This window comes from Camellia sinensis, chromosome 6 (genome assembly GCF_055761805.1).
Source record: "Camellia sinensis isolate YWXY chromosome 6, ASM5576180v1, whole genome shotgun sequence".
Taxonomy (NCBI): Eukaryota; Viridiplantae; Streptophyta; class Magnoliopsida; order Ericales; family Theaceae; genus Camellia; species Camellia sinensis.
In genome coordinates this window covers 152762263-152834351 of record NC_138966.1, presented here as the reverse complement: position 1 = coordinate 152834351, position 72089 = coordinate 152762263, and the positions used below count along the sequence as shown (strand labels likewise).

The 72089-nt window shown below is 35.4% G+C and overlaps 2 pseudogenes across 2 annotated transcripts; one reads left to right on the top strand and one right to left on the bottom strand.

Moving 5' to 3' along the window:
* The first annotated feature begins 44830 nt into the window (after positions 1-44830).
* On the top strand, positions 44831-47111 carry LOC145793706 (peptidyl-prolyl cis-trans isomerase FKBP65-like; annotated as a pseudogene). The gene is made up of 10 exons (XR_014333917.1): positions 44831-45115; positions 45213-45287; positions 45388-45468; positions 45556-45750; positions 45861-45947; positions 46058-46227; positions 46322-46451; positions 46515-46811; positions 46912-46989; positions 47058-47111. The product of XR_014333917.1 is annotated as a peptidyl-prolyl cis-trans isomerase FKBP65-like (transcript).
* Positions 47112-47580: 469 nt separating this feature from the next.
* LOC114289025 (CO(2)-response secreted protease-like) lies at positions 47581-52808 on the bottom strand (annotated as a pseudogene). Its single transcript, XR_014333915.1, has 8 exons — positions 52667-52808; positions 51769-51875; positions 51538-51635; positions 50986-51072; positions 49660-49771; positions 48686-49456; positions 48442-48655; positions 47581-48207 (listed from the first exon to the last, which is right to left on the bottom strand). The product of XR_014333915.1 is annotated as a CO(2)-response secreted protease-like (transcript).
* Between the last annotated feature and the right edge of the window lie 19281 nt (positions 52809-72089).

The following is a 72089-nucleotide window of genomic DNA, read 5'->3' as shown; positions in this document are numbered from 1 at the left end:
CAAAATTTGGGTTGAAGTAGATTAATTCCGCAAGCCATGAACTCCATAGGCTTCCCAGCCTCAAAACATGTAGGATAAACATAGCAAAGCTTTGGGGCCTGCTCCTCCACCTTCACTTGCATCACAGAAGTTCCATCTCTCATCACACACAAAAAAAAAAAAATCACATTGTTTAAATAAACAAGTAAAGATCCTCTTCCATATAGCATCTTCCCAGGAGCACCAACAAAGTCATGTATATATATAACAGGGTCTTCATGTAACTTAGACCACATAAAATTAGGCATTGAAATGAACAGAGTCAAGATTGTACAACCAGGACGGATATACCCCTCCAACTCAACAGGCATGCTGGCCAACCACTGAAATATTTGGTGCCGAAGTCGTCTAGGAAATTCTGCAGGATTCCAATCATAAAGCTTGAATGAAATCCGACTGGTGGGGCACGTTGAAGAATAAGCACTCTTATTCTGTGCCCTTTTTTTTTTTTTTTTTTTTTTTTTTTTTTTTTTTTGGCCTTTGCATGAGGTTTAAGCTTCTATTGATGATCCCGACTTGCATAGAACTTTGATGCTGCAATTTTGTCTTGAAATAGCTATTGCCTCTATTGAATCTTGATTTGCATGATAAATGTAGTCCTGAAATTCATGTTTTGGAGCTTGACCTTGTGTTGATAAATCTGCCATAAACAAAATATTTGATGCTTGCACTAGGCTATTGATGTTGAGAGAGAACATGGCCTACACGTGAGTGTTGTTGCTATCTTTGCTTGCATGTGACGAATAAAATAATTATTGTTGTTGTCGATGAAACCCAAGAAAATAAATCTTGTTATCGAATGATTGATTGTTGCAACCCCGAGAATATTAGATATCATGCTCGAACTCTTGATGTAGAATTCATCGTAGGACTTGTTGATATGATGAAATACCTCGTTGAATAATAAAGATGATATATTGTTGTTTGTTTAACTTGTGGATGCTTGGGAAATACATAGCTGATGCCAAAATTTTGTGTGACCGTTGTAGTTTTACGTCGGCTTGAGAGGAACCAGCCTGGAGAGACAAAAACTTGATTGTTGCATTTTCATGAACTTGCTCAGAGTAATAAAATTGTTGTAGCTTAAATAGATAATTATTATTTGTTGATGTTGCCCCATTCTGATAATGCCTGAATCATGATCTGAAATTGATATTGTTTGTCTCAGTTGTCGGCTTTGCTATTTCAGGCAAATGAATTCTTGATTGAAATCCACGACCTCGGGGCCCTTGGAACCCGCACTAATGAGAGCAAGGGCTGTTCCTCGGAAGTCCGAACAGAAGCAAGACTGTCCCTCGGGAGTCCGAAGGTAGCACACACTCTATTTTGGCAAGAAAGATTCCTCTGGAAGATAACCGAGTCTACCAAGCTTGCACCAACAGAAATAAAGATTGTCTCCCAGAAGTCCGAGCAGAAGCAAGGCTATTCCTCTGAAGTTCGAGCAAAAACAAGGCTCTCCCTCAGAAGTCCGAGCAGAAACAAGGCTGTCCCTCGGAAGTCCGAGTGGATGTGCACTTCTACTTTGGCAGCTAATGGAAGCAAAGGCTATCCCTCGGGAGTTCGAGTAAGAGTCCACTCTACTTTGAAAAGAAAGATCCTCGGAGCTCGTATTGATGAAATCAAGGGCTGTTCTTCGGACCCGCACTAATGAGAGCAAGAGTTGTCCCTCGGAAGGCTCTCCCTCAGAAGTCTAAGCAGAAACAAGGCTGTCTCTCGGAAGTCCGAGTGGATGCACACTTCTACTTCAGCGAGAAAGATCCTTGAGACTCGCACTGATAGAAGCGAGGGCTGCTCTTCGGAAGTCCGAGTGGGAACACACACTCTGCTTCAATAAGAAAGACCCTCAAAGCTTACATTGATGGAAGCATTAGCTGCTCTTCGGAGGTCTGAATGGGAGTATACTTCTACTACGTCAAGAAAGGTCTCTTCAGGTTGGTAACCGAGTCTACTATTCCTCTTTCTTCTTCGAGGGGCAGTAAAAAATTGAAAACTGTTTCAAGCAACATAACACAATGAAGATATACAATGTAGAGAAAATAACTTCTAATGGAGATACATAATATGGAGGAAATAAATTTCTTCATAACATAAGAAAGATAGAACTTCTTGGACAATACAGTAAATGCAAACTGTAAATGTCATAGATAGACTTCTTCCACGGAATGTTGAAATTTGCCCCTAGAGTTGCAAGATCATATGGAAAGCTTTTACCAGCTGCTCGGGTTGTGGCCATCATGCATCATCATAGCCATGTCTTTAGATCTTTCTGTATAGACTGATATCCACATCCCCGCAAGACTTTTCATGGATCTGTTGTAGTCGGAAACTTGCTTCTTGTTGGCCAATACACCAGGCTAGGAATTCGGTACTTTCTCGGAAATAAAGTTCACCTTGAATAATTGTGAATTGGGCAAGCTTGGCCATAGTCAGTTTTCCAACTTTGCTTCTGAGTTGTTCGAGGACTTCTCCTCTCCAGTCCTCCGGAAGGCCTTTGTCTTCGGGTATTATTGAAGGTTCTGTTCTCTTCTTGATAACAATTGTTGCCCCTTCCTCTGGAATGTCAACTCTTGCCCCTAATGTTGCGAGGGCATCTGAAAACTTGTTGTCGGAGCGAGGCACATGCTCTATTTCGACCTTCTGAAATTTGTCAAGAAGCCTTTGGACTGTTGTTCGATATGTGGCCAAGACAGGCTCCTTTAAGACGAACTGTCCTGAAACTTGCTTCACTATCAGCTTTGGGTCCCCCCGGATCCGAATCTTCTTGATACTGTGCTTCTCAGTTGCTATCAAGCCTAAAATAAGAGCCTCATACTCGGCTTCGTTATTCGAACAATGGAAATCCAGTTTATAAGACAAATATAACTTTTCCCCACTTTTGCTTGTAAGGACTATCCCGGTTCCTCCCTTCCCTCCGGCTGCTGCTCCGTCAAAGCTCAATGTCCAGAAGCTTTCCTCGGAAGCCATAGCTGCGTGCACCTCTCCTCTTAATTCTTCATTCACTGGTTCATAGTCACCACTTGGAAATTGGGCAAGGAGATCAGCTAAGGCTTGGCTTTTGATCGCCTTGGGGGCTACACATGTGATCTCGAATTCACCTAGTGCTAACAACCATCTTGCCACCTTCCTGGTTATAGCAGGCCTGCTGATGAGGTATCGGATTGGATCACTCCTAGTAACAATCTAAATCTGATGTGCTAAGAAGTAACGTCTGAGCTTTTGGGCGGTGAATACCAAAGCTAAGCAATGTCTCTCTATCAGAGTATATCGGACTTCTGCTTCTCGAATCTTCCGGCTGATGTAATACACTGGGCGTTCTGCTCCATCTGCATCTTGGACCAATAATGCCCCTATGGACTTGGGGGTTGAAATTAAGTACAACATTAGAGGTATCCCGGGCTGCGGGCTATCATGGTCTGAGGCGAGGTCAAGGCCGCCTTGATTCTCTCAAAGGCTTTTTGGTGCTCCTGGTTCCACTCGAACTTGGCATCTCCTTTTAACAATGAGCCGAAAGGGGCAGAGATCTCTGCAAGTGCTGGGATAAACCTCTGAATATAAGACACCTTCCTGAGGAACTTCTTTAACTCCTTCTGAGAATGTGGGGGAGGCATTGCTCTGATAGATTTGACCCTGTCTTCATCTGCCTCGATACCATGTCTTTGTACAAGAAACCCGAGGAACTTCCCGGCCGTCACCCCGAAAGCACATTTGAGAGGATTCATCCTCATTTTGAATTTCTGGCACCTCTTGAATACCTTCTCAAGGTCTCGGAAATGGTCTTCTTCTTTCTTGGATTTCACCACTAGATCATCAACATAATCTTCCACCTCATGATGGATCATGTCATGAAAGATTGCAGTCGTAGCCCTTTGGTAAATTGCACCGGCATTCTTCAGTCCGAAAGGCATGACTGTATAGAAGAAGTTTCCGAGAGGTGTTCTGAAAGCAGTCTTTTCTGCGTCCTCTTCAGCCATCTTAATCTCATTGTATCCACTGAATCCATCCATGAATGAGAACATCTGGTGTCCCGAGGTAGTATCCACGAGGGTGTCGATGTGAGGAAGAGGGAATTCATCCTTCGGGCAAGGTTTGTTCAAATCTCGAAAGTCTACACATACTCTGATTTGGCCATTCTTCTTCTTTACTGGCACGATGTTTGCTAACCACGTGGGGTACTGTATTGGCCGGATGAAACCAGCCTGTTGAAGTTTTTCAATCTCCTCCTTAATCTTCTCTTCGAGATCTGGATGATATTTTCGAGCAGCTTGGTTAATTGGCTTGGAGTTTGGGAACACATCAAGATAGTGGGAGACTAGGTCAGGATCTAGTCCGGGCATTTCCTTATATGACCAAGCAAACACATCTGAGTATCGGCTTATCAACTTTAACAACTGTTCCCGCTTTTCTGGGCTAAGGCTCGAACTTACGAATACCGGCCTCGGTGCATCTTGTCCATCACTCAAATCTATTTCAATAAGTTGTTAGGGCTGAGACTTCGGCCCATCTTGCATGCATTTTGGAGCCACTTCAGGCTTTATTACTATATCATTGTCAGGAGGCTCTTCTTTTGACTCGGAGTCGGTGACTGAAGAAACCGACTCCCCGCACCTTCATAAATAGTACACCATCTTGCCTCCTTCTCGGACTTTCATCACCTTCCGAGGAATAGGCGGACTTTCTGGTCTGGACATCGCCCGCTTACCTGATTCTGCCCTCGACTCCTTGTCATCTTTGATATCCTCCCAACGAGGAATTTTGACCCCTCGAGGCTTAGAGGTGGTGGGAACTTCTTCGACAGCCAATTCAGTGAAGTAGATGGCATCAGAATAATGAGCTTCATAGATCTCGAAAGGCCTTTCTGTAGCTTGAATTGTCACCGTCTTCTTTCCCCATTTAGCCTTAACACACTGATGATAACTTGACGGTACAGCCCCATATCTATGCATCCAGGTCCTTCCTAAAATGATGTGATAATTTGCCTCAGAATCGATAATATGGAACTTGGTGGCCGAGCGAATCTCTCCGACGACTAAATCAACTGTTACGCATCCGATAGTAACTCTCCTTTCTCCACCGAAGCCAGTGATGACTATCGGCTGCTTCACAATGCGTTCTTCAGAGATTCCGGCCTTTTCTAGAGTAGCGCGAGTCATAATGTTGATAGAGGCTCCACTATCTAGAAAGGCCCTTTTGAACTCAACCCCGTTAATAAAAGCAGTCACATAAAGCGGGCGGTTGTGAGAAAAAGGATACTTCCGATCAACCTCGGAGAAAGTAATGGCACTAGATTGCTCTTTTGCCTTCCTCGGGATAGATCCCTCAGTCGATATGCATTCCTCATGGTGTGCCTCGGCTATATTAATGATAGACTTGGTGATTTTTGTTCTTGCCTCCCTGGAAAGTCCAAGCTGGTCAAAGAACTGCTTGAACTTTACACAGTCTTGCAAGGTTTTGGCATAGTGATCCGGATCTTTTTCCACTCTTGGAGGCTCGTAGTTAACCATCTCCTCGGTCTCTTCAAAATACGATGCCACATAAACACGGTGTCCTCCTCTTCCGTAGTATTCTTCTCCTCCTTCTGGATCAAAGGGATCTTCGCCATGAGTCATAAATGTTCTGCCCTCTGGATCGAGAGCACTTCCATAGTAAACTTGCTCACCCTCTGGCTCGAGGATGTCGTCCAGATAACAGTCATCGTCATCGAGATTAGCGATAGCCTCGATCATTGGGCCTTCATAAGCTATCATAGCAACATTCTTGCCCTTGTCTCGGTGTTGAGGATACGGTTGTTCTCGGATGTCTTGAGTCCCTCGCTTTTTGAACCTCAATTCGTCTGCCTCGACTTTATCTCTGAAGATTTTCCTGAGAGTCCAACACTTCTCTGTCGGATGTTTCAATGTACGATGGTAGACACAAAATTCAGGGCTCTCACGGTCCTTTTTTGATGGCATTTCTTCAACATAAGGCAATTTTAGCTCTCCGTCAGCCACCCATTCCTTAACTAGAGCTTTCACTTCCTCGATTCCACATGGATAAGAAACATTCCCCTTTTCACCATTATATTGCTTTCTCTTCTGGCCTCTATGACCTCCTCCTTGTGAATTTCGGGTATCTGGGACAGAGGCAGCAGCAACAATAGGTCCACGAGACGATTTGAAACTAGTCTTGTAACTGGCCTTAAATCCGGACTCGTGAGCATGAGGAATGCTAATGTTTCGAGCTGCTTCTATTAATGCCGAGAAGGTGGGTAGCTTGTGGTTAACTAGAAACATTTTGTACCTGCTCAATGCCCCTTCTAGACAAATTTGAACCAGATAACTCTCCTCAACTGCTTCATGACAATCCACGGCCTTGTCCTGAAACCTTTTGACATAGTCAAGGATGTCTTCACTTTCTTGTTGTTTCTCTTTACACAATGTAAGTGTGGTCACCTTCTCCGCCACTTGAAAGAACTTGGAGTGGAATTTGTTAACCATTTCCTCCCAACTTCGGACAGAGTTTGGGGCCAAATTAACATACCAACTATATGCTCGGTCGGTGAGGGACTTAGAGAATTCTCTCAGTCGGAGGACGTGGTTTGAACCATGAATACCTAGAGTCTCAATGAATCGCACAACATGCTCTCGGGCATTTCCTTGTTTGCCGTCGAACTTGATGAACTTCGGCACTGTATACCCCTCAGGGTATGGATAGCTCAGCATCTCAATGGGGTAAGGAGGCTTGACGTCTGGATCAGGCAAAGAGGGTAAGGTCCTCTTGCCCCGTTCGAGATCGAACATGGCCTGCACATCGGCGAGAGTGAGAAACTGTTGAGGGAGAGAGTTTGATGGTGGTATTCCCGGGACTTGGCTTATGTACCCGAAGACTGAGCTAGGGGCGTCTTGGCCATTCTGGTGCTGCGAATTCATCATTGGTGAGGACATTTGACGATACTGGCCATCAGCGCCTATAGACAAGCCAGTTGGTGATGGGATATTGAATTGAGGCCCGTAAAGTCCACCGTACGGCGCCGCTATACCGGGTTGTGCTTGCAGATTTGTTGTCGGCACCAAAGGAGGCCCGCTTGGTGCTTGGGTAACATTTACTGGTGGCCTGACAAGATTAGGTACGGGCAGAGCTCCCTTTTGCGCCATCACGCTCCTTATGTTTTCCTGGACACCAACAGTCGCCGGAGCACCATTCATTACACTAGAAACTCCCCTAGTCACCATTGGATCTTGGCTTGGCACGCCATGGAGCCCGGGCATGGGCAAACTGCCGCCGCCTACTGTGGTTTGAGCATGTGTTACTGTGGCCGTGTTGCCATGAGCCATAGGCTGATTGGGGCTTACTTCTCCTTGGACTTGATTTTGCGCTCCGGCGGGAATAACTCCACCACCAGTTTGATTTCCGTTTGGCGCCGGTGCAAAGTTAGAACTCATCACCAACATGGTGTGAGTGAGATTCTGAAGAGTGGTAAGAATCTCCTGCTGAGTATTTTGAAGTCCTTGAATGGCTTCAAGCAAAAGTGGTTGATCTGGAGCCGTGGTTCTGTCATCACCACCATTAGAGGATCCTTGTTGGTGAACTTCATCTTCTCCTGCCATCCTTGTTGGAGTTGTGTGGATTCCAGATCTCGTTGAGACCATTAACCAATCCGCCTCCCCAGCAGAGTCGCCAAAATGTAGGAGAGGGTTCAAGAAAGGAGTTGGAAAATTCGAAGATCTTCGAAGATCCTTGAAGAATAATTTCGAATTCTCTAGAATATGATGAGAGGCTTAGATTCTTCAATAATCTCAACTTAGGAACACGACAACAAATGAGATGATGGAGATAAGAGATTGGGTGAAGAAGAAGGCAAAATGGCTAGAGAATAGAATAATGGCAAGGCTCTCCCATGGATCTCCCACTTTCACTCTCAAGGTTGATAATGGAGAAGGGAAATTAGTTCTTTCCCAAGAGTTAAAAATCTCCAAAATCCATTCCTTGTAAAGCTATGGGTGGGTGCTATTTATAGGCACCTCATGATGTAGGATGGAGCCCATGTGCAAGGCACATGGGGGATATTTTCTCTAACCACCTTGTCCGAGGGGGTGACCTCTCCGAGGAGGTGACTTCTCCGAGGAGGTGACCTCTCCGAGGAGGTGACTTCTCCGAGGATGAGAAAACCCCGAAGAGGAGATCAATCCCTCGGCGAACCCTTCTTCTTAGCCACACCTAACCAATGATCCCCAATCATCCCAAAGGGTCAGGGGTAGTCCCAGAGGACGTCCTGCCGCAAAATATTGCCGAGTCTCATGGACCCCCCGTGGTCGTGCCACCTCGACCCGGGTATAGGCTAGTTTAACCGAAGAGTGAATTTATCTCCACTCACCGTCCTCGGGATCGGGTCCTTTGTTCGAACTCCATTACGCCCATGGTTCTGGTGCGTAGATCCCGGAAAGCTCCGAGCCCGCAAGTGTTCTGGGACTCATTAACGGAGCGACTTCTAGATTGCGTCTGAATCCGTTCGAAGCCAAGTATTTCGGACCTCTAGGTTCGTGGATCCGAACCCTTTCGAGTCCGAGTGCCTCGGATCTCTAGGCTTGCCTAATACCCTTTCGAGTTCCGGGCCTGAGTAAGTCTCTAGGTTCGTGGATCCGAACCCTTTCGAGGCTTAGAGCGATTCAATCCGTTTGATGGCGATAAATCTGGGCCCACCGATTCTTGGACTTGCGATAAATTCGGGCCCACTAATCTTGGGCTATTGGGCCTAAATAATTTTGTGGGCTCAAATTAGCCCCTCTTACAAAAATAAAGATAATTTAGTTAGAAAACCATATGTGTTTACCTGGGGGATTTGGTTAGATGCAATGGGAGAGATAAGAAGACAAAATAGATAGAGCATGCAAAGTTGGTGGAGACTAGCCATGAAATATTTGGTTCAATTGCTCCCCTGCAAGTGAGTAAAGTTGAAGAAATTATGAAAGGAGTTGCTTACTAACCCAACTATTTGTAGGCTGAGTTGAAGGAGAGATTAATTATTATTATTATTTTCTTTAACTTTTGATTTTTCAGTTGTGGAAACTTGCTTAGAAGAGAAGAAAAGCATCAGTGGCAAAGTTAGGATTTATAGTATTTAAGTTACTAAAAAAAATCAAAAATTTAAAAAGCTAACGACATCCTATTTTATTTTTTTTATTATTTTGAATTAAATTTTCAATAAGAATAACATTTTAGCGAACTTTTTCAATATTTTTTTATGTTAAAATTAGGTATTCTCTTCAACTAAATAATTTAGTAGGGTCAATTTGATGAAATTTCAAAATATCATTTAATTTTTTGAGTTATCCTATGACATTACAAAATATTAATTAAAATAGTGAATCAACTCCAATTACCTCTCAAATTTTAGTGATTAGATATTTAATTTAATTTTCCCCCTTATTTTTCAACAAGATTTACGTGAAGTATTTTGAGAAATTGATAAAAAGCTGACTTTTTGACTTTTTTGTTAGCTTTTTAGCAAAAAAAAAAAATTGATTTTTTCAATAATTTTTTTTATAACTTTTTAAAAAAAACTTGATAAAAAATAAAAAAATTAATTTTTTACCAAATTTCCAAAGGGCACATTATCATTATCATTCAAACTAGCTCATCCCTCACAATCTTGTGTTTGGTTGCAATGGAATGGCACAAAATTCAATGTAAGTGCCACCTTATAATTCAATTTCTTATTCCGTGCCAACTAAAGCACTATAGAAACACATGTTGAATGTTAAATAATCTGAATTGATTATTGTAAGACAACTTGATTGTTTTGTGGACTCATCAATCTTCACTTAAACATTCTTTAAAAATGGCTCATTTCGACATCCATATAAACTTTAGATTTGGGGGCTATGCATGCTAGCCCAACTAAATGTTGCATTTTACGGAGAAAATTTTAATATAATATGTGATATTATTATTTAATAATAATATATTAAATAATGTAATATAATTATCAATTTCAATACATTTAAATCCCGTTGAGCAATTTTTTAATTAAAAAAAATTAAAAATTCAATTCTCTTCGCAAAGAGTCATCTCATAAACATTAATGAATTTTTTAATTTTATTTTTACAACTATCTATTCTATTAAAAAAATTATTTCTAAATATTTTTTTTCATTTTATAAAAAAATTAGAAAAATCACCAAATAAAAATTAAATTTACAAATACATTTGCGAAGCATAAAAATACGTGACATATTTGAGAAAATAATTGAAACACACGTAAGAATAAACTTCTAACATAAAAGAGCCGAGGAAGAAGCTTCATGCACTCCTCGTACTTGAAGCCCATGTACAATTTTACTTTCCTCCTTTTTTTCATTCTATTAAATTTTTTTAATTTTAATTTTTTTTGTTTGTTTATGTTTTCTTTTTTTTCCTCATATCTTTTGTTTCTATTTATTCTTTGTACCTTCCACTTTATTCTTGATTTATTTCCAGGAAAATTTTTGGTATTAGTAGTGTTTTTATAAAATAATTATAAATTCATAAAAAATTAAAATTTTAATTATTAATATTTATAAATTTTATCAAAACCAAACCAAATCACATTACAATATATAAGAGTTTTAGAAAGGGGTATTTTTTTTAAGGTCCTTGATATTATGATTTTATAGTATAAAGGACATCAAATATTTTCATGATGTCTAAGGTCCCTCAACATCAATCCAGAGAAAATTGGTCTAGAGAAAATTGGTCCAGAGAAATTTCAATCCAGAGAAAATTAGTCCAGAGAAATTTTAGACCAAAATTCTCTGAAAAGTCTAATTATTCTCAGAATTTCTCTGGCACAATTTTCAGTTTTAAGTACTGGGGACACTGAATCATTTTTTGTTCTGTATATTCATTCCTACATTTCAGTTGTCATATCTGTTTCTAAAAGTCTGAAACATTTATAATAAGTTTCATTTCTCATTCCAATTTTGCAGGGAATTGTGTATTTCATTCTTGCTGCTGCTGCATTTCTCAACTGCATAGCTTTTGTTGTGACAAAGAGAAATTGCTTTCTATTTTTGGGTGGTGCTTTCACCATCTTGGTTGGAACATATTTCGGATTTTACCGTACAAAAATTAAGAAGAAGTTCAACACCAGAGTGAGCATCTACCTTGTATTGTTGATCTGGTGCTGACGATGACAGAGTATCATGACCATTTGCCAAGTCATTGTCATCATCTCGATCAACTGGTAACCCAAAGTCAATCAAGCATATTGCCCTTTATTTTCAGAGATTCTCTCACCTAGAGAATTTCTCTGGACTCCACTACCTAAAGAAAATTTTCAAACATATTTCCAGAGAAATTCTCTCAACCTAGAGAATTTCTCTGGACTCCACAACCTAGAGAAAATTTCCAAACATATTTCCAGAGAAATTCTCTCAACCCAGAGAAAATCCAGAAGCTTGCTTAATCCACCGAATAATTTCTCGTTGAAGAAAATCAGAGTAATCAAACCTCAAACATGACTAGTCTCTTACCAGGAGGAGGAGAACCCATCAAATGGCATCATTGGCCATCTTCTCTATTCCAAAAATACCATGCAAAACACTGAGGAAGCTGTTTATCCATGGAACTGCACACGAGCATTTCATGATGTTCCTTCTAAGGATTCTGAATCTGAGAGATGTGCAGCTGAGAGAAGATTATTACCCGGCACCGGAGAATGACATGAGCACGGAGATGAGAATGGACTCGTGTTGTTATTTTGAGGACGCATTGAATGGGCGTCATATCCTTGACTGAAACAAGATTTGACAACCCTTTCATGTAGTAGTTCAAACCCTAAAAAAATCACTGAAACAACTCTTGTGACATGTATGAGTTTTGTGAAATTGAGATTTTCTAATTCTGTTGACAGTTTAGTTTTGATGATGCTTTGCAAGTAGCTCCTCTTCGAAGAGATCAGAAAGCTGCAAACCAGGCGTTGATGATAAGGATGCGTTTTCACGGAGGTGGTCGTCGACGCGGGTCAGATGGAAGGACTGAAATTTCTCTGATATATGTTTAGGGACTTTAGACATCAAAAAATAATTTTGTGGATCTCTTCCATTATGAAAAGTGAGAGAAGGACTCTAGACCGATTTTCCCTTTTAGAAATCAAATGTTTCGGTTTGTAAAAGGAAGAATTTTGTTGCAAAAAACATTTAAGGATCAATTTCTATCGTCATGAGAATAATCGTTAAAAGGTCGTCCCGAAAAGTTAAAAACAAAGTCCTAAAAGGATAATAATTCATCAATAATGTCTAATTTTTGTTACTAAAAATATAATAACGATACTTTTCACAACAAAATATTTTGTCTCTAAAAAATAATTTTGTCCCTAAATTCTGGTCCCCAAAACCTTAATTTTTTGTAGTGCCAGGTTTAAATCTCATCAAATGGGGTCGGCTGCATGAATCCTTTTTCTTCACTCGACTCTATTCAATGCCATTTCTTTAGTTAAATTAAGGAAATTTATATCTCTATTTACTATACTAGTTCACGTCAATCTAGGTTTATCCCTTCCACTAATACTACTATCTACCATCACTATATCGCATCTTTTTCACTACTGCCTCTGTTGGCCTCCGTTATATATGACAAAACCATCTCAATCTATTATCTCTCAACTTATCTTTTATCAGTACAATTTTTACCCATTCTCGTATATGCTTATTTTTAACTCTGTTTTTCTAGTCTTGTCACACATCCATCAACATCTTCATCTTAACAACACTCATCTTATCTACATGTTGTTTCTTAGTTGCCCAACATTCCGTCCCATACAACATCGTTGGCCTAATAGACGTTCTATAAAACTTCCCTTTTAGTTTAATAGGTACTTATTTTTTCGCACAATACTCCAGACGCACTACGCCACTTAACCACCCCGACATAATTCTATGGATTACATCCACTCCAATCTCTCCAGTCGTTGTGATAATCTATCCAAAATAACTAAGATATTCACTTCTAGGTAGTTTTTGGTTCTCAATCTTTACTTTTCCTTTATTTCCTCATGGTTACTAAAGTTATACTCCATATATTCTGTCTTACTTCTACTTATCGTAAATCCTTTAGATTCAAGTGTTTTTCTCTAAATCTTTAACTTTGCATTAACTCCTTCTCTAGTCTCATCTACTAACACGATATTATCTCAAAAAAGCATACACCATGACACATCATCCTGAATATTGCACATCAACTTATCCATAACTAAAATGAAAAAATAAGGACTTAAAGTAGATCCTTGGTGTAATCCTACAGTAATTGGAAATTCACTCGTCTCTTCAACATGCGATTTGATAGTGGTCACCACACCTTCATACATATCCCTAATCACATCAATGTAATCTTCTGTCACCCTTTTCTTTTCTAACACCCACCAGATTATATCCCAAGGCATTCTATCATACGCTTTCTCAAAATCGATAAAAATTATATGAATGTCTATGTTCTTTTCTCAATACTTTTCTATTACTCTCCTCAAAAGATAGATCACTTCTATTGTTGACCTACCAGGCATAAACTCAAATTGATTCTCTGATACCTCTATTATATCTTGCAATCGACGTTCCATCACTCTTTCCCACATTTTCATTGTGTGACATATTAACTTGATTCCTCTATAGTTGTTGTAATTTTGAACATCTCCTTTATTCTTATATATTGGCACTAAAATGCTTTTCCTCCACTACTTTGGCATTTTCTTAGTCAACAAAATCTTGCTAAATAACCTAGTCAACCAAATAACTCCCTTCTTACCCAAACATTTCCACCTTTCAATAGATATATCATCGGGTCCTAAAGCCTTATTCGATTTCATCTTCTTAAGTGCAAACTCCACTTCAAGGTCCCTAATTCTACGATAGAATCTATAGTCCTGATTTTCCTTATTACCGCATACTTCCTCTCTTTTTGACCTACTTTCATTTTCTTCATTTAACAACTTCTCAATTTAGTTCTTTTATCTCTTCTTAATCTTTTCATCATTTACCAACACCTTAGAGTCCTCGCCCTTAATGCACTTAACCTAATTAAAATCTCTTATTTTTGTCTCTCTTATCTTAGCAAGTTTGTATATCCCTTTCTCTCCCTCCTTACTATCTAGTCTAGTGTATAGGTCATTATAGGCTTTCAACTTAGTCTCTTTCACTACTTTTTTGACCTCCTTATTGACCAATCTGTAGCGCTCAAGGTTTTCCTTAGTTCTGTCATTCTATCACTTTTTTATTTTTTTTATTTTTATTATTACCCTTGGACCTTCTCCTTCCACCATCAAGTTTCCCTAAAGTTGAGTCCCTTTCCTTTCGACTCTTCAAGAACTTCCCTTGAGATTCTCCTTATACAATTGGCCATTGAGTTCCACATAGTGTTAGCATCATCTTCCAAGTCCCAAGTACCTTCTTTATCTATTCTATTATTAAATGTGTCTAGTTTATCCCCTTTTAGGTTCCCCCTATCTAGTCTTGCGACGCTCACTATCTTTCTGAGCTTGGTATTGCCCTTTAAAGCATGAATCTAGTATCAAAATCATATGTTGAGACGTCAGGCTCTCTCCAAGAATCACATTACAGTCGCTGCATTTTAGACAGTCCCATTTTCTTACTAAAAAGTAATCTATTTAGCTCTTAATTGACCCACTCTTGAAGGTTATCAAATGCTCATGTATCTTCTTATACATAGTATTGGCCACCACCGGGTCAGAAACCAACGCAAAATCTAAAATATTCTCTCCAGTCTCATTTCTATCACCAAAACCATACTCACCATGCACTCTCTCATAACCTAATTATATATTCCTACATAGTCATTGAAATCACCACCTATAACTAAGTTCTCTCCTATGGGTATATTCTATAATACCTCATCCATTTGGTCTCAAAAAACTCTCTTAGTATGATCATCTAATCCTAGTTGGGTGGCATATGCACTAATGACGTTCACTATATTCTCTCAAATAGCTAGTTTAACTAATATAATCCTATCACATTTCCTAATGACTGTAACTACATTTTCTACAAAATCTTTGGCAATTATTATTTCTACTCTATTCTTGTGTTTAACCTTGCCACTAAAATACAGCTTAAAATCGATACCTCTATTTCCCCGAACTTTCTCACCCGTTCACTTAGTTTCTTGTACGCAAGCTATATTAACTCTCATCCTAATCATGACATTTACCAATTCCATAGTCTTACCAATTAAAGTTTCTATATTCCATGTGGCTACCCTAAACCTATAATCTTGGAATAGTTTCTTTATCTGCGTTCATCCAGAAAAATGTGAAAACCTTTGCCCATTTTTCACCGCTCCCAAGCATTGATGCGGTGCCACTTACTTACTTTTCAAAACACTTAGAGATAGATGCAACGCGTCACTTAAGAGGAACGGCCTAGAATTTAATCGATTCAGAGTATTAGGTTTCATGTCATAAAGGATTCGAGAAGATTTTTTTATGTGTTGACTATCAGCTACCTAACACACTACCCTCATCCTTTAATCTAAAATTATTTTTAAAAAACTTTAATTAAATTGTAATTTCTTTCTCTCTCTCTCCGACTAAAAAGAGACAAAGCAATTAAGTCGGACGAGCGATTTAGCTGCCCCCCCCCTCCCACTCTGCATTTCCAAGTTTGTTGGGTGGCATCCAGAGTTTCCATACACAGATGATGAAGACCTCAAAAGCTAATTTCCTTTAGGGCAATTCTTAAATGTGCAACTACATAGTAAGTTTTTACACATATATTTAACTTATCTTACAAAATTGCGTAAGTTTTCACAAATCTACGTAAGTTAACTCATAAAAATTTGAAAAATCATAACTTATGTATATTTGTAAGAACTTACTCAATTTTGTAAGGTAACTTATGTATATTTGTGAAAACTTACGCAAATGTATATGGTACGTACCTTAAACACCCAAACACTTAAATTGATACAATATATCCCTTTTATCTTCTGAAAGTTTTCAATCTAACACTTATGTCACCATTCTAACAAAACAGACAAAAAATGAGCATATAATGTGCACATGTCATATTGATGATAGATCTTTAAATGATATTTTCGTCATAAATATGACACTACAAGAAATTTCACTTTTGGCAACTAAAATTTTAGTCGCCAAAAATCTTATTTTAGTCGCCAATTACTTTTGGCGACTAATATATTTGGTCGCCAATTTGGTCGCTAATAGTTCGTCAGGAACGATAATCGGTGACTAAAATTTTTTTGGTAGCCAAAAGTGACCTATCGGTGACTAAAACTTTAGTCGTCCTATATTTTTTAAAAATAATTAAATATATACATTTTTTATTTTTAGTGACTAAATTTTTTAGTAGCCAATTGAGCATGTATGTTTGGCGACTAATTATTTGGTAGCCAAAAGTTTCACTTTTGACAATTGGCGACTAAAATTTTAGTAGCCAAAAGCCAACCTGTGATATTTGTTTAGTCGCCAAAAGGACTCATTTAGTTTTTATAATTTGTTCTGTAATATTTTTTGCGCCACCTGTAACTTGTGCATATACAAAATTATTTATCCATTCATTCATTCAATTCTCAACCATTCAATAAAAATATTTTTCCACAACCTATAGCATTCAAATTTTTACCATATACAAAACTTAACTATTAACCGTGTATATCAAAGAAAATAAGAATTCATAAACATAGCATAATCCAACAAATACATATATTATCCAAACCAACAATTAAAATCCAAATTAAAAAAAATCTCAATAACAAAACATATCAAGTGTACATGTTTTCCATAAATAAAAATATAATGTAAATTGCGCCCATGCAAACATCATCAATTTAGCCTAAAAACGTTACTGTATCCATACCAGCATCATCAATCTGTAACAAAAACCAGTGAGGTAAGTAATAAAAGATGACTGATTTTTTTGGCTATTTTAACATGACTTAAAAAATTCTGATTTTAGATTCAATTTTGACTTTTTTTTTTTTTATAGTTCATTTTACGGTTGTGAAAAAAAAGGTGAAATGATTATGATTTATTTGCGATATTTTATCTTATTGACTAAATTAATCTATTTTATTTTTATTAGTTAATTTAGCCAATTTACCTTATGCCAAACAAAACCAATAAAATAATCTTATTTATCATTGATAAATTTTTCATTTTATTTCATAAATAAAACAAAATTATTTTAAAGATCTAAAAATTATTTTAAAAATGTTATGTTGAAATAAGTTTATTCTTAAACAAGGAAGAAAAAATAACATTATTGATTCCAATAAAATTCACTCACCATCTCACTGTGAAGAATTATAGTACATACATATATACACAGACACGAACACCCACCTCACATTTGGTTTAGAAACTACTTATTTTGTTGAAGTTTAAGTCTGTATGTTTTCTACAACTTTTACGATTTTGTTAGTGTTGGAACAAAAGCTATAGGGCATGTTTGATTGGAGGGATTAAAGCATGGGATTGAGATTATTAATCCGTGGGCCCAATTATCCTATGTTTGTTTTGACACTTTGGTTTAGGATTATTAATCCAATGGATAATTAATCCAACAAATTTGTAGGATTATTAGTAATGGGGTAGGGGTGGGATAGTTAACACCACACTAATTTGATAGGATTATTAATACTTCACTAATAGTGAAGTGAATCAAACATGACCATAGAGAATGAAGGTGTAAAAATAATAAATTCCACCACTTCAAGAAAAATCAAACATGAAAATTAATGGTTTCACCAATTGATTGCCTTAATGTATTAGATTTCTTAGCAAAATCTGCAATTTTCAATCAAAGATCTATAGATACACAGATATACTTATATATATATATATATATAGAGAGAGAGAGAGAGAGAGAGAGAAAGAGCATACGTGAGACGGAGCATCAATGGAGTAGAGTTCTTCTCGGTGATGAAGCCTCTGGATCTCGCGGTGGTGGCGGTGGATCTGCAAAGATCAACGGAGGAGGAGGAGGAGGAGGCAGCGGCGTGAAATGTTTTAGATAGGGATGGGGTGTGGATCTGCAATCTGTGTGGTTCACTCACAGATATGTGTGAATTGCATGAACCTGTTTTGGTTGCTTGCTTTTGGTTCTCATACTTGAGAATTTTGATGGGAAATTAGTTTCTCAATGTGGATGTATGTATATGTAGATGTGAACACAGAAGATCGTAGAAGCAGATAGATTCAAAGATGTGATTTGAAATGAGGTGTTTAGCAGAGAAAATTTGGGAGAGAAAAGGTGGGTTTGGGTTGGATTGGATGAGAGAGAAGTGAGGGTGTGAGGTATATAAAATGGTTATTGGCGACTAAAATTTTGTAGTCGTTGAAAGTATTTTATAAATTCCACCAAAATATTTGAAATATTTCCCTCTAAAAAATTTATTTCTTTGGCGACTAAAATTCTTTTTTGTCGCTGAAAATAAACTTTTGGCTACCAAAAGTTTAGTTGCCAAAGGTAAAAAATAATTTTTTATTTTTCATTCGGCGACTAAATAATTTTAGTAGCCAAAACTTAATATACAGCAATTAAATTTCTTTTTTGTCGTTGAACATAAACTTTTGGCTACCAAATTTTTGGTCGCCAAAGGTAAAAAAATAATTTTTTATTTTCCATTCGGCGACTAACAATTTTAGTAGCTAAAACTCAATATACAGCGACTAAAATACTTTTTTGTCGCCAATTCTGACATTTTTAGCGACTAATTTTTTTTTAGTCGCCAATAACCAATATACCCCGACTAAAAAAATTAATAGCTAAATATTTTACTTTTGCTGACTAAAAAAATTTTTTAGTCGCCAATTCCATAACTTTTGGCGATTATTTAGTAGCCAATTTTGATCGCCGAAGGTACATTTTGTTGTAGAGTGACATGTGCACACTTTTTTCTATATATTTTGTCAACACAATAGAGACATAAAAATATTGAAAACTTTCAAAAAATAAAAGAAATAAATTGTATCAATTTTTAATTTAAATAGATGAAGTAAAAAAGAGTGATTGTTGAGTCGGTAAAGTCTAATTCATCCATATTTCAAGCAATCAGATTAGAGCATCTCCAACCCAATCTTCCCAACAAGGGGATGAAAATAAATTTTTTTACTCAAAAAGTAAATATAGAGGACGTCACTATTCTTTGAAACTCCAATCACAAACCTTCATTTTCTTCTGAATGGGTGTTATCTACCGCAATTTTTTATTTATTTATTTTTTTTAACTTGTTAGGCATTTTTTTTAAACATTAATCATCATTTTCTTCTATAAAGATTTCTCTCGAAAATATTTTCATCAAAAAGTAAAAAAATTTTGTTCATTAACAAATATTTAATTTTAAATTTTTTGTAAAATATATTTAATATTATATTCATTTTAAAGGTATGATTCCATACGTTTTAATGATGCCAATTTTATAAAAATTAAATTTACATATTAAAAGTTACTTGTTTTCATTTTTCAGAAAACACTTTTCAAAAAATTCTACGTTCTTATTTTCTGTATTTTTTTGTTTTTACTGAATTTTTTTAATATTTTAAGCAATTTTTTTACTTTTTAGAGACACCTAACATAATACACCTAAAAAGTAAAAAAATTATAAAAAAAATCTTTTAAAATTCACTAAATACCAAAATACAAAAAAAAAAAAAAATAAGAATTCAGTACATTTTTTGTATTTTTATGTATTTATTAATTTTTTAAAATATTTTTTCACAAATTTTTTACTTTTTAGATACATCTAATTAAGGTGCATCTACAAAAGTAAAAAAATGTTTAAAATTTATAAAAATATTCACTAAAAACAAAAGAATACGAAAAGCAAAAAACTCAGTTTTCAAAAAACTTAAACCAAACACACTGAATAGTATTTTGGAGGGGATCCTCTATTTTTCATCCTCTCTCCAAATATGGAGGATCAACTCATCCTCCTCCCAAATAGAGATGGATTTAGAGGATGAGTTGGAAGAGCAAATCCTTCATATTTAAAGTTATAGAGGATGCATTGGAGATGCTCCTACAAATAGGTGATTGGCTGGCTTGATGACATCAGCAATCTTTGTAACTGAAGTTTTTCTCTGTCAGGTAATGATGAAATCGTAACTCCAATTTAATAATGCTCTCTTTTAATGGTATTTGTTTGTTTGTTACACCCTCCACTTACCTCCAAACTTAAAAAGATATTGATTTAGACCCCCTTAAAATATCCACCATCACAATCCCCTCACACACATGGAGGTTGGGGATTGGGTGGAAAAAAAAAATTGACCAATCAAAACTAAAAGGGTCAAGGGGTGACTCCCAAAGCGGGTCTCAACCTTTATTGAACTTAAAAATAATAAAATATTATTTCCAACTCATCAAGTGTAATTATAAAAAGTCAACAGGTTAGTTTGGTTAGTTAAAATTTCTGCGTTTGTGTAATTATCAATATTTTACCCTATTTATATGCATTTGGGTCTCATGTGGTGTAATATCATTAATTAGATTGTATTGAGTGATTGTTGAGCTTAGTTGTTTTTTCTGTGATAATTGTTGGGTTTGTGAATTTGTTATTTTTGCATTGTTAAAGTATAATTGTCTAGTTTAATATAAATTTTTTCATATTTATAATTAATTTTTTATTGATTAGGAAAAAAGAAAAATAATTGACAAAGTTTAATTTGTTGTTAAACTTATGATGTTACTAGGCCCAAAAAATAAAGGTCCACACCAACTAATCTAATTTTAAAATTTAAATTAAATGTCTTTTCAAATTTTATATAACTTTAATTAATAATTTTACTCCTTAAAAATTCCAATAACATTTAATTGATATTTTACTATAACTGGTATAATTTTTATTTATTATAATTTTATATTTTGTTTGATAATTTCTTCTTCTTTTTTAATAGATTGGGTAATATTTTTTTTCTTATTGTAATAAATAATAAAGTAACAAGACCAAATCTTTATATTTTTGAGTTTTATAATGATTTTCTTCATGTCTCAGTATGTGTAAGTAAAATTTTAATATACAATTTTAATGATTATATATGCAAGCATGTTTTGTGTGGCTACTAGTAAAACAAAAAAAAAAAACCATTTTATTGACATTTTTTTGTCATTATTATTGTTGTTGTTGATTACAATCATACTATATACTCTTAAAAATATTACATCAATTTGAATCTGTATTATACATCTTTTTGGGATAAAATTTTAAATAAATAATATTTATTTTAATAGAAAAAAGTCTTAATTAAGATTTGAAAATCTCAGATTCGGTATATAGTGTGGGTCCCACTCGTAATGGGGTTATTTGAATGTAATCCTTAAATTTTGGTAAGAGTAACGCTATGCATCTTAAAATAAATATCATGAAACTAATCCGATGATGATTGCATAACATATAATAAAACATTACAAATTAATTCATGGATAGAAAATCTTCATAAATTTTTTTTATGATATTTCTTTTATGATGATTACTACTATTATTTTGGTAATTAATGTTAAAGCTTATCTACATTTTTTGGCAAACAAGGGAAAAACTTATCTACATTGAATAGCCTATAGTAATCTTTTACTATGTGATTTACCTGGAATTATTTATTTATTTTTATTATTATTATTTTTAGGGTGGTTATTACTTCTCAATATTACAGCGGGGTCTTTGTTTGCTTCGAATGCTAATTAGTATATTAAAAAATATGCTAACCAAGACAAGATGTAAGGGTGAATTCAATTCTTGATGTTGGACCCACTTAATATTGTGTCTAGCTGATATATTTATCAATGAATAATTTTAGACTTTATAAAAAAAATATCATAAAATACTTTTTAAGATTTTTTTCATTCTTTGATTAATATGTGATATTTTATTGTATGTGTAATTTAAAAGTAGAAAATCTTCATAAAACTTTTCATGATATTTTTTCATGATATCTAGCATTACTCATTTATCAATACACTACTTAGTATTTGTAAGATTGTTGTTGCTTCCGTCAGTCTATCAAGTTTTATTTTTCTTTCTTTCTTTCATTTAGTGTCCTCACTCTGGCACTTTCTCACTCTATTTTTTGTTTCTTTACATTTCATCTCTCTCAATTGGTGATACTGAAGCACCTTAACATTCTGAGATCAGGGTTCTAGGGAAAAACCATTTACAGGTATTTTTTCCAATTCTTCACAGACTTTGGTTGCAAACTTCAAAATAGTCTTTGAAATTTTATGAATTTTGAATTTGCTTTATATTTTTTGATCAGCAAAAGATTGAAACTAACTTACAAAGATAGAAACTATGACTTGAGATTTGAAATTATATATATACTTCAAAACAAAATCAAAAACTTCAAAATAGTCTTTGAGATTTTATGAATTTTGAATTTGCTTTATATTTTTTGATCAGTAAAAGATCGAAACTTTATTGATGAGAACTAACTTACAAAAGATAGATACTATGAGTTGAGATTTGAAATTATATATATACTTCGAAAAACAAAAGAAAAAACAACAAAAATAGTTTTCATCTATTTCTAATTAGATGTGGAAAGTAGCCTCTCAACATTTATGTTTTTTTTGGTTTTTGACACTGGCTAGGTGAATTCTGATTCGCAGTGGTGAATATCAAAGCTTTCAAGAGATTTTGTTTTGTCCACACATGGAAAAACCAGGATCATCTTCCTTCGGCAGCCCTATATACTCTCCTCAAATGAATGTATGGTTCAATCATAAAACCAACCCACAATACATGCATATATATTTGTTTATATATATACACTATTGATTGGCAAAGAAAATCTATTTATATATATTATTAATTTTTTTTTTTTTTTTACTACAAGAAGTTTCATGTCTTCTTTTCTTTCAATTCAAATAGAGGGGTCCATGGATGTGCCTTGCTCATTTATGAGGACCCAATTTGATGTAAAAGGAAAGAGAGCACAAAAGAGGTAAATTTCATCTAAATTGTAAGAAGATTAAATAAAAAAATTACCAAATGCTTGATCATTTGAGAGGAAAAAATAAAAATAAAAAATCAAACCCTAGTTTGAAAAATTCAGAACTATTTGACTTCGAAACATATCACATTGAAATCCGGGCTTCCTAATATTTTGATTGGTATAATACTACTTGAGAGTTATGAGTGATCTAGTGTTTGGATCCGAATTTACGATCTACGACATTTCTAGATGAAGAAGCTCCAACAGTGTTCGAATGATAGACAACTCATGTACATTAGGTGGATAGAGCAATATGTGGGTCCCACATATAATCTCATATCAATGGGAACACACATTCACCCGGATTCGATGGCCCAAGTCAAAATTAATACAAGTTACCTAATATATCAACCAATATTTATTAAATAAGACATAGATTTATGTGTGTGGGATTATAAGATTCACTTAATATTGTGTTTATTGGTGTATTTCTTGGTGTTTTAGTCAACAAATTTTGACGGGAAGATGTTATTGGAGCAAATTATGAGTTTTGTTTGGATGATCTAATATGTTTATTTTGTAAAAGTAAAAATTATATAATTAAATCGATTCAATAATCGTAGTCTCTTACTTATATTACGTTTTTCTCTAAAAAATAAAATAAAAGATAAATGTATTTTTAAAAGTAAACCTTACATTTTTTTAAAAAATTAATAATAATAATAAAATGATATGATTATCGAATTAACCTAATTTTTTTTTCCATGCATGATATTTATTTAGGGCCCTACAAATTGTCTGCTACAATATGTCTCAGATATTCTTTAATGACTTCATAGTTTTAGATACTGGCTAGTCTCCTGTTTTTGTTCATGACTGTAGCTTATTTGCCTTTAATTAATTGTTTATGATGATATTTGTGTATATTGGTTACTAGTCATGTCTATATTTGATCTCTGATAACTCAGAACTTTAGATTGTTTTACATGATTGAGGCTAAGAATTAATTAGATAAAATCATTCTTTGTAATCAACAACAAAATAGTGAGGAAGTAAAAAGAAACCACACATGATTAGATACAGTTAGTTGGATAACAGTGCAAGATAAGTTTGATTGTACCCTAAATCCATAATTGTGTGCCGCCATATGTAATGTTTCAATAGTTAATAAATGGTATTTATTCATTACAATGGACATGATTTATGAGATTATTAGTTTTAGTCCCAAAGCTACAACAAATATGGTTAATGTGTTGGTGTATATGCAATACAATGAAGGATTATGTGAGAAGATCAAATAATACTAAAATTACTATAAACTTTAATGTGAATCTTATAGTGCCAAATGCTACAAAAATCTAAATCCTAGAAATATGATGGAGTTGAGTTCCTAGCATAGGTAGGTTACTTTGATTTTCGAAGAGTGAGACTTTACTTAACTAACACTTCAGTATCTTTCGTTATTTATGTTAAGGTTATGGAAACATTCTTGTCAATATGGAATCTATTCATTATGTAAAGAGGCCTGCAAAAGGTAAGTGTATTGTGTTTCTTCATTCACCAAGTGCAAAGCGTATCACTCGTTTTACTGAAATGGGACTCCGGGGGTATTTCCTTTTATCCAAGGAATTCTATTGTAGCTAATCCATGCTTCACTCACATCTGGAGTTGAGCTAATCCCTGCTTCACTCACATCTGGAGTTGTTCTTTCGTACTCAGGGGTATTTCATTTGTATCTCACTAGTGGATTTGAAGAACCTTGCTTATTGGCTTTGGTCACACAAGTGTGTTAGTGACAGTATTAATTGACCTGCATCTTTTATCGTAACTGATTATTTCTTAGCTTGGGAGCAAATTGGTTATTGAGCAATAAAAATTGTAATAGGTGTCTTAATATTATTCCTGTAATAGGATTGCATTTGATATGGAACTATTTCTCAAATGGTGTTGCAACTAAAGATTCTCAAGAAAATCTTTTGGATTTGATTTGGAACAATGTAGCACCCCTAAGAGTTCAATTATTGGTATGGCTTGCTTGGCTTGCAAGAGTTAAAAATTTTGATTTCCTTTTGGGCCTATTTGTGTCAATAAATTCACTTTGTTTGTTGATTAAAAAATAAAATAAAGTACAACACTATTGTGAGGAACAAATCCCTAATTTCCTTGCAATGAGAACTAAATGCTCTTCATCTCATTATGGTACTCAATTGTGTTGAAATTTTAAATGCACTCAACAAGGCATTCCTTTTGATTCTTTACGAAAGAGGATTTCATTTGTTGCAAGAGTTTATAGAATTTTAAGGAGTTAATGATTTTTGTACTCTCAACCATTGTAAACTTGCTTCTTAAGGCAAAAAATGTTTTGGTTTCCTTATGATTCAACCCTTTCACATGACTTCTAACCTTGATAAGATTAAAAAAAGAAAAAAAAAAAGAAGCATGAAACCGTGTTAATGTAGAATAAGATTTGACAAGGAAAGCTATTGAAGTTAAGATATTGCAAATTTAAAATATTTAGCAACATTGCCAATGGGGGCATAATTGGCTTTCGCAAAGTATTTATGCCCACCTCCTCATTGTAGCCATTATAGTTAGTACTCAACATTCTACTATCAATGGCTACTACCAGAATTGAGTTCCCATGGTCATTATATGTTTATCATCGATTTTTTATTATCACCGCTAAAACTAGTACTATTTTAAACAGTGCTTAACCCCTAAAATAGAATTTCTTTAGCGGCGGTTGGCAACAAACGCCGCTAATACTGAATTGGAAATAGATTTCATTTCTAGTAGTGCGAAACACCATTGGAATTGTCATTTTTGGTTTGCAATTATAGTACAACCGTCATATTTTTTTTTCTCGACACTTATCTTTGTACTACACCTTTAGTAACAATACTTTACCGTCACTAATAATGAAAGTTGTGTTAGGAAATCATTAAAACTGCCATTTTTGGTTTCAAATTATAGTACAACAGCCATATTTTCTTTTTTCTTGATACTTACCTTTGTACTACACCTTTAGCAACAATATGTCACCGCCACTAATAATGACAGTTGTGTTAGCACTGTCACTTTTGGTTTACAATTATAGTACAATTACTATATTTTTTTTTTCTCGACACTTACCTTTATACTACACCTTTAGCAACAATATGCCACCGCCACTAATAATGAAAGTTGTGTTAGGGAATAATTAGCATCATCATTTTTGGCTTACAATTATAGTACAACTACCTTCTTTTTTAATTCCTCGACACTTACCTTCATTCTACACCTTTAGCAATAGTATGCCACCACCATTAATATGAAAGTTGTGTTAAGGAATCATTAGAACTGTCATTTTTTGGATTACAATTATAGTACAAACACCGTAATTTTTTTTTTCTCTTGACACTTCCCTTTGTGCTAGACATTTAGCAATAGTATGCCACCGCTACTAATAATGAAAGTTGTATTAGGGAATCGGAGGCTCACAAACACACAACAATATCAACCTAATTCATCGAAGAGAAATTCCCGAGTTCACACATGCAACACCAGGGTCTAACATACATTATTTAGGACTCAAATTCATTTAAAAACTTAAGCCTACAAGTGGATAGCTATTTAATTTATATATTTTTTTCTTTATATTCCTCTTTTGTTTTCATTCCACTTCTTTCTCAGGTGAAATTATGAGAAACTGTGCCATCATGGGTAAGTTTTTTGCATTGAATCCTTCACAAATTCTTCTGAAGACGTTGGCTCCAAATGCCAATATACAAGTTTCATCAATACCATTTTCCATGTATTTTAGCTTCTCAAATTCTATGTAGACTTGAGAACAATTTAAACTTAAACTCAATGTTTCTAACCTGATTTAGGCAATGGAGAATAGTTATGTTGTGTTATATAAATGTAGTTCCATGCTTCAAGAACATGGATCCAAATCTTTAGTTGTTTTGTAGATTTCTAAATTTGATATATATTTTTTAAGGAGTTAGGAAATATGTATTTCATCAATACAATTCTCCATCCATTTTAAATGAAAAAAAAAATAAAAAAAATAAAAAATTGGAGATTAATTTTATTCTTTAATATTGACTAGTAGAGCATGGCCATATGAGCATTTGGCACAAATTTGCCCCAATTAAATCTAGAAAACTATAGAGATTGCGTTTCAAAAGCCATATATCGGTGGTCACAATGTAAGCTTTCACCAACTTAGTGCTCCGAGTATGCAGCAACCAGGAAGACCTTCTATCCGTCCAACATTATCAACCTATGGTCCAACTTCGGTATATTACATAGTCAACACTCAACCTTCAACAACTTTTAATATTGTGTGTCAGAATAAATTTTATGTCTTCTTATTTTATATGCACTTTAAATTTAAGCTAAAACATACTGCTCATGTAACACTTCTATAAACCGTGTTCGAATTAATGCTTTCATGCTTTAGAGATTTTTCTCATTGCCTTTTCTTTTCTTTCATATTCAGGTAATATTAAAGGAAGGGAAGTCATTGATCTTTCTTCTTATATTGGTTATTAATATTATTTAACTAATGAGCATAAACTTAGCTATGTTGATGCAATGTGAAATGTGAAGACTAAAATTTGTAGTAACAAGAATTTCATTCACTATACAAGGAAGACTAAGAATTTATTGTTTCATCATACCAGGCATCCAGGAAAAATGCAGTAGCTCAACCAGTTCATCCAAACCATAGAGGCAATCTAATCAACCAACATCAATTGGATGGTCGTACTGGAAACTTCTCTCAAACAAGGTTCTTCCTACCATATGTGCATGTTACTTTTACATCATCACTATGCAAATTTATATTTGTTATATTTAAGTAATTGTTCATATTATTTTCTTATTTTACTTATTTTTCTTGTGATTTCACAAAAGGAAATTAGTTAAGATGAATAATTACTTAATGGTTGTTATAATTATAACATGAACACGTGATGATGGTTAATACATTTAATTTAGAATATTTGACATCCATGTGTTTGTAACCTAATAGTAATTTTGAACTAGTAGATCATGAGCTAATAAATAGTACTTTACATATAAACAACACTATGATCCAAATAGTAAAATCTAATAGGTACACCCTAAACAACAATATGATCCAAATCGTAAAATCTAATGTTGCTAACAATTGATGTAAGATCTTATGAAACTAATGATTTGCTACTAATAATTTTATTTTTCAGTCAAGGGATTTTGTCCGCACCATATATCGTTGGATTTCCTCCCTCATATGCTGGAGAAGTTGGCTCCATCCCAATTTGGAACACCAACAACCAACAAGTATGAATCTTGTTAATATTTTGTTTAGTCAATACAAACAAAAGAAATATATCCAGTTATATTTTTGTTCTCAAGTATGTTGATAAAAAATTTCCAATTAATAGTAATATTATTTATTTTTTTGTGCTAGTATAAATCAAAATTTTAAATTTTATAATAATTTTTTTCAATGAAAAGTTATGTGTTTTTGCCCTCCCAAATCCCAAATTCTAGATCTGTCACTGATTATACTGACACACCTCAATGACTATTGAATATCATTTTACCTCCTCAACTTCAAAATTGTACATTTAGATCGCTTAATTATAAAAATCCCTATAAATATCCCTTTTTGAGAGTGTAAAAATAGTGCAATTTCGTAGTTGAAGGCGTCTTAATGTACAATTTTGAAATTAAGAGAAGTAATATTGAGTAAGGTGGTCATAACATGATTTACACTATACAACATAGGAATAATCTTATAGCCTATCTATAACCAATGTTGACTACAATTTATTGTTTCATCATATACCAGGTTGAAATCACACAAAATGTAGTGGATCAACTAGTTCATCAAGGTCATGGAGGCAATCTGATCAATCAACATCAATTGGATAGTCATACTGGAAATTTCTCTCAAGCAAGGTTTTTTCTACCACATGTGCACGTTATTTTTACATCATCATTATGCAACAAATTTGTTACATTCAAGTTATTATTCGTATGATTTTCTTATTTATTTATTTTTTAGTGTTTCACGAAAGGAATAAGTTAAGATGAACAATTACTTTATGGTCATTACAATTATAACATGAACACATGATGGTGCTTAGTACATTTAATTTGGAATAATTGACACTTTGAACATTCAAATACTTGTAACCATAAAGTAATTTAAACTAACTGATCATGAATATAATAACTAGGTAGTGGTGGTGCATCAGATACTAATTGACATGAAGTTTGAAAGAAGTTATATGAAGGATGGAGGATAGAGGGCGGGGAAGCTGGATTTCAGTAGTCAAGCAAAGAGGCAGACAAGTGCGTCATAACTCGTGGTCTAGAGGTCGGAAGGCAGCTTTGTTTACACTATTTGTGGATAACTTGCCTGAATCTATGGCACCTAGAAACTTGTATGATTTGCTCATCAACTCTAGAGTGGTTAAGGATGTGTTCATACCACAAAAGAGGAGGAAATCAACAAATACACGATTTGGGTTCCTGGGCTATGATTGTTCTATTGCAGCTAATGTAGCTGAACAAGAGGCTAATGGTTTGTGGGTCGATGACAAATCTTTGTCAGTTAAAATCGTAGAGTATGGTGAGTGATTAGAAGACGGACAGAGGCAGAAACCATTATCAACAAGACAAACGGAAGCCAGAAAGGCATTTGTCATGGCAACTAAACAGATTTGGCATCAACGCACTGATGGTCGGTCGTTTGCAGTGGTCATTAAGGGAGCTGAGCCCAGATGTCCACCAACGACAACTATCAGAGTAGATGAGCTAGGAAATGGGTGGTTGTATGAGAGTATGATTATAAGACTCAAAATAGATTACTCTGTTCAGCAGGTGAAAAATGAACTCATAAAAAAAGGAGTGCAGAATGTGTTGGTGAAAGAAGGAGGAGGGCGAGATGTTATCATCTCATTTAGTTCAAAGGAAGAATTGCTGAGTAAAATGTCTTTGCTCAAGGATTGGTTCCATGGCTAGTGTGAGTACGACACAGAGTGGAGATCATGTATGCATCTTCAGCAGAAGAGGTATGTTTGGATCAGTTGCTACGAGGTGTCTCTTAATTTATGAAACTCATATACCTTCAAAAAAATAGAAAGACTATGGGGAGAGATGGTTCTCTTAGATGAAGATGTCTGCACACCTAAATCATTTCATTGTGGTAGGTTCAAAATAGTTACAAGTGTTATGCATCCGATAAAGCCTAAACTTGAAGTGTAAAGGAAGAGTTTATCTAATAAGAGTCTTTGAGGAGCAAAACATAGATGATGTTAGTACTAGTTGCAAAGGAACAAGCTCTAATGAGGCAGCCAAAGATGTTTGCTCCAAAATCAATGGGGTACTCTATTTCCCTGCAGAAACCAACTTGGAGAAAGAAGATGATGACAAGATAGATGAAGTGGTAGAAGTATCTGAAGTGGCTTAGGGGGATATGACATCTAGGATGAAGGTCAGAGATGAGCTGGCTGATGGAGGCAGTTGGAGTCATGCATCAGCAATAGAAGAGACCAAAGATTGTATCGGAAATTCAAATGAAGAGGGCACATGTATGGTAGACTTTTCATTACTAGCGGAAAGCCTACAGCAGAGGTATTGAAGCTCAGTTAGTGGGAAACATGCAGCAGAGAGTAAGGTGTAATCATGAAGCTCAAAAAGAAGTAGTAGCTCCTATAGTAGATGGTCAAATTCTCACCCCAGGTTTTATCAAGAGTCTAAGTCAACCTCTAAAGGAAAGATCTGACATTTGTCTGGAGGTAGCCTTTGGCCATAACCCATCTCAACTACAACCTATTGATTTCGACAATTCTGAACTGCAGCCCATTAGGCCCTCTAATGTTGGACTTAATCTTCTATCTGTAAGGCCATTATGTGGGGCATTAGGGATGTGGAGTGACACTATCAGCCCATCAATTTTAGGCTCTATTAGTCACCGTTTAAAGAAAGGTAAGAGGAAAAGAATTAGAAGTGATGGAGTCAAACACCTTTTGCTAGCTGGTAGGTTCATTGTTTTTGCTAGAAGACTTGGGTAGAAGGAAGCAGACACAAGCAAAGGAACCATTAAAGGCTCGAAATGGTATTCTTAAGCAACCATTTTCTGGAAATGGTATTCTTCAAGAGGCCCATGCAACCTTGCAGATGGGGAAAGTTTGGGTTTTGATTACAAGGACTGGAAACTGAGGTAATCAAAAAATTAGCACACATGAAGTAGAATGACAATGAGAGATTGGAAAGAGGGAAGGGTATTATGGAATAATCAGTTCCAAATGGGAGAGATCAGTGACATATATGTTCTTATGAAGACACTAAGTTGGAACATTAGAAGGGTATGAAGGCTTGAAAAGAGGAAAAAGATCTAGAAACTTTTGCTAGAAAAGAATATTGACATGGCTTTGTTTTAAGAAACAAAAAAATCAGGCATAACTAGTTTGGAGGTGAAAAGTGTTTGGCCTAAGGATAGGTTGGAGTTCATGATTGTGGATGTTGAAGAGATGGTCGGCAGTCTACTCTGTGTCTGGGACCCTGAAGCCTTTCAGTTCTTAGAGTGTTGCAGCAACAGAAATTTTATCCTATTATCAGGTAAACTTTACAACTTATTTGACTGTGTAATTGTCAATATTTATGCTCCCAATGATGTCATAAAGAGAAGGAAATTCTGGGAGTCTCTATTAAATCTGAAAGATCTTTTCCCCAATCCCGGGTATCTTGAAGGTGGCTTCAATGAGATCAGAAACACAGGGGAAAGAGTTAATAAATCAATAAGGGATAGGCGTATGAAAGAATTCAATGATTTCATAGATAGATGTGAGATGGTAGATCTACAAATGTTTGGCAAAAAATACACCTGGTGCAATGCTTTTGATGGAAATAAATGGAGTAAAATAGATAGGTTTCTTCTAAGCCCTGAGTGGCTGGTGAGAGTTAAGCTTAAACTATGGGGCCTACCTAGAATTGCATCTGATCACTGCCCTATTGTGCTCATGAAGGGTGACAGGGATTGGGGGCCTAAGCCTTTCAAGTTCTTGAATGCTTGGCTGCTGTACTTGAATCTTACCTCTTTTGTGGAGCAAACATGGAGGGAATCACAGTTTTTTGGGTTAGCTGGTTTCATTCTGCAAAGAAAATTGCACACTCTTAAGTTGGCACTAAAAAAATTGAGTAAAGAGGTTTATGGTTGCATCCAAATTACAAGATACTGAAAATGAACTTCATGACCTTAATCTGAAAGCTAAATCTAGACCTTTGGAGAATGAATAATTGAAGCTGCAAAGAGAGAAAAGAAATGATATGTGGATATTAAGTAGGAAGTTGGAATGGGAATAACTCCAAAAATCTAAGCTGGATCGGAATCCGAAGGGAGACAGGAACACAAGATTCTTTCATGTCATGGCTAGCAGCAGGCAAACTAGGAACACTCTCAACTCTATCACAGTGGGAGATGTGGTATTGGGGGAGCCAACTCAAGTTAAAATGAGGAGTGGACACACTTTTCAAATAATTTCACTGAAGATTGGCACAATAGACCAGTGCTTATTTGGGGTTCAAGAGTGCAAGGCATAGTGAATCTTTCCACATTCTTGAAACAGAGTTCTCTGAAGAAGAAATATAAGTAGCAGTAATAGAATACAATGGGAACAAAGCTCCTAGACCAGATGGTTTCAATCTGATATTTTTTCAAAAATATTGGAGCGTGTTTAAGAAGGATGTGCTTAATTTTATGAAAGATTTCCATGTCAGTGGAAAATTAGTTTCAGGTTTGAATAGTACATTCATCACTCTGATTCCAAAGAAGGAGAAAGTTGTCACTCTAAGTGAGTTTAGGCCTATAAGCCTAGTTGGTTCTGTATACAAAATACTCTCTAAAGTTCTTCCATCCAGACTTAAAAAGGTCATGCACATGGTTATTGAAGACTCACAGTCAGCTTTTCTGGGAGGTAGGAATATACTTGATAGAGTGTTGATTGCCAAACAAGTTGTGGATGATATGTTTCAATCTAAGAAGTCAGGGTTGCTATTCAAAATAGACTTTGAAAAGGCATTTGACTCCATTAATTGGGATTTCCTCTTTTCAATGTTAGCAAATTTTAGGTTTGGTTCCAAATGGATTTCCTAGATTAAGGAATGTGTCTCTACTGCAAGGATTTCAATACTTGTTAATGGCTCACCAACCAAATAGTTTGGCCCTCAAAAAAGTCTTAGGCAAGGAGATCCCTTATCCCCATTCCTATTTAACTTGGTTGTAGAAGCACTAAATATTCTTCTTTAGAGAGCTATGGAGTTGAGACTGCTAAAAGGGGTAATTATTGGGAACAATTAAGTACAGCTCTCCCATCTTCAATTTGCAGATGACTTTTTTCTGTTTTGTGAAGTTTAGTTGACAGAAGTTCTGAGCTTGAAAAGGATCCTCAAGTGTTTTTAGGTAGCATCAGGTTTTAAAATCAACTACCATAACAGTGTGGTTTGTGAGATAGGTATCTTTGACTCTGTTCTTGATGAGTTTGCATCCCTGCTGAATTGCAAGACTTAAAGTTTACCACTTAAGTATCTAGGATTGCCTTTGGGTGCTAATCCAAGGAGAAAGAGGGTATGGAAACCAGTTATTGACAAATTCAAATTAAGGCTTGCTGGTTGGAAAAAGAGGTTTCTCTCTTTTGTAGGGACATTGACCTTGGTGAAATCAGTGTTGTCAAGTCTACTTGTGTTCTACTTGTCTGAAGAAATAGCTAAGGAGATAGATAAAATTCAAGCTACTTTTTTATGGGGTTGCTCAGATTTAAGAAGTAAAATCCATCTTGTGAAATGGTTAGAGGTAACAACAAGCATTAAACAAAGTGGGCTGGGCATTAGAAGAATTAAGGATGTGAATGTGTGCTTACTCCTTAAGTGGTGGAGGAGGTTTGCTTTTGACCACGATTCATTATGGAAGAGGGTCATTTGCAGCAAATACAATTTTCAAGGTGGGGTAAGGTTACCTAATCTCAGCTTAAGTACCAACTTCTCTAAAATCTGGGATGGCATTGTTGCTGCAGTTGAGCAGCAAGAGTCTCTTTTGTTGTATAATGTTAGTAACTTACAATTAAAAGTGGGTAATGGTTGTAGAATTAGGTTTTGGCATGATCAATAGTGTGGAGCTCCATGCCTTAAAGTTGAGTTTCCAAGGCTATTTCAATTGTCTAATGATAAGGAGAGATCACTTAAGGACTTTGTGGATATCTCAGGCTTCTCTGACAACTAGTTGCTCACCTTTAGGAGGTCTCTTTTTGAATGGGAAAAGGAGGAGCTACTCAGACTCTTTGGCATCTTAGCATCAGCACATGCATTGAATCTGGAGGTCCATGACAGTGTAGTATGGTTAGCAGCAAAACCTGGGCAGTCCCTTGTATCTTTTCTATGCAACCATACTAATTTTGTTTTTGGAGGCACTGTTAGCTCCAATAGTTTGGTTTGGCTCAAATATCTCCCACTCAAAGTGCAATTCTTTGGTTGGCTTGCATGGAATCACAGGGTTAAAACATCTGTGTTTTTGCTATGGATGGGTGTGCTGGATAGGTCTGTATCTACCTTATGTATTTTCTGCAAAGCACAACATGAAACAATTGAACATGTGCTAATCCATTGTCCTTTGGTGTGGAGGGTTTGGGTTGGGTTATTGCAGTGGTGAGGGGCTCTTTGGGTTGTTCCTGGTTCTGTAGAGGGACTGCTGCAATGGTGGGCAGGGTACACCTGCAAGAAAGATGAACGGAGAATTTGGCGTGCAATACCAATGGTCACTCTTTGGTCCGTATGGAAGCTCAGAAATGAGTGTCTCTTTCAAGATTTCCAACCAAAGATGCAGGAGTTGCAAGAGCTCATAATCACAAGGCTTGCAATTTGGCTAAAGGCCTCTTCCAAGGAGTTTTTATTCTCCATTAATGATTTCCTTTATAACATTTTAGGTGTGAGGTATTGTTTACTTTTGTGAGGTGTTTTAAGTTGTTATTGTATTGGTGTTGGTTCGGAGTTGGATTCTCTCTAACTCATTTTGGGGGCTTGGGGATGCATATGATTAGTCTTCCTTTGGGTGCCAATCTTGTTGGGATGCTTAGCTAAGACAATGATGCTCCTTCTTTCCAAGCTTTGTATCTTTTTATCTTTATTAATATATTTTCACTTGCTTGCCGCTCAAAAAAAAAAAATGAATATAATAACTAGTAATTCATATATGTACATGTGCTTGCATTTTTCATTCCAATAGGTACATTTTTTATTGTATAATAACAAACAAATAACAATTTGATCCAAATACTAGTAAAGTCTAATGACACTAACGATTGATGTAAGATCTTATCACAATTATCACTAATGATTTGTTGCTAATGATTTGATTTCTCAGTCAAGGCAATGTGTCAATGCCGCCTATCACTGGAGTGCGTCCCTCTTATACTGTAGAAGGATTTGTCAACCCAATATGGAATTATGATACCCAACAAGTAAGAATCTTTCCTATTTAATTATTTTGAGAGATAAATTTAATTTGGTTAACATATTAGAGTTACTAAAATTATACTCTTATAGCCTAGCTAACCAATGAAAACTACAACTTATAGTTTCATCATATCAGGCTAAATCACTCCCACAAAATATACTTGATCAACAAACTCATCCAGGCTATGGAGGCAATCTGACAAACCAACATCAACATGATGGCCGTACTGGAAATTTCTCTCAAGCAAGGTTCTTCCTACCATATGTGCATGCTAATATTATATCACCATTATGTAAAATTTTTGTTACGTTTCAGTAACTGCTTATATTATTTTCTTGTGATTTCATTAGAGGAAATCAGTTAAGATGAACAATTACTTAATGGTCATTACAATAATAACACAAACACATGATGATGCTTATTAAATTTTATAATATTTGACATTTCGAACATCAAAATGCTTGTAACCAAATAACAATTTAAACTAGCAGATCATGAATATAATAACCCGTACTTCACTTATATACATGTGCATGCACTTGATCCAAATACTGGAAAAACCTAATGATGCCAACACTTGATGTAAGATCTTATCAAAATTATCACTAATGTTTTGGCAAATCATTATTTTTCAGTCAAGGTATTGTGTCAATGCCGCATATCACTGGATCGGTTCTCTCTTATGCTGCACAAGGCACCGTCAACCCAATTTCGAATTCGTATACCCAACAAGTACGACTCTTTCTTATTTAATTATTTTGAGGAATAAATTTTATTTGGTTATCGTGACTAGGTTTTCTATAATATTGATATGTAATTCACACTATCACCACTAAGGCTACTATTCTTCATAAATTGCAAGCATTATGCAATAATAATAGGATATGCATTACATTAACCAATGTTGTAACACATCTTTGTTTTGAAGGTTCAATGCTTGAAAGTTGTGATCTATCTATCCCATTTTCTTTACCTTTTTTCAATTATCAGAGTTATTTAACTAAGCTCCAACACAAAACAAGGCAATTATTTTTTGTTGTTGAAAATTGTTGCCAAAAAATAAGACAAAAAATGAGCAATTTTTTTAGAAACATCATAATAAAGTTCAATAGTCTTTAGTCTTTAGTTTCTTATCAAATATATTGCAATAATTAAAGGAATGGTTAATTATACCAACATCCTTAAGCTATTACAGAATATTATTTTACCTCCTTAAGTTCGAATCTAACATTTAGAACACAACTATAAAAATATGTACAAATATTCTCTTTTTAAGAGGGCAAAGCAATATTCAATAATAATTGAAAGAGTTGTTCGTATTATTAACCCTTGAAAAATTAATATGTTGACAACACCCGTACCGTTACAGAGCTTCCTCATTGACATTGTGATATGTAAGTGATTATTTTTTGTCCTAATTGTGATTAAATACAGAGTAAGAGTGACAATGATCCGTCAAAATCTCATCCATTTGCATCAAGCACACAAGTACCTATGGATTCTTTTCTAAAAAATGATGATCTGTCGAGATGGAATGCATTTGAATCAACAACACAAAGAGTACCTGTGAATCCTTTTCTAGACACTGATGATCTATTGGAATGGGATCCATCAGAATCAGGCCCAAGACAAGTAACTAGGAGTCCTTCCCCGGACACTAATAATCTCCCTAAATGGAATCCATCAGAATCAGGCCAAGGACAAGTAACTAGGAATCCTTCTCTGGACATTGATGATCTGCTTGAATGGAACCCATCAGAATTGTCTCTAGACACTCATGATCTTCTAGAATGGAATCCAACTGATTATCTGCTAATGACTTCTTCTCTCGATGATCTACCAGAAAGGAATTCATGTGAATTAGACCAACAACAATTATCTGTGAACGTTTCTTCATCTCAAGGAAATCAAAACCAGAACTTGAATGCTTTTGGTCAGCAAAACCTTACGAGAGGGTATTATTATGAAATTGTTTATTTATTTTTTATTTTCATGGTATCAACTCTCTAAGCATGTTTTGCAAGTGATGGTTGATGAAAAAAAATCTCTCTTTTGTTTCAGGCCAATTGTAAATGCTCTTTATAATCCTGAATATGCAAAGCATGGCAAACCTGTGGATCCTCATCTTCGGCTATTCCTGGAGCTACGCGACAAAGGTAAAATTCTTTCCAATACAAATATCCTTTTAACCTTTTCAATGACCTCAAAATAACATATTTTTTTTTTTTTGATAAATTACATTGTTGGTCCCCTAATTTGAGCAAAGTTTCACTTTAATTTTCATTGTTTCAATTTAAATAATTTAAATCTATACTTTCAATTTTCTTGCAACGTGATCCTTTGTCACTTACCGTTACACTAATGGTCTAGCTTCTTTTGACTTCAACTTTAATCCCTCTAGTTTCATGACGAAGGAACAACATTGAAGAAAACTGAAAGTATGATATTCAAGTTCAAAACTTAAACTACATATACTTTTTATTTTTACACACACGATTATGTTATTGGTTGTTCGTAATTTTATTATTTATTAGGGTCTTATGAGGTTCTAAACTTCATGATAGCAGGTAGAAATGGTGGTAACCATTGAACTTGTTGAGAATGACTGGATCGATGTTGTACGTACAGTGTATAACTTTTCTATAGTGTCATCCTTTATGCTGTGTTTGGTTGAGGGATTTAGAGAGGGATTTGGAAAGGGAAAGGGAAAAGGTGTGTGAAACTAGGTGAAATATAGGTATATTTTATTTACATTTCACCTACCTTTTCCATTTTCCTTTCCATATCCTTCCCCAAATCCTCCAACCAAACACAACATTAATGAATTTCTTTTATTTGGTTGCAACATGAAGGCTGTTTGTTATGAGAATTCCTCACCAACTGCATTATGGGAATCTCCTATGGTTTGTTTGTTTTCCTTTCCAGCAATTTTCAATCATACATTTCAAATATTGGGTTTTACTATGGATTTCAAAAATTTATTAGTTTATTTATTTGTGGTTAGAACAAAGTATGAAGACTTCGAATTCTATGAATGGTAGTTATTAGACCATGAAACTCATGACCTATATAACTACTTTACGTTGTGACTTTTAGACAACTCTGAAATTTATTATTCTTTGTGATGTTAACTTCTGAAATTATTGTCTGTCTTGATAATATAAATAGTATAGTTATATCTCTATAAAAGTTTTACTTTTTAGATGAACTAACAGACAGTTATTCAATAAAGTATTAGAGAATACGAAAAATTAAAATATGTGTTTATACCTCACCCATACATGATAATTAAAATACTTATACGAGTTTAGCCCACATATAAAAAAGAGTCTGGTCTCAAGTGATTGTGAATCTAGAGAACAAGAACTAATATCATTAAAGACAAAAAAAAAAAAAAAAAAAAAGTGAGCAAGACAATCACAAACAAAGACCTTTAATAGGCTGCCATGGAGAATTTAGAAAGACCATCCAACACGAAACAAGAATCTCAACCAAAATCACTAAGTAAGGATCGATCAAAGAGGATTATCAAGTGATCATTGTTTTAGGAAAAAAAGAGTGACCCTTTCATCCCAACACAAGACAAGGATCTCGACCCAAATCACCTATTTCTCCTTTTTCCTGGGTTGAAAGCGTCAAGAAAAAAGGACCTCCATCAAGATCACCAACCAAGCTCTAACTAAAAAAATAAGAGAGCCAAAGCTAAACAAGAGGGCCATACAAATAACTGAAGAACCGAGCAAACTCCGAAAGAACTGAACGAGCTCTCAACCAAATGAAACAAAACAAATTGTTGATAAAACGGATTCTAATCAAATTCTGTTATCAAGCACACTTTAGAACTAGAGCAAATTTCAAAACTTTCACAAAGTAAAAAATTTTAATTACTAGTTATAATAGCAAAGCTACTATCAGAATCCAATGCAAACGGCATACTGAAAACGCCACACTAACTAAACAGTCTTCAAAGCCTGCCATAACTTAACCCAGTCTCTAGCATAGTTCTAAATCGCGGTATCAGGTAACGTAACGGTATCGATCACAGAGTATCGGTATTGGTGGTATCGGCCAGTACGAATCAGGAATCGAGTATCGCGACCTTGAAATTTTAAAAATCATTAGCAATCTCACTACAACTGAATTTTATGCATTTTTTTTTACTCTTTTAGCCTTAATTTATTACATTTTAATCAAAATTTTGATATGTAGGAGCACTTTTGACTCATTTTCAACTAAATGATATATATTTATTTTAGTCACAAGCTTTTTTTTTTTGACATATGTTAAACTTTTAATAAAAAAATTGATTTGATTATTTATTTTTCTTGTACTGAGGAAAAAAATAAAAAAAAAATATATATATATTAATATAAATAGAGGTGTAAGTGTATAAATAAATAAATAGAAAAAAAAATCTCTAAACATTTACAATCTACAAATCTATCATAAGCACACGCACCTCCAAGTATTTAAGTACCTCTCCCTTCCTATCCATTTCAATCTCAGACTCCCAACCCAATGCACCTCCATGTACCTAATTACCTCTCTCTTCTTATCCATTCCAACCTCAGACACCCATACCATAATACAAGACTGCAAGACGCTGACTGGAAGCAAGACACCCATACCACCTATCCCCTCTCTCTCTGTGTAAAAATGCTGACCGGAAGCTACAGAATTCGGCCAACCCAGACAAGCATTTCAGCTTAAGATCGACAAAAAAAAAAAAAAAGGACCAGAAACAGAGCACAACAACAACAAAAAAACAGAGCACAACAACAGCACAAATTACAACTTGCAAATTGCAACAACTCAGGGAGAAGCCTTCTTTGAAGAAGCTTGAAGGTTGCTGAAGTGAACTCCATAGCCCAAAGAAGCTTACATCTATGGAGCCATGCCACAAAGAAGTTTGATTGTGAAATGTAAATTGCAAATCTGTAACAAAAACAAATCTATATTGGACTGTATCATCCCATGTATCGGATTCGGGCCGCTACGTACCGGGACTCGGATGGTATGGCTGTGAATTTCATTCTCACCGGTATCTCGGTCCATATCCGAATCGGTGTTATAATTTTCTGGTACGAATCGGCGGGTACATACCGGCCGATATTTAGAACTATGGTCTCTAAACAATCTATCTCCACCAAGGAAAATTATTAGGTACTCTCTAAGTACCACGTGACCATATTGCTTCATTAATTATTATTTATTATGTTCTTTTATATTTCTTAATCACCCATAAATAATTAATGCTTTATCTTTTTCACCAATCATACTACCATAAAACACCATATGACCGTATCCTGGACTACCCAATAATCACTTTTCTATCAATTTCGAAACATGTGCAACTTCTGAAATCTAATTTGCCAAAGGAAAAATACTTGGATGATAGCTGGAAACAAAATATCGAAAATCAAAACTTACCTTCCAAATAGACAAAACTTGGAATCAACAATGTTCAAGTTTCTCACCCACCAACATTAAATTTTTTTTTTAATTTTTAATTTCATTCTTCTTCCTTTTTAACTTGTCTATTTTTTTTCAAATATTTAGACAAAATCCACTTAATTTAAATCACGGAAGCCTCATTCGCCCATAATATCTAATAGCCTCATCATGGGAGCTTGTACTAAAATTTATTATAATTCACTCTTGTACAGATTAAACAAATCAGGCACATGTTTGTTTTGTAACTACTCGATATATAATTGAAATTCATCTCTAAATTGTAAATTCTCACGATTTTCACAATTGATGTTGTCTCAACCCAATTTTGACTTCGCCTACTTACAATTAGAAAAATATACAAAAAATAAATTCTTTTCATATCAAGATTTTTAAAGGGTGAAAAGTTGACACTAAGATAACATTTTTCTGAAATTTCTAAAACTTCTTGTTTAACTCGGGCAGTTCCAATTGCTGGACTATTAGCTCAAAGAATTGTATTTCGGACATTTGTTCCGATCATAAGGGCATTTATTTATAAATTTCTATTCATTTACTTATGTTCTACTTAATCTAAATTATATTTTTTACGTTCCAATAAGTTCCATAGATAACATAGTTACCAAAATACCTTTATAATAATATTGTGAAGCGCATTAATGTTTGTATTGACATTGTGAATATTCACACTATCAAATTTATTTAATGTGAATGTTCACATCACCAAATTGCTAAGGGTTTAAAAAATATTTCTAAGAGTAAAATTATCTATAAAATACCTTAAATATGAAAATTAAGATTTAGTGGATCAAATGTCCAAAATAATAGGATTTGTTAAAATATAAGAATATCTTAATAGATTCCCCATAATAAAAATAAGGCAAATTTTTTTAAAAAAAACAATCTACAGTAATTCATGTAACAAAATAAATCCCTACAGTTTAATTCATGTAATAAAATAAATCCTAAACTTTTAATTTCTTCAAATAAAATCTTAATATTTTAATTAAATATCAATTAAGTCCTCCTCTATTGCCGGCTATGGAATTAATGGGAAACAATTAGTTTGCGTTTGGTTCTCTTTTGGAGCCAGGATTCCAATCAAAAAAATTTAAAACTCTTTTTAATACTCACAACCAAACCCACAACTCAAAACTATTCAAAACTCAATTAAAAAATTATTTTTAAAATTTATATCCAAACAAATAATGTAAAACACTTTTTAAAACTTAAAACCAAACTCTTTTCAAAACTTCTATTTAAAAAAAGTTCAATTTTTTTATTTTGTTTTTTAAAATTATTTTTAGAATCATGATTTGAGTGTGGAGTCGTGTTTTGAAAAGGAAAAATTTGTTTAGTTATGAGTTTTGAAAAAAAAAATTGAGTTATATTTTGAGTTTTAAGTTGTATTTTGAAAATTTTTTGATTTATTTTTTTTAAATATTTAAAAAAATTTCTTAATTTTATTTTTTTAGGGTAAATATTTTATATTTTAAATATTTATTTATTTATTTTAATGTGCGCTATATTTCATACATTTGTATGCTGTATTTTTTTAAAATATTTAAAATATATATTTTAAATATTAAAAAAAATTATTTTTATTTTTATTTTAAATATATAATTTTTATAAAAATTATTTTAAAAATTATTTTTATCTCAACTCGGTCTAGGTCTTTGGTGGCTTTCTCATTTGGGAGTCGCCCGACATCGTCGAGGCTGTCTCGATCCGCCCCCTCAATGGAATTAACTTGCAACTCCTTTGGCGTCTTTCCGGAAAGGAGATAACATGCCTATGCCGATTGCTGGGAATCACGGATTTGCTCAATGCCGTGTTCTGTCAGGAACCGCAGCAGCTGATGATAGGTGCTTGGAACGGTGCGCATTGTATTCAACCAAGTTCGCCCCATGATGAGATTATACGGCGAAGGAAGCTTGACGACCAAGAATTCCACATTCACTGTTCGGGAGCCCGCTCGAACGGGTAGTGTGATTTTCTCGAACGGATACTTTGGATTTGCGTTGAAGCCGAATAGTGGATAAGGAGTCGGGGACAGGTCTGATTCGTTGAAGCCGAGTTTGATGAAGGTCTTGTAATACATAACCTCCGAAGTACTCCCCTGGTCTATGAGAACGTGCTCAACGGTAAATCGATTTACGCGTAATTCAATGACCAGTGGATCAATGTGGGGGACTGTTATGTCGATAAGATCAGAATCGTCGAAGGTAATACTTGGAGCTTCACGTGGCCTTTTTGCTGAAGTTAGTTGCTTTTGGGGTACTGGATGTGACTGAATTGCATGCACGGTTGGAGGCTTTGGCAAGCTGTATATCATATGAATGACGCCGGGCGGGGGCGAATCCTGTCGCAGTGCAACTGTTTTGGTTGCGCTCTTTCGGACATGTTGCTGGAGCCGACCATCTTGCATCAACTCCTCAAGGTGGTCTTTCAAAGCATAGCAACTGTCGGTGTCATGACCGTGATCGTTTTGATATTCACACCGCCTATTCCGTCTTCTCGTATCGGGAGGTCCCACCAGTTTGGACGGCCATTTGAAGGACAGAAGGTGTTGAACTTTGGACATGACTGAGCTGATTGGTTCACCCCTCTTTCTGGGCTTCGGGGATAATGAGTCAGAGTCGCTATCAGCGTCTTGCTGCCAGGCTCGAGGTTGTCGGCCACCTGCTTTCAGAGGTCGTTCCGGATCATGGCGCACGGCTTGTTTGGACTTTGCTACTTCCAAGGCCAAATCCTGACGGAGACGCTCGTTTTCAACGATCATGTTCTCCAACCTTTGCTCGTTTTGCTTTGCATGTTCCATGATCGCTTGCATTGCCTCATGCTCTAGAGTCGAATGTGAGGCGAAGTGCAAAGCTCGTCTTGCTGGGATAATCTCCGGTCCATGCATGTTTGTTGGAGTGAAATCGTCTATCTGCGGGGTTTCATCAGTGATTATTGGAGGGCCTTCCGTCACGCCCGCCATGGATATGCTTGTGTATTCCCACAGACGGCGCCAATTGTGGAGAAGTGGTTTGGAAATACTCTTCTGATCCTCGGAGACGCTCGTGATCCGCTGATAGTCACCTGAAAAGGAATAAACACTCCGGTCGGGGGTGCCAGAATTAGCACTTCGACGGACGAATCAGTCTCAACACTCAAGATTACTTATATTCTAAATTAAGCACAACAATTCTCACATACCTTTCTTAGTCTGTTTTTCCTTTATTTATACTCGTTTCCTGGGCCTCGAGGCCAGGTCCACTTTTCACTCATTATCCTTTTATTTACTTGGCTCCATAGTTCAGTATCTACTCGGCTTATCTATTTTATTCGGCTTCCTGATCGTGCAGGAAAGAGCCGAGTAATATCTGTCTTCTAGAGTACGTTCCGGCCCCCACATAGATAATTCTGTGTTCGAGAAGAAATTACCAATATCATGAAAATATAAAATTTGTTGATTGCATTTAGAAAAAAAAGTTTTCATTTTTGTGACGATGATGATAATTTGGAGTGAACATTTCAATTTTCGTAAATTCCAATAATAAATCATCGTAGATTAAGTCCCCTTTGATAATAGTGATTGAGACTCCCCTTATTGGGAGCATCCTGTTGTCAATGGGAGACGTTCTCGTATCCTGTTGCCATGAGGAGCATAGCTTTTGCCGTTACCTCTTCGGATAGGCCATGAGAAATACATTCACCTACATGTCAAACATGTATGAATAAATGATACTAGAGTTGTTATTGCTATTGTATAAAGTTGTCATGTTCCTGAAATTAGAGTTTTGGGGGGGGGGGGGGAAAGAGATGCGTTTAGATTTTGGTTTCTGATCATCAATTTTCAACATGCTAGGAGATGCACTAAACAGACCTGAAGACTCCCCTTAAAATTTGGAGTTCCCTTGTCTTGAAGAGACTAGGGAAATGGTGTAAATTGTGAAATGCTAACTCTCTCTTTGTATTTCAGGACAAATGATAAAAGGATGGGATGAAGGTATCAAATCTATGAAGAAAGGTGAACAAGCCATCTTCACGATACCTCCCGAGCTGGCTTATGGCGAGTCTGGATCCCCACCAACTATTCCTCCTAATGCAACCCTTCAATTTGATGTTGAGTTGCTATCTTGGACTAGTGTCAAGGACATCTGCAAGGATGGAGGGATAATTAAGAAGATACTCAACGAAGGAGAGCAGTGGCAGAACCCCAAAGATCTGGATGAAGTATTTGGTATATGTTCTATCTATTTTTTTTTTTTTTTTTTTTTTTTTAACTAGATAACATTGAATTATTGACATCTTGTGCAACCTCATGTTCATTCTTGCAGTTAAGTATGAAGCTCGGCTTGAGGATGGAACACTTGTGTCAAAATCTGATGGGGTGGAATTCACTGTTGGAAATGGTTTGTATTGTTGAAATTAGTTTTAATATCGTTTTTCTTTTATCTTCTTGGTTTATAGGTTATTTTCAAGTATTTCTTGACATGGTGATCCTTTGTGCAGGGTATTTCTGTCCTGCCCTGTCAAAAGCTGTGAAAACAATGAAAAAGGGTGAAATGGTCCATCTGACAGTGAAGCCACAATGTAAGTTCACTTAAAGTATCGCTTGAACCTCTGCTATGATAAGTAGTATGGCGTTAAATTTTCATAAATTTTTGTAAATTGCCACAGATGCATTTGGGGAGAAGGGCAGACCAACAATTGGTGAGGAATGTGCCGTGCCACCAAATGCCACTCTTCAGATAAATCTTGAATTGGTTTCATGGAAAGTTGTTTCAGAAATTACCAATGATAAGAAGGTTTCAAAGAAAATATTGAAGGAAGGAGAGGGATACGAGCGTCCAAATGATGGAGCAGTTGTTCAAGGTAACTAATCTATGTGGACAAAAAACATAGTAAAATAATTTATTATTTACTTCATGTTAGAGATTGGGCAGTCCTATAATTTTATATTCTACCTTTCTGTTGTGGGACAGTAAAATTGATTGGGAAGCTGCAAGACGAGACTGTCTTTCTGAAGAAGGGACATGATGAGGAGCCATTTGAATTCAAAATAGATGAAGGTAATTAGCATAATCTTGGCTATATTAGCATTTTTTTTGAAGATTTTTGAGTTTCTTGTTTTCTAAATCATTCTAAGCTTGACTTGGGATTGAATTTTGAACATAACAAGTTATTGATGGACTTGATAAACCTATCAAAACAATGAAGAAGGGAGAGATTGCGCTTGTAACAATTCATCCAGATTATGCTTTTGGTTCATCCGCATCACACCATGAATTAGCTGTTATACCTGCCAATTCCACTGTGTATTACGAGATCGAGATGGTCTCCTTTGTGAAGGTTAGTGTGAAATTAAATACTTCCCCTATCTGATTTGTTTTTTATGTGGATTGAGTGGGACTAACACTAGTGCTTAAAAAACTTGCAACTATAGGAAAAAGAATCTTGGGAAATGAGTACACAGGAGAAGGTTGAAGCTGCTGGAAAGAAGAAAGAAGAAAGAAGAAGGGAATGCATTGTTCAAGGGTGGCAAATACGAGAGAGCCTCAAAGAGATATGAAAAGGTGTTATTTTGTGGTTAATTAAATACTTCCTGATAACCCTTTTTTTTCCCTTCTGAGCCACAGGCTGTGAAATTCGTTGAATATGACTCCACATATAGTGATGACGAGAAGCAACAGGCAAAGGTGCTCAAAGTTCCTTGCAATTTGAACAATGCCGCTTGTAAGTTGAAACTAAAAGACTACAAGCAAGCGGAGAAGCTCTGCACTAAGGTCTTGGAAATTGACGGTAGGAATGTGAAAGCACTTTACAGGAGGGCACAGGCATACATCCAACTTGTTGATTTGGATTTGGCAGAAATAGATATAAAGAAAGCACTTGAAATTTGCCCACCTAGGAACTAAATCCAGATCAACTATCAGGTTTTTTTTGTTTATTTAAATATATATTTATGTTTTGGAGATGATATATTGGGGTATGTGTTGTAGGGATGTGAAACTTGAGTACAAGATTTTGAAGCAGAAAGTAAAGGAGTACAACAAGAAGGATGCCCAATTCTATGGCAACATGTTTGCAAAGATGAAGCAAATTAACACAACTGTAAGCATTGTGAGTTTAAAGAGCTTCTGTTGTTGCTCTTTTACTGATTCACATGTTTTAAAATGCAGAATGCAGCAGCAAAGCAGGAAGCAGTGCCCATGACCATAGATAGCAAGGCATAATAATCATGTAGCTGGTGTCTAGTTAAAGTGTCCTAATATGGTTGCTCTCTCTCATATGTGGTGAAAATATAGAAGTGAAGTGTCTGTGTATAAAGTATAGAGTTGTCGCTTGATTTCTACTATGTAGAAGGATGGTTGTGTGTCAAATTTCTTTAGGATACTAATTGCTTTGAGCTAGTCAATCAATTACTGGGTCATGGATGAAATCTGTTATAAAATAACTGAATTGAGTCAAATTTAAAGGTGGGATGTATGGTACACTTTTTACTATCTATGAATTTGATTTGATTTAAGTTAATGTGTTTCTTTGTTGAAAATTTGATTTTTTAATTTAATTATTTATTAGATGAGGTTGAGAATATAACTTATGATACCTCGAGAGCATAATATTTATAAGATTTGATTAAAATAGGGTCAACCAGTAAATGAGAAAGTTGCATCAAAATACCCAAATTTACTATTGTTCACATGATTACCAAAAAGAATAAAAGATACTAGTCAAAAACACTGTCAATAATTCCTTGCAACAACAATTCCAATTATTCAATATTCACTGCAAATACTATTCGAACATCATGCCGACCATCAGACCATGTGATAGCTCCAAACTTGTAACCCCTTGAAGCTTCTTCTTTGCCTTGAAACGAGATGTTAAATGATGCTCTTGTTGAAGCCGCTTTGGCGAAATCAATATTTTTCGGAGACACCTTTACTACCAAACATGGTGGAGCATCGATGGAGGAAACATAGGAGGAATTTGGAGATCCTACATTGGTTATGGTTCTTTCAACAATTTTGAACCCTTGATGTCTATTGAGTTTGCCTATGGAAATCGATGGGTAATTAATGTTGGAGATTAGATCCTGGTTAGAGTCTTTTGGACAGCTAAAGTTTGTCTTTGAGATTAATCTTATCATTTTCTGTGAAATTCCATAATAACAGAGAAAATTTAAGTAATCTTTTAAGGTGGCTTCGAATACTAAGCAAGGATTAAGAGCTTTGATTGGGTTTATTTCTCCGACGCCCATTTCAAGTGGATTTGCAATCTGATTCGAGCTATTTGTCAAAGGTCTTCCAATGTTATTGAACACAACACCTGCAAAATCCAAAACACAGAAAATTGTTTCAATTTAATCCGTATTTGAATTAACATGAAAATTGAAAATGGGGACTAAGAAATAAGTTTTGAATTATACACTAATAAATGTAGTTGATGAGTGAAATAACACAGTTGTCAGTTTCATTATTTAGCTAATAGCAATTAGAAAAATACTCAAAAATGATTTGGCATTACATGAAATAGGTTTTTTTTTTGGCTACAACTATGTACCTGTTGTCATAAGTGCCAATTTGATCATGGAGGAACTCCATCTATGATGCACCGATTTAATAAATGCAGCAGCCCCGCTGACATGTGGGCAAGCCATCCATGTTCCAGATCTTAAATCAAACAATGATGGTGCCTTTCCTATTGGAACACTTCCATCTTCCTTGTTTGGCATCGTTGCCGCCAAAATTGCAACACCCGGAGCCATTATATCTGGCTAAAGAACAAACAGTTATTAAGGTTTAACCTTATTGTGGCCAATCAAAGAAACAAAAAATAGAAAAAAAAAAAAAAAACGATAGGTGACAAATTTGACCTTAAGAATGTTTTGTGTAAGCCATCCGGGACCCCTTGATGAGATATAAGCAACAACAGGAGCTGGTGTGCACTTTCGAATTTCAGTTGTTGGAAGTATGGTTGCAGTTGGGTTCCTAAATCGATGGTTATAAAATTTGTCAATATAGATTCTTTAAAAAGAAAGAAAATTTTCCCATTTCCAAGAACTATGGTCGACTTGAAATCGCGATCAATAGTAGAAGCTGCAACAGAAAACATCCACGGGGCAGAATTAACGACAGTAAAAGGAGAAGGTCCATCGTTCCCTCCAGAACAAACTACCATAACTCCCATTTGTTCAGCATGAAAGGCTCCAATGGCTATAGTATCATGCAAAAGGTCTTATTGATAATTCATTCCAATGGAAATTGAGGTTATATCAACTCCATCTTTAATTGCATCATCAATGGCTTTGAGTATGACTGAACCAGAACAACCATCCTTTGAGCAAGCCCTGTAACTAGCAATCCTAGCGGAAGGTGAGCCACCTCTTGCTATACCCTTTGCTAGGCCATAGTAATTAGCATTTGGTACTGTTATACCAGCTGCAATAGATGTTGCATGAGTTCCATGGCCATTAAAATCTCTCGGTGAGCCAGTGATGTGACGAGTCTTTTTAAGATTAGAGTTTGGTTGGATTGAGAAATCTTGGATGTTGTAGTATCTGGCTCCTATTATCTTCCTGTTACAGACCAAGATCATAAAAAATATCTTACAATTTTTATCAATAGCCGCGTTAGTCTAACTTGAACTTATTATAAGGGTATTCTGATAGAGCAGAATGGCGAAAAAAGATCTATATAACCAGCTTCACTTGATTGGGATACAAGGCTTAATTTGGTTTGGCACTATCACCTGCTGGGAAAAAAAAGTATGTATAATTACCTATTACAGCTAGACTTGTTAAAGTCAGGTCCTTCCATGCAAATTCCTTTCCATCTTGAAGGGATTTCTCCAATGCCATCATCATTGAAACTTGGAGACTCAGGCCATATGCCTAAAAATAAATATAATCAAATTAGAAAGAAAAAACTAGTCCACAAGTACCTAACATTAACAACAATACATCTAGCATTAGTTTCAAATTTAGATTAGCAACACTTAATAATAAAAAAACCCATGATGCTTAGACATTAGTATTAGTATATCGTATATAAGTGAAAATTATAAATACGTGTGTTAGGACCCTTTGTTGTCAAAATCCATGGATCAAAACCAAGGTTGTTACAGGTTTCAGTTTTCCAGTTTTTCAAATTTTGGTCTCCCCGCTCGAGCGGGGAAAGGTACGCTCGAGCGGGGATTAGAAGCTTTCAGCATCTCTGCAGTCGCCTGAAAAAGTACTGGATGGTGTGATTCGACGCTCGAGCGTCAAAACCGACGCTCGAGCGTGGAGCCTGTATGAAATCGCAAAATTTGAAGTCTCCGCTCGAGCGGGAAGACCCACGCTCGAGCGGACCGCGCAATCCCAGATTCTATATATTCGCCTGTTGGGTCTGTTTTAGGTTTACTTTTCCTAGATCTTATTCAAGAGTCCTAGGGTTTTGTTTGAGGTGTACTTCTGAAGTTTTGGTGAGTTTTCCTTGATGTTTTGAGAAGAGTTCTTCACTCATGATCTAAAATACATACATCAAGGAGTTGGTTACTTTAAATTCAAGAGAGAGTTCTCTTCGGTGGATTCCGAAGATTCAAGCGTATAGTTTCAAAAGGCGTTTGATCTTATACGTAGTCGTTAATTCGACAAGTGAGGTTGTGGAATCAACTTCAGGATTGATCAGTTCCGAGACGAAGTCGTGGAGAAAGAGTTACAGAAGATTCGAAGACAAATTGACTGAGTTGGGTAATTTGTATGTTATCTTTGTAATCTTTCTTACTTCAGTAGTGGATTGATTAGTGGTGTTTCGCCCGTGGTTTTTTAATCACAGTTAGAGGTGTCCAATTGTGGTTTTTTCCACGTAAAAATCGTTTGTGTCGATTTATTATTTATTCTGAAAAACAAACAATCTAAATCACTTTCGTAAGTACTTGTTGATTTAGATTGTGTGTTTTGGATTTTTGGGATTTGGAATATTTGAATCTTGATCTAATCACGAATCACTTAGGATTTTCAACGTGGAAATGCAAAAACAGTATAGAAGGTATTATTATTTGTGTCTATTACTCCGATTATGACATCGCTTGTTATGTGTTGATATTTGTGTGATGATCGAATGCCAGATTCTGAATCCAAGAAGTCCCAAGATCTTGTTGCATGAAGTTAAAGTATAGGATCAGGGAAGACTGATACAATTTCGTCATGGCCTGTTTTCACAATTTCATGAATTAATTGATTAATCTATTATCACTCCATTTGAGCAATCATACAATGTAGATAGTGTAGACACAACAATAAACAAAGTAAAATATAAATTTTAGTGTAAAAAAGATAACAACATATTATTTTTCTGTCTACAAAACTAACAAATTACTGATGAAAATAAGACAAACTCTTATGTCAATTAAAACTGTATTCTCAATGTAATTAAATATGTGGAGTTTGATGTATATTAATTCACACCTTAAAAGAGGTATAGTGCCATTTACCCCCCCCCCCCCTTTTTTTGCGTGAGTAGCAATTATATTCATCTTCATATGTACAAAAAAAAAAAGAAAAAAGAAAAAAAGAAAAAAAAAAGAGAAAGTAATTTAATAATTTAAGCTAATCATCTTCATGTGAAAGAAGCTTAAACATGAAGAGAACAGAACAAAGAAGAGAATTTAATTTACCAGATAGTAAGGCAGCTTCATTCTCCGTAAGCATTGCAGAGAACCCCTTAAATGCGTGACTGTAAAAATTGAGTAGAGATACTCTCTCACTCTCTTGACTGCCCATAACAAAATTAAAAAAAAAAATGGGAAAAAAAATTCACAAAGAATTAGTGTTTTTCTTCAAATTCAGTTGATTAATAGTCAAATTTTAGTTCTTGTTATTGAAAAAAGATCACAAGATTTAACAACCTTGGAATGATGGATGATAATAGTTGCAGACGTGCTGCTAACTCTGCAACAGTGGCATTGCCTCCTCCATTTCCATTTATTGAACTCCCCATATATATGACATAAGGCTGCATTATGATATTAACAGCTCTAGGTAGTGATTAAATACAAATTTGCATATCCAAAATGTAAGAATGCTCTGCTTAGAGGCCATTAAAAAAATTTAAAAAATGAAATAAAAGAGGGCAAATCATAACATGCACTTGCACACCACTAATTTTTCAAATTTTTTTTATTTATACATAAATTAATTACAGAATGAAATACAATTATGAGATAGGTCCTATTTAGACACTCACATGAGTCCGGAACCCACAAAAAAGTGAGAACACACCTCATATGAGAAGATTGTATTCGATTCTATAATCGATTTTGCTAGATTTTTTCTCAAGTCTTTGTAAAGTTTCATTAACCTTATTTATGAGTTTCAAGTGCTACCCAAGGACCATAATGCCATGAATCTGCTAAAATTTGAGTTGCGCCTATAACATTACTAAGTGACATGTCAAGTGTTTTTCTTTTTTTTTTCTTCAGTACTTTAAAATCTCGAAATTTTTGATCAAAGGAAAAAAAAATTTGGGGACAAAATTTATAATTTTGTTACTTATTTATAGAGATCTATCAAACAAAATCTAAGATAAATATGAAATTTTGTTATTAAAAAAAATGGAAAAAAATTCTGAGAAAGCTCTGCTTAGTGACCAAATGAAATAAAAGAGAGGAAATCTTCATCTTTAAGATAGTTGTGGTTTAACTGGTTTCAAATTACTCCTTTTTTTATTATTTTTTTTCTCATCAATATGGAAAAAAAATAAAATAAAAATAAAGATAATTTAGTTAGAAAACCATATGTGTTTACCTGGGGGATTTGGTTAGATGCAATGGGAGAGATAAGAAGACAAAATAGATAGAGCATGCAAAGTTGGTGGAGACTAGCCATGAAATATTTGGTTCAATTGCTCCCCTGCAAGTGAGTAAAGTTGAAGAAATTATGAAAGGAGTTGCTTACTAACCCAACTATTTGTAGGCTGAGTTGAAGGAGAGATTAATTATTATTTTTTTTTTTAACTTTTGATTTTTCAGTTGTGGAAACTTGCTTAGAAGAGAAGAAAAGCATCAGTGGCAAAGTTAGGATTTATAGTATTTAAGTTACCAAAAAAAATCAAAAATTTAAAAAGCTAGCGACATCCTATTTTATTTTTTTTTATTATTTTGAATTAAATTTTCAATAAGAATAACATTTTGGCGAACTTTTTCAATATTTTTTTATGTTAAAATTAGGTATTCTCTTCAACTAAATAATTTAGTAGGGTCAATTTGATGAAATTTCAAAATATCATTTAATTTTTTGAGTTATCCTATAACATTACAAAATATTTGTTAAAATAGTGAATCAACTCCAATTACCTCTCAAATTTTAGTGGGTTCACATACTATAATGTAGGTATGCCCCGGTCTATTATAGTTCACTTTCTATATAATTAATTATATATACTGAAAAAGAGAGTAACATGCATGTTTGAGAATTGGATGCCCTCTATTAACAAACACTTTTTTATTCTTTATTTTTTATTTAAGTTATAAAAATTACGAAATTACCTTATCGATATGGTATCGGTTTTTAGACTACTATTAAAAATTTTGTATATATTTGAACATTATTGAGTTTGAGTTTATACATTGAGAGTATCCAATTGTTAAGTTTGGTCAAGTTTTAAACGATTAGATATTTAATTTAATTTTCCCCCTTATTTTTCAACAAGATTTACTTGAGTATTTTGAGAAATTAGTAAAAATTTGATTTTTTGATTTTTTTGTTGACTTTTTAGTAAAAAAATTGATTTTTTAAATAATTTTTTTATAACTTTTTTAAAAAAAACTTGATAAAAAACTAAAAAATTAATTTTTTATCAAATTCTCAAAAGGCACATTATCATTATCATTCAAACTAGCTCATCCCTCGCAATCTTGTGTTTGGTTGCAATGGAATGGCACAAAATTCAATGTAAGTGCCACCTTATAATTCAATTTCTTATTCCATGCCAACTAAGCCTATGTTTGGCAAGTGAGTTTGTAGGCTCTTTTGGCTATTTTAGTCATAAAAAGCAAAATAGGCTATTTTAGCCATAACAAACAAAACATCACATCTAACCCATAATCATTACATTCTTCTCTCACAAAAAAAGTCAAAAAGTCAAAAAGTCAAAAAGCCCTTCCCAAACCAAGCTTTTAAGCCCAGACTAAAATAGTCAAAAAAATTAAAAAGCCAACTCACTTCCCAAACGGAGGCTAAAGCACTATAGAAACACATGTTGAAGTGTTAAATAATCTGAATTGATTATTGTAAGACAACTTGATTGTTTTGTGGACTCATCAATCTTCACTTAAACATTCTTTAAAAATGGCTCATTTCGACATCCATATAAACTTTAGATTTGGGGGCTATGCATGCTAGCCCAACTAAATGTTGCATTTTAAGGAGAAAATTTTAATATAATATGTGATATTATTATTTAATAATAATATATTAAATAATGTAAATATAATTATCAATTTCAATACATTTAATTCCCGTTGAGCAATTTTTTAATTAAAAAAATTAAAAATTCAATTCTCTTCGCAAAGAGTCATCTCGCAAACATTAATCAATTTTTTAATTTTATTTTTACAACTATCTATTCTATTAAAAAATTTATTTCTAAATATTTTTTTTCATTTTATAAAAAAATTAGAAAAATCACCCAAAAAAATTAAATTTACAAATACATTTGCGAAGAATAAAAATACGTGACATATTTGAGAAAATAATTGGAACACGTAAGAATAAACTTCTAGCATAAAAGAGCCGAGGAAGAAGCTTCATGCACTCCTCGTACTTGAAGCCCATGTGCAATTTTACTTTCCTCCTTTTTTTTATTCTATTAAATTTTTTTAATTTTAATTTTTTTTGTTTGTTTATGTTTTCTTTTTTTTTTCCTCACATCTTTTGTTTCGATTTATTCTTTGTACCTTCCACTTTATTCTTGATTTATTTCCAGGAAAATTTTTGGTATTAGTAGTGTTTTTATAAAATAATTATAAATTCATAAAAAATTAAAATTTTAATTATTAATATTTATAAATTTTATCAAAACCAAACCAAATCACATTACAACATATAAGAGTTTTAGAAACCAAATGTTTTGGTTTGTAAAAGGAAAAATTTTGTTGCAAAAGACATTTAGAGATCAATTTCTATCGTCATGAGAATAATCGTTAAAAGGTCGTCCCGAAAAGTTAAATACAAAGTTTTTAGCGACAAAATTTTGAAAATGTTACTAATAAATAGACTTTTAGAAACAAAATAATTTGGACTCAAAATAGTTTATTTTTTTAGACAAAAAATTTGGTCCTAAAAGGATAATAATTCATCAATAATGTATAATTTTTATTGCTAAAAATATAATGACGATACTTTTCACAACAAAATATTTTGTCTCTAAAAAATAATTTTGTCCCTAAATTCTGGTCTCCAAAACCTTAATTTTTTGTAGTGCCAGCTTTAAATCTCATCAAATGGGGTCGGCTGCATGAATCCTTTTTCTTCACTCGACTCTATTCAAGGCCATTTCTTTAGTTAAATTAAGGAAATTTATATCTCTATTTACTATACTAGTTCACGTCAATCTAGGTTTATTCCTTCCCCTAATACTACTATCTACCATCACTGTATCGCATCTTTTTCACTACTGCCTCTGTTGGCCTCCGTTACATATGACAAAACTATCTCAATCTATTATCTCTCAACTTATCTTTTATCAGTACAATTTTTACCCATTCTCGTATATGCTTATTTTTAACTCTGCTTTTCTAGTCTTGCCACACATCCATCAACATCTTCATCTTAACAACACTCATCTTATCTACATGTTGTTTCTTAGTTGCCCAACATTCCGTCTCATACAATATCGTTGGTCTAATAGACGTTCTATAAAACTTCCCTTTTAGTTTAATAGGTACTTGTTTTTCGCACAATACTCCAGACGCACTACGCCACTTAACCACCCGACATAATTCTATAGATTACATCTACTCCAATCTCTCCGGTCATTGTGATAATCTATCCAAAATAACTAAGATATTCACTTCTAGGTAGTTTTTGGTTCTCAATCTTTACTTTTCCTCTATTTCCTCATGGTTACTAAAGTTATACTCTATATATTCTGTCTTACTTCTACTTATCCTAAATCCTTTAGATTCAAGTGTTTTTCTCTAAATCTTTAACTTAGCATTAACTGCTTCTCTAGTCTCATCCACTAACACGATATTATCTCAAAAAAGCATACACCATGACACATCATCCTGAATATTGCACATCAACTTATCCATAACTAAAGTGAAAAAATAAGGACTTAATGTGGATCCTTGGTGTAATCCTACAGTAATTGAAAATTCACTCGTCTCTTCAACATGCGATTTGATAGTGGTCACCACACCTTCATACATATCCCTAATCACATCAATGTAATCTTCTGTCACCCTTTTCTTTTCTAACACCCACCAGATTATATCCCGAGGCATTCTATCATACGCTTTCTCAAAATCGATAAAAATTATATGAATGTCTATGTTCTTTTCTCAATACTTTTCTATTACTCTCCTCAAAAGATAGATCGCTTCTATTGTTGACCTACCAGGCATAAACTCAAATTGATTCTCTGATATCTCTGTTATATCTTGTAATCGACGTTCCATCACTCTTTCCCACATTTTCATTGTATGACACATTAACTTGATTCCTCTATAGTTGTTGTAATTTTGGACATCTCCTTTATTCTTATATATTGGCACTAAAATGCTTTTCCTCCATTACTTTGGCATTTTCTTAGTCAACAAAATCTTGCTAAATAACCTAGTCAACCAAATAACTCCTTTCTTACCCAAACATTTCCACCTTTCAATAGATATATCACCAGGTCCTAAAGCCTTATTCGATTTCATATTCTTAAGTGCAAACTCCACTTCAAAGTCCCTAATTCTACGATAGAATCTATAGTCCTGATTTTCCTTATTACCGCATACTTCCTCTCTTTTTTACTTACTTTCATTTTCTTCATTTAACAACTTCTCAATTTAGTTCTTTTATCTCTTCTTAATCTTTTCATCATTTACCAACACCTTAGAGTCCTCGCCCTTAATGCACTTAACCTGATTAAAATCTCTTATTTTTCTTTCTCTTATCTTAGCAAGTTTGTATATCCCTTTCTTTCCCTCCTTACTATCTAGTCTAGTGTATAGGTCATTATAGGCTTTCAACTTAGTCTCTTTCACTATTTTTTTGACCTCCTTATTGACCAATCTGTAGCGCTCAAGGTTTTCCTTAGTTCTGTCATTCTATCACTTTTTTATTTTTTTATTTTTATTATTACCCTTGGACCTTCTCCTTCCACCATCAAGTTTCCCTAAAATTGAGTCCCTTTCTTTTCGACTCTCCAAGAACTTCCCTTGAGATTCTCCTTATACAATTGGCCATTGAGTTCCACATAGTGTTAGCATCATCTTCCAAGTCCCAAGTACCTTCTTTATCTATTCTATTATTATATGTGTCTAGTTTATCCCTTTTTGGTTCCCCCCATCTAGTCTTGCGACGCTCACTATCTTTCTGAGCTTGGTATTGCCCTTTAAAGCATGAATCTAGTATCAAAATCTTATGTTGAGACGTCAGGCTCTCTTCAAGAATCACATTACAGTCGCTGCATTTTAGACAGTCCCATTTTCTTACTAAAAAGTAATCTATTTAGCTCTTAATTGACCCACTCTTGAAGGTTATCAAATGCTCATCTATCTTCTTATACATAGAATTGGCCACCACCAGGTCAGAAACCAATGCAAAATCTAAAATATTCTCTCAAGCCTAATTTCTATCACCAAAACCATACTCAGCATGCACTCTCTCATAACCTAATTATCTATTCCTACATAGTCATTGAAATCATCACCTATAACTAAGTTCTCTCCTATGAGTATATTCTATAATACCTCATCCATTTGGTCTCAAAAAACTCTCTTAGTATGATCTAATCCTAGTTGGGTGGCATATGCACTAATAACGTTCACTATATTCTCTCAAATAGCTAGTTTAACTAATATAATCCTATCACATTTCCTAATGACTGTAACTACATTTTTTATAAAATCTTTGGCAATTATTATTTCTACTCCATTCTTGTGTTTAACCTTGCCACTAAAATACAGCTTAAAATCGATATCCTTTATTTCCCCGAACTTTCTCACCCGTTCACTTAGTTTCTTGTACGCAAGCTATATTAACTCTCATCCTAATCATGACATTTACCAATTCCATAGTCTTACCAATTAAAGTTTCTATATTCCATGTGGCTACCCTAAACCTATAATCTTGGAATAGTTTCTTTATCTGCGCTCATCCAGAAAAATGCAAAAACCTTTGCCCATTTTTCACCGCTCCCAGGCATTGATGTGGTGCCCCTTACTTACTTTTCAAAACACTTAGAGGCAGATGCAATGCGTCACTTAAGAGGAACGACCTAGAATTTAATCGATTCAGAGTATTAGGTTTCATGTCGTAAAGGATTTGAGTAGATTTTTTTATGTGTTGACTATCAGCTACCTAACACACTGCCCTCATCCTTTAATCTAAAATTATTTTTAAAAAACTTTAATTAAATTGTAATTTCTTTCTCTCTCTCTCCGACTAAAAAGAGACAAAGCAATTAAGTCGGACGAGCGATTTAGCTGCTCCCCCACTCTGCATTTCTGTCACGACCCAAACCCGCCCCTATGGGTTTAGCACCGTAACCAGCCAGTAATCCAAGATTACCGAAGGACTGCTTAGCACTAATACAGAGTATAGGGGCTAGCGGAAGCCAATACAGTAAATAAACAGTGTCCAATGAGCGGTGACAGTCTGTATGCAAGAAGACTTTTCATTCAAATATATACAGTCGGACAAAACAGTATGTACATATATACAATCATTCAGTTCAGGGACCTAATCCCTATTAAACAGTACAGTACAGTAAACAAAATAGTTACATAGACAGAATGGGGGAAATTAAAAACACCCCTAAGCCAAAACTTGACAGGCTCGGAACCTCGCATTGAGGCACATAGGTTGGCTCAACAAAACTGGAGTTTACCCCGACGCTTCTAGCTGCGGTCTGGTGCCTGTACACCTACATATATATATGAGCAGTGAGCTAAAGCCCAGTGAATAACACAATGCGTAAAGGGGTTAAGAATGAATGTCCTTACAGTAATGAAAACAGTTCATTAAATCAGTATTTCAGTCATTCAGTCGATACAGTCATATGTGATACATCCATTAGCATAACAGTACAGTAAACAGTATGTCTTAAAAGACCGAACAGTAAATCATGGCCATCAATCAGTAATAGTAGTGGTTCTAACAAGGGAACCGACAGAGATCTCTGTAACAGTAACAGTAAACAGTAGTTGATAAGGATGCCACAATACAGTTTAGAATATAGGACATACATTCATTCAATTAACAGTATCAGTTCAGAAAGCAGCACAGTTCAATTGTTCAGAAGATAATCATTTTGAACATATCTTTACACAGTTGTTACTCACAGAGTTTCTGGGCTACGGTAAAGCTAGAGCGCGTCCCCAGTCACCAACCCTACACAGTTACAGATCGAACACACACTAAGCTACACAGTTGGGAAAGATAACAACTTAATCCCTAATTTGCCTCAGTGTGGTTCTACATCTATATCCTCATTAAGATGCCTTAAACTAGGCCTAATAATGTCTAGGATGAGATGAGGATGCAAAGATGCACTTTAAAAGCATTTTCAGAATTTTCAGAAAACAGGGGTCACGCTCGAGCGTAGGTTATTCCGCTCGAGCGGACATGCAGACAAAGGTTTCCGCTCGAGCGTATACTTACCCGCTTGAGCGTTCTGCAAAACAGTTAAAAGTGCTGGATATGTGAAAATCACGCCTCGACACCCGCTCAAGCATGAGACACAAAGTCCCGCTCGAGCGTTAATTATTCCGCTCGAGCGGACTTCAAAATAGAACAAAATGCTAGGAGCACGATTTCCACACTCGAGCGCCAGTCACCCCGCTCGAGCGTGAGTCCAAATTATGGAAATTTCAAATTTGAACCTCAAGCTCAAAACCAAGTTTTAAACCATAAATTTCGATCCTCTTGGGCCAATTTTCTAGAAAACATCCCAAAACTCATACTTTAACATGATTCAAAGCTCAATAAATCCAATTCAACCAATTTCCATGAATATGAAGAACATGCAAACATGCATGAATTTAAATCATTTCAAAGCTTTAAATACAAGCTCAAATGAGCTAACTCTTACAAAAACAAGATGAAAACATGGACTTAACATAACCATGAGCATGCATGAGACAATTCTCCATGGAATCAACTCAAAATTCAACAATTCAACACATGCATGCATGGAATGAGCTCCAATTCAACATTAATGAACCAATTCTTGACTTAGCTCTTTAAACTACCATGATCCATGCTAGAAGGGACTTAAATACACAATAAGAAGGATGAAATTCATACCTAGGTTCCTCAATTACAAGTCTAGAGGCTCAATTATGCACTTAAGCTTTCAATTCTTCTAGATTCAAGCCAAATCTCTATGTTGAATTCACTATTCTCACTATCACTCTCTCTTGGTCGGCTAGCAAGGACAAAGGGGTTGAGGAAATGTTTTTGTTTGAGTGAAATAAGGCTTAAAGATGTCCTAGGTAGGGGCCACTAAGGATGGCAAAATAGCAATTAAGCCTAAGTTGTGCAATTTATCAATAATTAACCTAATTTAATCATACCAAATCAGTTTTCAGATAAATATGGTATAAATTCACATTAATTCTAACGATCATAGAACATCAATCAATTTCAGATTCGGCCGCCGATAAGGCCTTCAATTCGCAATTTAAACATTAAACACGAACAGATCAATTAACAATCAACAGATAGAAAATGCATTTAAACAGATACAGTCAATCAATCAGTTTTAGATTTCAGTCAGTTAGTTCAGTATTTCAACCAGTTCAATTACTTCAGTTATCAATCACAATCAGTCTCAGTTTAGCAGTAATCAGTGGTTAATCGGTAAACAGTGACGAGGGTTGTTACAGTCTCCCCTCCTTAAAAAGAGTTTAGTCCTCTAAACTCGAGTTACCTTTATTCTGGAAGAAAACTGGGTTCAGTGGAAACAGTTCAAGATATCTTTTAGCCATGTCGTCTTCCCTTTCCCAAGTGGCATGCACGCCACCATGGTTTTGCCAGTCAACTTTCACTAACGGGATCTCTTTGTTTCTCAACTTCTTGATCCGTCTGTTTACAATTTGAATAGGCAGTTCCTCGTAAGTGTAGTTATCACTCAGAACTACACAAGTAGGCTCTATCACATGGAAAGGATCCCGGAGGTAGTGCCTCAACATAGAAATGTGGAAGACGCTGTGTATATGCTCCATTTCAGGAGGAAGCGCAACTTGATACGCCACCGGATTGATCTTCTCAATAATCTCATATGGTCCGACGTATCTCGGCGCTAACTTGCCTTTGACTCTAAAACGAGTCTGGCCTTTCATCGGTGTCACTTTCCCAAACACGTGATCACCCACTTCGTATTCTCTATCCCGTCTTCTGACATCAGCATAACCTTTATGTCTGCTCTGTGCGGTTTTCAGTCTCTGTTGTATCAGTTTTACTTTCTCAGTTGTTTCGTATACAATCTCGGGCCCAAGCAAAGGCCCATCTCCAACTTCTGCCCAGCAAATCAGAGATCTACATTTTCTGCCATACAATGCCTCGAAAGGCGCCATACCAATACTTGAATGATAGCTGTTGTTGTAGGCGAATTCAGCCAATGGCAAATGGCTTTCCCAGTTTTCCTGAAAATCAAGGACACACATTCTCAGTAAATCCTCCAGAGTCTAGATGGTCCTTTATGACTGGCCATCGGTCTGAGGATGATAAGCACTACTCAGTTTCAATTCAGTACCCAATGCAGTCTGTAAGCTTTGCCAAAATCTCGATGTGAACTTCGAATCCCTGTCAGAAACAATGGACACAGGCACTCCATGCAGTCTAACAATTTCATCAATATAGAGTATAGCCAATTTGCCCGCATTATAAATTGTCTTAACAGGTAAGAAGTGAGCAGATTTAGTCAGTCTATCAATGATAACCCAAATTGAGTCCATACCTTTACTGGAGCGAGGCAATCCCACAATAAAATCCATGGTGATATGCTCCCATTTCCACTCCAGTATCGGTAAGGGCTGCAATAAGCCTGCGGGTCGTTGATGTTCAGCTTTGACTTGTTGGCAATGAAGACATTTCGATACAAAGTCAGCAATTTCTTTCTTCATTCCCGGCCACCAGAAATTCAGTTTCAGATCTTGATACATTTTCGTATTGCCTAGATGGATAGAAAATTTTGAATTGTGGCCCTCTTGCAGAACTCTTCTTTTCAATTCAGTATCATTCGGTACACACAGTCTTTCTTGAAATTTCAGTACATTACTTTCAAATTTGAAACCCGATCTTGGTCTAGTTTCCCTTTCTTCGATGATCTTCTTCAAGAAGTCATCCAGTTGCTGTTTCTCTTTAATCTCTTCAATCAGTGCTGGTTGAGCAGAAATAGCAGCTAAGGTTCCACCTTGTTCTCGTAAAACAATTTCAATTTCAGATTTTTCAAGGTCACAAAGCAATTCTTTCTGCCCGGTAAGCAAACAGGCTAAATTTCCAGTCAATTTCTGACTCAGTGCATCAGCAACGGTGTTGGCTTTTCCGGGATGGTACAAAATTTGTAGGTCGTAGTCTTTAATCAGTTCTAGCCATCTCCGCTGTCTCATGTTCAGTTCTTTCTATGTGAAGAAATATTTCAAACTCTTGTGGTCGGTATATACTTCACATGTCGCCCCATACAGATAGTGACGCCAGATTTTCAATGCAAATACTACTGCAGCAAGTTCCAGATCATGGGTCGGGTAGTTCTTTTCGTGCGGTCTCAGTTGTCGGGAAGCATAAGCAATAACTCTCCCATTCTGTATTAAAACACACCCCAAACCCTTATGAGAAGCATCACTAAATACAGTATAACCGCCCGTACCTGAAGATAGGGTAAGAACCGGTGCAGTTACAAGTCGAGTTTTCAACTCTAGGAAAGCAGATTCCCTTTGGTCAGTCCAGTCAAACGATATCCCCTTCTGAGTTAACTGAGTCAACGGCAAGGCAATTTTGGAGAAATCTTTGACAAATCTTCTGTAATACCCGGCTAGTCCCAAAAAGTTTCGGACTTCTGTCACATTTGTTGGTCTAGGCCAGTTTACTATAGCTTCAATTTTCTGCGGATCAACAGAAATTCCATCTTTGCTAACAACATGCCCCAAAAACATAACATGATCAAACCAAAATTCACATTTAGATAGTTTAGCATAAAGTTTCTGTTCTCTTAAGGTCTGTAGGGCAAGTCTCAAATGATGTTCATGTTCTTCTATACTTTTGGAGTAAATCAGCATGTCATCAATGAATACTACAATAAAGTCATCAAGGTATGGTTTAAAGATCCTGTTCATGAGGTCCATAAATGCAGCAGGTGCATTGGTAACTCCGAAAGGCATAACTAAAAATTCGTAATGTCCACACCTCGTTCGAAAAGCAGTTTTGTCAATGTCCTCTGGTTTAACTTTCAACTGATGGTATCCTGATCTGAGGTCGATCTTAGAGAACACTTGAGCATCCTGTAACTGATCAAATAAGTCATCAATACGTGGCAATGGGTATTTATTTTTCACAGTTACCTTGTTCAGTTCACGGTAGTCAATACACAGTCTCAGTGAGCCGTCTTTCTTCTTTACAAATAAAACAGGAGCGCCCCATGGCGAAGTGCTAGGCCTGATGAACTTCTTATCTAGCAGTTCTTGCAGTTGCACTTTCAATTCTTTCAGTTCAGTTGGAGTCATTCGGTAAGGAGCTTTAGATACTGGCTGCGTTCCCGGAATCACATCAACAGTAAATTCAATCTCCCTGTCAATCAAACCCCCTGGCAGATTATCTGGAAATACATCTGGGAATTCTCTGACTATAGGAATACTATTCACGTTAGCATTTTCATCAGTAGATACAGTCAATATAGAACACAGATACCCCTTACACCCCTTTCTAATCAATTTAACAGGTTTCACAGATGAAATCAAATACGGAGGAGGTACTACTCCAACTCCATTAAACACAAATTCGGGTAGACCCGGTAGACGGAAAATTACTTGTTTCATTACACAGTCTATGGTAGCATGGTATTTCGTTAACCAGTCCATTCCCAATATTACGTCAAAATGTTCAATGTTCAGAGGCAGTAAGTCAATAAACAAATGTGCATCTCCAACAATAATTTCACAAGCAGGGTACATATATGCACAGGTCACAGATTCCCCGATGGGTGATGATACAGCTAACAGATAATTCATGGGTTCTAATGGTCTATTCAGTTTTCGCAAAAAAACATGTGACACATACGAATGCGTAGACCCCGAATCAATCAGTACATAAGCATTTTGAGTACAGATAGAGAGAATACCTGACACAACGGTCTCGGTATTCTGCACGTCTCCTGGTACTAGGGCGAACACTCGGCCCTGCCTCATGGGCTCTTTCCCGGTAACTTTGGGATTCGGTTTTGGTGCAAAATTTGATGCTGTCACGCTTGGTGCAGCTTTACTATTGGCTTGTGGAGCAGAGGGGCAGTCTTTAACCATGTGGCCCACCTTGCCACACCTGTAACAGGCTCCAGATATTTTGTAACAGACCCCTTTGTGCTTCTTGCCACACTCAGAACAGGGTGGTATGAAACCACTCCCTTGGCTGGGACTAGTTGTTGACCCCGTATTCTGTTTCTTGTTCAATGGGTTATGCTTGCCTTTCTTGAATTTAAAACCCTGCCTTTTACCACGCTATTCAGATGCTGGTGTTTCAATTTTCAGTGCTTCGATGTTCGATTCGACCATCAAGGCTCGGTCAAGAACATTTACGTAGTTCGGTAGCTTCAAAACATTAATTCTGTCAAGTATTGAAACATTAAGGCCGCCTTAAAACTTTCTGGCCTTCTTATAATCAGTGTCCACCATGTGTGGTACATAACGGGCAAGTTCAGTAAATTTTGTCTCATATTCAGTCACCGACATGGTGCCTTGTTTCAGTTGTTCAAACTCAGTCACCTTTCTATTCCTAACACATTGAGGGAAATACTTCTCGAAGAAGGCTCCTTTGAATTGAGCCCAAGTCATTACAGTGTTGTTATCACGGATAAGCATCCACCACCTTCTAGCTTCTTCTTGCAGAGTAAAGGTGGCCAATAGCACTTTATGTGCTTCAGAGCACGGAAATACCTCAAACAATTTTTCAGTCTCAAGAACCCATGCTTCAGCTTTTAACGGTTCAAGGCCTCCCTGGAAGGATGGCGGTTTCATTTTGCTGAACTTATGGGTGAGAGCAATTATGTCCCCATCATTAACATTCACATTCTGTTCCGGCTGTACCGGAGGAGGAGGTGGGGGCTGTTGATTCTGTTGTTGGTCCAGTCTTTCAGTTATCAGTTCCATCATTCTTTCTAGTCTTGCCATTCTTGCCTCAGATGATGAGGATTCAGATTCATTTATAGTTCTTGTATTATCCATTTCACTATATGCAGTTATAACAGTTATCAACATAGGCAGTCATTTGTTTAAACAGATTTAACACATTAGCATACAGTCAGTTACATTCAGTCATGTCATAGCCACACACTTTACATTCAGTCATGTCATAGCCACACACTTATCATGCTCATGTGATGCCCTATTTACTTTTCTAGGACACCCTATAGCTCATTTGGACACGTGTGTGCGGTATAACTCGTGGTAAGTATCGCTCTGATACCACTCTGTCACAACCCAAACCCGCCCCTATGGATTTAACACCGTAACCGGCCAGTAATCCAAGATTACCGAAGGCCTGCTTAACAGTAATACAGTAATACAGTAATACAGAGTACAGGGGCTAGCGGAAGCCAATACAGTAAATAAACAGTGTCCAATGAGCTGTGACAGTCTATATCCAAAAAGACTTTTCATTCAAATATATACAGTCGAACAAAACAGTATGTACACATATACAATCATTTACTTCAGGGACCTAATCCCTATTAAACAGTACAGTACAGTAAACAAAACAGTTACAGAGACAGAATGGGGGAAATTAAAAACACCCCTAAGCCAAAACTTGACAGGCTCGGAACCTCGCATTGAGGCACATAGGTTGGCTCAACAAAACTAGAGTTTACCCCAACGCTTCTAGCTGCGGTCTGGTGCCTGTACACCTACATATATATATGAGCAGTGAGCTAAAGCCCAGTGAATAACACAATGCGTAAAAGGGTTAAGAATGAATGTCCTTACAGTAATGAAAACAGTTCATTAAATCAGTATTTCAGTCGATACAGTCATATGTGATACATCCATTAGTATAACAGTACAGTAAACAGTATGTCTTAAAAGACCGAACAGTAAATGATGGCTATCAATCAGTAACAGTAGTGGTTCCAACAAGGGAACCGACAGAGATCTCTGTAACAGTAACAGTAAACAGTAGTTGCTAAGGATGCCACAATACAGTTCAGAATATAGGACATATATTCATTCAATTAACAGTATCAGTTCAGAAAACAGTACAGTTCAATTGTTCAGAAGATAATCGTTTTGAACATATCTTTACACAGTTGTTACTCACAGAGTTTCTGGGCTACGGTAAAACTAGAGCGCGTCCCCAGTCGCAACCCTACACAGTTACAGATCGAACACACACTAAGCTACACAGTTGGGAAAGATAACAACTTAATCCCTAATTTGCTTCGTTGTGGTTCTACATCTATATCCTCATTAAGATGCCTTAAACTAGGCCTAATAATGCCTAGGATGAGATGAGGATGCAAAGATGCACTTTAAAAGCATTTTCAGAATTTTCAGAAAATAGGGGTCACACTCGAGCGTAGGTTATTCCACTCGAGCGAACATGCATACAAAGGTTTCCGCTCGAACGTATACTTATCCGCTCGAGCATTCTGCAAAACAGTTAAAAGTGCTGGATAGATGAAAATCACGCTCGATAGGGCGCTCGACACCCGCTCGAGCATGAGACACAAAGTCCCGCTCGAGCGTCAATTATTTCGCTCGAGCGGACTTCAAAACAGAAAAAAATGCTAGGAGCACGATTTCCACGCTTGAGCGCCAGTCACCTCGCTCGAGCGTGAGTCCAAATTCTGGAAATTCCAGATTTGAACCTCAAGCTCAAAACCAAGTTTTAAACCATAAATTTCGATCCTCTTGGGCCAATTTTCTAGAAAACATCCCAAAACTCATACTTTAACATGATTCAAAGCTCAATTTATAAAATCAAAGCCCAAGAGTCTTTCAAATAAATCCAATTCAACCAATTTCCATGAATATAAAGAACATGCAAACATGCATGAATTTAAATCATTTCAAAGCTTTAAATACAAGCTCAAATGAGCTAACTCTTACAAAAACAAGATGAAAACATGGACTTAACATAACCATGAGCATGCATGAGACAATTCTCCATGGAATCAACTCAAAATTCAACAATTCAACACATGCATGCATGGAATGAGCTCCAATTCAACATTAATGAACCAATTCTTGACTTAGCTCTTTAAACTACCATGATCCATGCTAGAAGGGACTTAAATACACAATAAGAAGGATGAAATTCATACCTAGGTTCCTCAATTACAAGTCTAGAGGCTCAATTATGCACTTAAGCTTTCAATTCTTCAAGATTCAAGCCAAATCTCTATGTTGAATTCACTGTTCTCACTATCACTCTCTCTTGGTCGGCTAGCAAGGACAAAGGGGTTGAGGAAATGTTTTTGTTTGAGTGAAATAAGGCTTAAAGATGTCCTAGGTAGGGGCCACTAAGGATGGCAAAATAGCAATTAAGTCTAAGTTGTGCAATTTATCAATAATTAACCTAATTTAATCATACCAAATCAGTTTTCAGATAAATATGCTATAAATTCACATTAATTCTAACAATCATAGAACATCAATCAATTTCAGATTCGGCCGCCGATAAGGCCTTCAATTCGCAATTTAAACATAAGAACACGAACAAATCAATTAACAATCAACAGATAGAAAATGCATTTAAACAGATACAGTCAATCAATCAGTTTCAGATTTCAGTCAGTCAGTTCAGTATTTCAATCAGTTCAATTACTTCAGTTATCAATCACAATCAGTCTCAGTTTAGCAGTAATCAGTGGTTAATCGGTAAATAGTGAAGAGGGTTGTTACAATTTCCAAGTTTGTTGGGTGGCATCCTGAGTTTCCATACACTGATAATGAAGACCTCAAAAGCTAATTTCCTTTAGAGCAATTCTTAAATGTGCAACTACATAGTAAGTTTTTACAAATATATTTAACTTATCTTACAAAATTGTGTAAGTTTTTACAAATCTACGTAAGTTAACTTATAAAAATTTGAAAAATCATAACTTACGTATATTTGTAAGAACTTACTCAATTTTGTAAGGTAACCTATGTATATTTGTGAAAATTACGCAAGTGTATATGGTACGTACCTTAAACACCCAAACACTTAAATTGATACAATATATCCCTTTTATCTTCTGAAAGTTTTCAATCTAACACTTATGTCACCATTCTAACAAAACAGACAAAAAATGAGCATATAATGTGCACATGTCATATTGATGATAGATCTTTAAATGATATTTTCGTCATAAATATGACACTACAAGAAATTTCACTTTTGGCAACTAAAATTTTAGTCGCCAAAAATCTTATTTTAGTCGCCAATTACGTTTGGCAACTAATATATTTGGTCGCCAATTTGGTCGCTAATAGTTTGTCGGGAACGATAATCGGCGACTAAAATTTTTTTGGTAGCCAAAAGTGACCTATCGGTGACTAAAACTTTAGTCGTCATATATTTTTTAAAATTAATTAAATATATACATTTTTTATTTTTAGTGACTAAATTTTTTAGTAGCCAATTGAGCATGTATGTTTGGCGACTAATTATTTGGTAACCAAAAGTTTCACTTTTTGAGAATTGGGGACTCAAAATTTAGTAGCCAAAAGTTTCATTCTTACAATTGGTGACTAAAAGTTTAGTAGCCAAAAGTTTCACTTTTGACAATTGGCGACTAAAATTTTAGTAGCCAAAAGCCAACCTGTGATATTTGTTTAGTCGCCAAAAGGACTCATTTAGTTTTTATAATTTGTTCTGTAATATTTTTTGCGCCACCTGTAACCTGTGCATATACAAAATTATTTATCCATTCATTCATTCAATTCTCAACCATTCAATAAAAATATTTTTCCACAACCTATAGCATTCAATTTTTAACCATATACAAAACTTAACTATTAACCATGTATATCAAAGAAAATAAGAATTCATAAACATAGCATAATCCAACAAATACATATACTATCCAAACCAACAATTAAAATCCAAATTAAAAAAAATCTCAATAACAAAACATATCAAGTGTACATGTTTTCCATAAATAAAAATATAATGTAAATTGCGCCCATGCAAATATCATCAATTTAGACTAAAAACGTTACTGTATCCATTCCAACTTCATCAATCTGTAACAAAAACCAGTGAGGTAAGTAATAAAAGATGACTGATTTTTTTGGCTATTTTAACATGACGTAAAAAATTCTGATTTTAGATTCAATTTTGACTCTTTTTTTTTTATAGTTCATTTTACGGATGTGAAAAAAAAAAGGTGAAATGATTATGATTTATTTGTGATATTTTATCTTATTGACTAAATTAATCTATTTTATTTTTATTAGCTAATTTAGCCAATTTAGCTTATGCCAAACAAAACCAGTAAAATAATCTTATTTATCATTGATAAATTTGTCATTTTATTTCATAAATAAAACAAAATTATTTTAAAGATCTAAAAATTATTTTAAAAATGTTATGTTGAAATAAGTTTATTCTTAAACAAGGAAGAAAAAATAACATTATTGATTCCAATAAAATTCACTCACCATCTCACTGTGAAGAATTAATAGTACATACATATATACACAGACACGAACACCCACCTCACATTTGGTTTAGAAACTACTTATTTTGTTGAAGTTTGAGTTTGTATGTTTTCTACAACTTCTAGGATTTTGTTAGTGTTGGAACAAAAGCTATAGAGAATGAAGGTGTAAAAATAATAAATTCCACCACTTCAAGAAAAATCAAACATGAAAATTAATGGTTTCACCAATTGATTGCCTTAATGTATTGTGTGGGTGATTTTCTGACCACACTGCCCGCCTAGTAATCAACTGGAGAGCAGCGGCAGAATAGATGGCTTCAGCAAACCTGTAACAGAAAGAAAGGGCTCCGGCGGTGGCTCTTCTACCCAGGGGCACTCCGACGATCAAGTTAGTATATCTCTCAAAGATATTCAAGTGCTAAACTCACTACTCAAAACATAAAACTGCATACCTTAGACCCACGGGGGTGCCTCTCTTTTATAGCCAACTTAATCCTAGTCCCACTAGAAGCCTGACTCCTATGGACTCCAATTCAGTGCTTACTTTGGATTTCTCAAGAGATAAAGATAAACTCCCTAAGAGCTTCATCCTTATCTTAGCAAAGTCTTCTCTTTACTCTAGGATTCTTGCCCCTTATCCATTATTCGCTTATCTCGGATTCCGATATCTTCGGAGGTAACCTCAGCCTAGCCGAGATAACCTCAGCGTCACGACCAGGACACGTGGCACCTCGGCGGACACGTCGGCGTCACCTTGCCACGTGTTGGTATTCAGAAAATATATCCGCACAACTGCCCCCTAGGTTCTATTACCTCGGCATTCTGAGGTGATGGAACCTATATCTGTATTGTCTTCTAGTACCTCGGCGTAAGAACTCTTCGATCGAGATCATTCATGTCAAGCCGATATGTCTTGTTTTCAAGAACAAGAACTCAAATGAACTTTCCCACGCGCATGAGCTGTCATGCATCACTTCTCAACCGTTTCCTGCACACGTATCATCTTTACTGGCCCGTGCCTGTGACGCGCTTGTAAGCCGTCTTAATCTGTCTGCGCCGTCTGACGCATGCGGTTTTCTAGGCGCAATAAATGCCTTATTTTGCCGCCGTTTCACGTTTTCAACAAAGACACTACCTTTGCTTTCGTCTTTTCACTTTGTGCTTTGATTCACTTGCATTCTTCTCTCTCTAAAACCCTTGCTTCTTGAATCTGCCATTGCTAAGGCTCCAAGTTCTGCAACCGTCTTCGTTCGTCTTTCTGGTGAAGCTTTTACCACTCTGGTACTTTAGTAACCGTCGTCTATCTTCGGCGAATTCTATTCCGGCCTTACTTCGTCTGGTAAGCAGCTGTTTCTTCTTACCTCGGTTCTTGATTTTTTCTGGAATTTTCTTGCTATTACTGTCATGCTCAAACATTTAATTTATTGGATTATTCATCTGGATGTGTCTATTCCACGATTTTGCTCATGTCTTGAACACTTGCACTGTTTCACCACTTTTTTGCCACTGTTCTTGGCCTTCAACCCTTTGTATTCTCCATGTTTCTGATAGCCCCTTTTTGTTCTAAATTTTGAAACTTCGTCTTTGTTTTCTGTTTTTTTGTATCTTTTCCAGATCCGTACCTTTGATCTTCATCTTCATAGTTTTTAGGTTTGGGATTTGTTTGTAGAACCTTTAATTTTTAGGAAAAAACTGAAACAAGCCGTACCAATACTTACCTAGGTTTTTGCCGAGGTTCCAAAAATCCTTTAAGAACATCTTCTTTCGGTAATCAAATTCCTTTACGCTGAAATCATGGGTATGTGGAGACGTAGGGTAAATACCCCAACCAAACTTGAATATTTTAGGAAAGAGTTCTCCATTCCAGCCGATGTTCACCTTAGGCTAGCTGGGGATGACGATTCCATCATGCTTATAGACAATACGATGCCCTTTCCCATTGTAGCCTTTACTGAATATGGACTCCGGCTTCCACTTAATCCCCTTTTTCGCGAAGTTCTCCACTACTATAGGTTGAACCCCATGCAACTTACCATCAACTCCTATCAAGTGATTAATGGTATCATAGCCCTAGCTAGACAGGAGAACGTTAGGATCACCCTTGCCGATATCCAATATTGTTATACCATGTGCGCCCTGAACTTAAAAGAAAAAGGTTTC